Source organism: Xenopus laevis, chromosome 2S (genome assembly GCF_017654675.1).
Source record: "Xenopus laevis strain J_2021 chromosome 2S, Xenopus_laevis_v10.1, whole genome shotgun sequence".
In the NCBI taxonomy this organism is placed as follows: Eukaryota; Metazoa; Chordata; class Amphibia; order Anura; family Pipidae; genus Xenopus; species Xenopus laevis.
The window spans coordinates 74,073,719-74,145,807 of NC_054374.1; the positions used below are offsets into that span (position 1 = coordinate 74,073,719).

General features: G+C 38.8%; 1 protein-coding gene and 2 long non-coding RNA genes across 5 annotated transcripts; all 3 read right to left on the bottom strand.

The window, feature by feature from the left end:
* Positions 1 to 17,678: 17,678 nt before the first annotated feature.
* On the bottom strand, positions 17,679 to 22,505 carry LOC121400596. The gene is made up of 2 exons (XR_005965843.1): positions 20,815 to 22,505; positions 17,679 to 20,687 (listed from the first exon to the last, which is right to left on the bottom strand). It is a non-coding gene; the product is annotated as an uncharacterized LOC121400596 (long non-coding RNA).
* A 4,047-nt stretch (positions 22,506 to 26,552) lies between these two features.
* On the bottom strand, positions 26,553 to 30,123 carry LOC121400597. Its single transcript, XR_005965844.1, has 2 exons — positions 28,213 to 30,123; positions 26,553 to 28,125 (listed from the first exon to the last, which is right to left on the bottom strand). It is a non-coding gene; the product is annotated as an uncharacterized LOC121400597 (long non-coding RNA).
* Positions 30,124 to 35,756: 5,633 nt separating this feature from the next.
* hnrnpr.S (heterogeneous nuclear ribonucleoprotein R S homeolog) lies at positions 35,757 to 59,940 on the bottom strand. Of its 3 annotated transcripts, XM_018247953.2 has the most exons (10): positions 59,746 to 59,940; positions 54,174 to 54,179; positions 52,759 to 52,847; positions 51,943 to 52,056; positions 51,637 to 51,813; positions 50,597 to 50,732; positions 49,898 to 50,148; positions 48,867 to 49,016; positions 38,035 to 38,156; positions 35,757 to 37,465 (listed from the first exon to the last, which is right to left on the bottom strand). In XM_018247953.2, exons 3-10 carry the CDS (start codon positions 52,837 to 52,839, stop codon positions 36,853 to 36,855), a joined length of 1,644 nt encoding a protein of 547 aa, XP_018103442.1. In that variant the 5' UTR covers positions 52,840 to 52,847; positions 54,174 to 54,179; positions 59,746 to 59,940; the 3' UTR covers positions 35,757 to 36,852. The 3 variants fall into 3 exon arrangements, with proteins under 3 accessions (XP_018103442.1, XP_018103441.1, XP_018103443.1); XM_018247952.2 differs by lacking the exon at positions 54,174 to 54,179; XM_018247954.2 differs by lacking the exon at positions 54,174 to 54,179 and having other exon boundaries at positions 49,898 to 50,103; positions 59,746 to 59,937.
* Positions 59,941 to 72,089: the final 12,149 nt, after the last annotated feature.

Below are 72,089 nucleotides of genomic sequence, written 5' to 3' on the forward strand. Positions count from 1 at the left end.
AAACAACAGCAGTGCACACTGTGAACCTATGGTAAAAGGTTTTGTAGGAAATGTTTTTAATTCAACTATTATCTTAGCAGCCATTCAGAATCTTGTTTTTAAATACACATTACTGTGCTTACTCTATCTTCTTTTTTTACTTAAGCCCTTGATGCCATCTAGCACAATGCAATGTATTCTTTTTCCCAAAACAAAGCATGGATGATATAACTCGAACAGTTTTATGTAAATGTGGAACAGCTTAAGTTTAAAGTTTAACTTTATCTATTCCATGAACATCTTTTCCTCTTTATGGAGTTTCTTTTTTTGCTCACACACCAGAATTATACCTAATATTAATTCCCTTAATTAGAAACCATAAGTATCTGTGGGCTGCTTGTGTTGTTCTACTGAAACAATAATTTTTCTGTATTCACTATGGTTTGTGGCATTTTGTAAATGTCTCCAACAGACAGCTGCTTATAAAATGCAGCTCTTCATAACAGTTTGGCTTTTTAATATCCTTTTCTTAAAGATCTAACAAAATTGATTGATTTTTTCTTATAAAGTCCCAATAGTGAAATCCTCTGTATCTAGAGATACTGAAGGGCATTTAATAATGAGCTTAGATCAAAGCACTGACAACTCGGCTAGGAAATGAGAAAGTGATGCAGGATTTAGATTAGTACAAGGAACGGTACTGTTTAAGATACAGATTTTCAGTGCAGCGCTGTTCGGGCTCCATTCAGTTCTCCTGAAACACATTCACCCAGAAGATGGCCAAAAAAAAGGGAAATCATTCACAAAACAAAATGTTAGGATGGCAAATTTCCCTTATTTTTGTGTTTAAGGAATGAACATTATTAGCTATGCATGCATATTTAGGATTGAATGCAAAGCAATGAAAAAAAAAAAAAAAAGTACAGAATATATTTACAAGAATGTTTTTTTTTTAATCACTTGTGCCATATAGTTTGTTTTGCACCAGTGAAATAATGCATTACTCTCAAACTCCAATCAAATCATCAAGTACATGCGCCTTTAATCAATGAGCAGAGTTGGACTTGGATGCAAGGGGCCCACCAGAAAACCTTAGACCATGGGCCCATTGTACAAGCTAATTTTCTTCCACTTCTCACTCAACCTTTTTATTTTATTTTCTTTGGATGAAATACTCTATTTACCATCTATTGGGCCATTTGTTTCCATAAAAAATTAGGGAATGAACATGACAAAATCAAATCTAGTAGGTATTTCCACAAAAAGCAATATCTATAGAGAAGTATATGTTGTGCTATTTGATGCTATTTATTGGTACTTGGAGTTACCACCACCCTTATATGTAATCTGGTAATTCCAGGTTTCCCACAGCATGTTACATCAAACACTGCAGCAGACGTGTACCTAAAAGATCACAAGCAAACATAATTTCATTGGCGTGCCAGCAGAAAAAGTGAGCTGAAATGTTCTACCATACACAAACACAACAGCATTTGTTTAACAGACTGGCCACATTTGTAGCAGGTGCTATCCTTCCATTGACCCAATTACCCTAGAATTATTTGGAAAAACACAGTATTATTGGTAAAAACATAGTAGTACAACATTACAATCTGCCTTCATGTTCATGAATAACCCTTTATATTTTAGACATATGAGTGAATTTACTTTACAGAAATGATTAGCAATGATAAGCTTTGTCAATAGGTAGTTGCCTAGGAACGAGAAATCCCTTTGCTTAAAGTTAATTTTACAACCCAGGTTTCTAATGCAAAAAAACGCTCTGTTTGGTCTGGTTCCTATATATTTACAAGAAAATACAAATAATGCTCTCCTAGCACATCTAGAAAGCTCTTCTGAGCAAGCACAATGGTTGCAGCATGTTGCGTTCCACCAGCGTGCGGCACTTACATGCATTATCGTGAGAATGTTCCATTAAGGGAGAAGGAAAGTCTTCTTTCACTTGGAGTTGCCAAATGTTAGGCAACACTAAGTGATTGTATTTATTTACCTGAAACCCCGGGCCGGTGCTCCTATCAGCAGAAAACTGCACCGGCCCGGAGTTATTCCAGTGAGCACCATGGAACGATCCTCTTCCGGCTTCTTCTTTCTTCAAATTTCCCGGGGCAGATGCATGTGCAGTAGAACAAAATAGCCGACTTTTTAGTTAAAGTTTGGCTTTTCGCTCTACTGCGCAAGTGCAGCCGCGAGAAGAAAGAACATTTGGCACCCCCAAGTGGAAGAAGACTTTCCTTCTCCTTTAAAGAAAAATTGGATGCGTCTGAATCTGTGCTCCCCTCCAGTTGAATGCTTTTAACTGGAACACCACCCAAAAAGCAAATGTGTACAAGCCCTAAGAAATAAAAATAAAGAAAAACTTGCATCATACTTAATCCTAAAGGGTCACAAATGGTCATATGCGCCTGAGTTAAATCAATTCTGAAAGACCAATTGTAGTGAGCTGAGGCTAAAAAAGAACGCAGTACCCCGCACACATATCAAGCAGGGTTGCATTTGGCAAAAAAATCATTAAAACTTTACTATTAAATCTTACATAAAATCCGATAATATATAAATAGCTAAGAATAGCACCAACATGTACAATTAAGGTGCAAACTGATTAAGTGGCAAATTGAGGAAAAAGTGTGACTCTTGCCACTGTCTCAAAAGGTACAATCATCACTATATGTGATCAAACACTGTATCTATTAACATTAATACAGTAGGGCAGACCATAGCAGTAATCATGGGTTATCCTTGAGGCATTAAAATTACATGTACAGTATTTGCCATGTTTCAGTTAACCATATCTATGGAGATACAAGGCAGAATAGAATATAATCCCAGAATAGCAAGGTCAAAGGAATGAACAACTCTGTAAAATCATTATTTCTATTGAAGCACCAAATTAGTTTACAAGTTATTCTCTTTCAGTTTGCATTAAGGCAAAAATATTCCTATTGGTTAATAAATTATCTCTTGGGGAACATCTTTCCAAGTTAGTATAATAGTCATTCTAAATGAGCTATTTGTAAGCAACAGTCACCAGCTCGAGATCTATTGGCGAATCACAATTTACATTTTAGGCTTAATATGTCTACAAGTTACTGTATTTTCCATTGATGAAACATTTGTTATGGGTCTCTGAGTTAAAGGGAAACAAACATCGGAAAAAGAATGTAAACAATGCACTTTCTGCATAAGCTTGTGGTTTCAACCTGAATATGCTCCAAGATCCATACCTCAATGTTGTACCTCAATTCTCCATAGTAATTTAAGTTGAAAAAAGACACACATCCATTGAGTTTTTGTCTATATTGAACCTACCTGACTGCTAGTTGTTCCAGAGGAAGGCACAACACCACCAATTTCAGTAACTCCCTCATGGAGTGCTTTTCAAGTGCTTATTGATTTGCAAATAAGCATGCCGAGTAAACATACTGTATTTATAAGTGTAAAACACAGGGAACATGAGTTGTGATGCCCAGTGCTAGGGATAGAGCTAAACTAGAAAGGAAACTAATATATAAAGACAATTGGAAGGTACAGAAATTGACTGTCTTTAGGCTGTAATATCTTCAGGCTACTACAGTAAACACTATAAAAAAGTACTTGTGTCGTGTTCACTTTTAAATTAACTTTTAGAATTATGTAGAGAGTGATCTGAGACAATTTGCAATTGGTTTTCATTTATTATTTGTATTTTTTGAGTAATTTAACTCTTTATTGAGGAACTCTCTAATAAAATGTAGCAATAACAATAAATGTGTAGCTTTACAGAGCATTTGTTTTCAGATGGGCAAACAATTTTGAATAGTCTCTTAGAATTAGCCACGTTAATTTAAAGATGAAACATTCCTTTAATTAATGAACTCAAAGTTGATGTTGCTTGGGTCTGTGCCCAAAATTATTTTTAAAGTTTTTTTTTAAATTAAGAAACACAAAAGGGGTATGTAGTTTATTTAGATATTTAGACATGATTGTTTCATGTTATCACATGTCGAGGTGGAAATAACTTCAACAAATAACTCTGGCCAGGGATTATTTTGGAGATACAATGAATCTGGCTGAGATTAGGCATTTTTGTCCATGGCAGTGCAATATATATCTATATATCTATATATATTTCACGTTATTGTCCCCATGGTTTGGTGCCGGGACATGGGGATAAATATAAGCCTTGTCTAGTCAGTAATAATCACAAGGTCTGTAAATTCTCTCTCTACTTTACAGCAGAAGGGCAATGCGCAGCAACAACAGAGTTTTCTCAGCGTGATTTATAATTTAAGTATACCTGCAGTTTGTGGATCAATGTAAGGAACCAGTGTAGTCTATGTAATCAACAAATCAGATGGTTTTAAAACTTGTGTTTTTTTTCTGAAAATTGCCAATTGCACCATGAAGGTTACCCTGGCTTTACAAGGACAGGCATTGCTTCAGGTTGCTGCCAAACTGAGCAGTAACCAAGTAAAAATAATTATTTAGTTTACAAAGCCTTTCATTTGGCAATTACTTTCATTATAGTTGTATAAATATCTTTATCAGTAAATTTATTGGTCACTGCTGGACTCTGTAGACGACATTAATTAGCGAAGAAAAGTAGTTATTGCTGTGATGTAATTGGCTGTTAAAAAACCGCACCTGATACAAGGTGTAAAATCTTGAGATAGTGATGAGCGTAATTTTTCGCAGTTTCTCCACAAAAATGATACCCATAGACTTCAATTGGTTAAAAAAAATTGACGCTTCAAAAAGCACAGCTCCACGTGGCTGTGTTCAAAACCATAGTGCATAGGATACTCTAGGATACTCTCTGGACTACTGTAGAGGGTGCTGTCAGAATATGCTTTCATTTTGGATTTAGCACTGAGATCCATTTGCAGCAAATCTGTATCCAGTGTCTCAGTTTTGCGGTCGCTAATGTCTGGAATTTTAATCCTGAATTTGCGGCTGAACAGCAGCTCTGCAGGTACACAAGGGACAGGGGACTCTTAGGAGAAAACATGGGTGCTAGTGATGTGCGGGTTGAGAAAAACTCAACTGTTAGGAGGATCATAATAAAAAAAAATGCAACCAAAAGAAAACAAAAACAATAAATGTATGAAATATGCCACTGAATGAACCTTGGATATATTATGTTGTTACTTGTAACTGCATCAGCAAGTATCACTGAAATACCCCTAGGTTTGACACTCAAAGGGGTGGTTCACCTTCAGGTTAAATTTTAGTATGTTATAGAATGGCCAATTCTAACCAAGTTTTCAATTTGTCTTCATTATTTATTTTTTATAGTTTAATAATTATTTGCCTTCTTCTCCTGACTCTTTCTAGCTTTCAAAAGGTCACTAACCCCATCTAAAAACAAATCTCTGTAAAGCTATAAATTTATTGTTATTGCTACTTTTTATTACTCATGTTTCTGTTCCGACCCTCCCCTATTAATATTTAATTTAATAATTTGGACCCTAGCAACTAGATTGCTGACACTGCAAACTGGAGAGCTGCTGGATAAAAAACAAAATAACCTAAAAACCACAAATAATAAAAACCAATTGCAAATTGTCTCAGAATATCACTCCCTACATCATACTAAAACTTTACTCAAAGGTGAACAACCCCTTTAAAGGGTATGTAATGAAAAATCTCAACAATGTTTAAAATTGCGTTTCTGCAAATGTTTAGCACTGCTCACAATGTAAAATCTTACCACCAAGTTAACACCTGCTTTGGAGTTTTGTTAAATATTTTGTCGCAAACTATAACTTGCGATAGCAAAATGTTATTACATACTCTGCAAATTTTCATAAAAGCCATTTAGTCGCAAACTTTGCAAGACAGTTGTTGAGGTCTGTAATCGGTCAAAAAGGACACAAACATGGTAGCTACCATTCTTTGCGCTAACGAAACATATTCCATTCCCCCATTAGTACTCTATATACGGCTCATTTAGAATTCCATACAAAACAGTGGAGCAACACTGACATCTGCTGCCATAAATGGATATTGTTGGTGTAGTGAGCATTTGCTTTTCACCAAAAATTATAAGACTGAACAATGAGTAGATTTATACAATGCTGTAATACACTTATGCAATCTCCATAAATGCAAGGATTATCAACTTAGATTGCTCCAATGTCTTTGAGTACCCCTTGATGATCCAAGGTTAATTACTACTATGTGAGTATGATTGTAAATTCACATACAAATCTTCTCTGCCCAGTCTTTGGGCTTATAATGATTACGTAACATAGGGATATATATGCTTTGCAGCAGATTTATTATGTGGTGTAAAAAAACAGCAGAAATTCACTAGGTAAAAATTGCGTAATTTTTTTAATGTGCTTTTTCTTAGAGCAACCACTGGAACTTACAGCATAATAGAGGCAAATCTGGTGTTTGCATGGCATAAAATAAAAAACACCTTAATAAATTCATCATTTATTTTACACAGCTTTTTACACCATTTTTTGTGAATATCATTTTACACAGTATAATAAATAGGTCCCTTTTTGTTTCAAAGTCGGTTAGCAAAGGCACTCGCTTTTCTCTCAGATCTCAATTTACGCTACTCCTTAGAAAAATGTTTTCTCAGACAAAGTAATTAGCATTCTTTGTAGAACACTTTGGAAAGGGCAAAAAGCCAGGAAAAAAAGATCTCAAAATTGGAATTATGTAAATTTGGATACAGACAAGGAAATGGATTTAGTTGAACTGAAGTCTTAGAATGAAATTTGTGTGATATCATGCAATTTATGAAAATGGAATTTAATTTATTGCGATACGTATCCTGAAGATTTTGCTGTTCATTTGGATGGCTAATACCTCACTCATGGAAACAATATTTTTGTAGAAGTTATGGATGTTGGATTAACAGAAGTCTGTCTTACACCAATTAGGACAGCATGATACTATATTGAGAAATTAAATGAAAACTAACCCCTTTGAACAATGTAGGTCTCTAAAAAGATATTGCATACAACTGCTCATATGTAAAACGCTGCTTCATGTAAATAAACCATTTTCATAATAATATACTTTGTTTAGTAGTATGTGCCATTGGGTAATACTAAATAGAAAATTGCAATTTTACAGTTAAGAGTTGTAGTATTTCTAGTCTAGGCAGCACAGAGACCATCACAGAATGGTGGTTCAAGGCGAGAGATGTAAAAGGGCAAGATTTACTTATATATATTAAATATATTTACTAGTTTGGTAACGAATATGCCACTTAATTTGATATAAACTATCTGTTCCTGAGTATTCATTTTCGGGGTATAGTTTTCCTTTAAGAGCACCTTACAGCTCTTACACACGGGCGTTTGTTTGTGCGTTCCCCTGCATTGTGCTTTCCTCCATTAGCTGCAGGAATAGACGCACTCAATTATTCTAAATGGGGCTGTACTCACACAGACGCATGTATGCGCTGAACACAGGTAAAATGCAACATGCTGCGTCCCATCCTGCCTTACATGCGTCTGTGGGAGTACAGCCCCATTGACAATAATTCAGTGCATCTACTCCTGCAATCTCATGCGGCTGAACGGAGGAAAACACAACGCAGGGGAGCGCACAAACAAATGCCCATGTGTAAGTCCTTATAGAAATTAATTAAGGCTGATTCAGAGCTGTTGTTGCCTGTTAAGCTGGAAAGTACTTAGCAACAAAACACACTGAACTACGCTGTGTGTACCATTGCCCTAAATATGATCACTAAAGCATGTGTCACTGCTTATAAATAGGATTCTTTAAAACAGGGATATATCTGCACAAAGTCCAGTCTGCACTGTATAAGTGTTACCCGACAAAGGGGTCTAAAATACAATACGACACTGTATTGAGCCAAGAGGTGTCCAAGGTAATCAATAGACATTGGAGCTTATTGAGAGATCACAGAAAAGAAAGTATTGCCAATACCTGTATTTGATTTCAACGGGGTGCTCCCACTTTTATTCAAGGTGCTTCCAGACACTTAACAATGGATCAAACGTTTCGGGACCGCATGGCCCTTCCTCAGTGATACCCAACCATAGAGCGTGTACATATTTATAGACATTCAAACAGCGACCTCTTGTGGTGGTCGATACAAAATACTTTAAAACAATTAAATAACAGTGTAACAATGTTAAAAGCATCACAGTGTATCCATTTCACTTTCAAAACCTGTTTCTCAATGTGACTATCATTATAGATACATATAAATGGATTCAAATTACTAAAATACTCCTTTATCATGTGAATCGTGAATTATTATTCTCTATTTAACAATTGGTAACATTAACCCATTAATCCTCAACCTGAGTGATATACTCCATGCTTACAAAAAACACTATTTACACTTTACAACACATAGTTTGTTAACATACTGATATTTGTTACTCACTGACTATAGTACAATTAGCTGGATGATGCATACATCTCACTTCTTATTGAAGATGTTCCTTATTTTAATGCTGTAAGAAAATGTGTACAAATTAATAATGGCACGAACACATTAACATCTAAAACGCGTTGGTATAGATTTAAAGAAAACAATTTAATCCCCAACTCTCGTTCAGCCCCTTAGGGGCTAGGGTTCCCAGCTTCCATACACTGTGATGCTTTTAACATTGTTACACTGTTATTTAATTGTTTTAAAGTATTTTGTATCGACCACCACAAGAGGTCGCTGTTTGAATGTCTATAAATATGTACACGCTCTATGGTTGGGTATCACTGAGGAAGGGCCATGCGGTCCCGAAACGTTTGATCCATTGTTAAGTGTCTGGAAGCACCTTGAATAAAAGTGGGAGCACCCCGTTGAAATCAAATACAGGTATTGGCAATACTTTCTTTTCTGAGATTTATACTGGCGTGTGGCTAGGCCAGGGCCATATATACCTGCATCCCCTGCTACGATTATTTTCTACAATTGAGTAACATTGCCACATTGGGGAATCAAGTTACAAACGATGTCGTTTGAAGATTTAAATACTATCACAAAAAAGAGTGCGGACACTTTCAGCTTCTCCCAACAAGAGAGAGCAGAGATTTTGTCATCTGTAGGAGAATCCCTCTCAGATGTGCTTGATGTTTCTGTTACTCCTGATAAAGAAGTGAAAAGAAAGATCGAGACATTGGCCAAAAAGGAAATAAGCCTGAGTCTCCATTGCAGTACATTAGCTGAATATGCAAAAGTGGCCAGAATACCCAGAGGCTTGAGATGTACCTTGCTGCCGTTTTTTAATAAGGAAGATAAACAATTTATGGATTAGTGGTATGCTATCCTAAACAGGTGCTCGTTGGACCTGATGATTCACACGATACAAGGGCTGCAAAGTAATATTAAAAGCACTCAGCAGGAACTGGTGACTGCAACAACAGAATTAAAGTCAAGAATCACCTCTGAAAACTTTAACAAGTTCAACATTGAACTACAAGCCTCTCTTGCAGATTTCCGCGCTGATCTGGTGCAGAAGAAACTCCAGAAATATAGGAGAGACACCCTGGACTACGAATCCGATCGTGTATACACCTGGGCGGCAGAAAGGAAGCGCACTAGGACCCAGGAGCGATGGCGCCGAGGTTTGCGCACTCCGATGACGTCAGCCAGCACCAGAGACCAACGCCCGTCTTCCTCCACAGCGTCTTCAGGGAACTCAAGGAGCGGAAAAGCTTTTTTAGCCACAAGTACGCCGCAGAGCGATCAGGAGGACAACAGAAGGGGCAGAATAAACAACGAGGAAGTGCTACAGAGGGAAGAGAGAGAAGGCACGCGCAGTACAGGCAAGACCCAGAGAGCAGCATCAATGGACACCACTGCGCAAACCCCTGTGACTCGGAGGAAACACAAGCAGTAGGTGAGAACTTGATACACAATATCTCCTCAAGGGAACTGTCTCCTGTAGAACGTGTTCTTAACAGAGGACTTTCGTTTGTACCCACACACAGTGTTGGTTTTTTTGATTTTCAGGTTGATTTTTTCAAATTTATGCGCAATTTGCGGCTGAAACTTTGGTTTCAAGATAAGGGTAATGTTGTGCAGCAGTCTTCAAAAATGGTCACTCCTAAGAAATTGTATAAAAAAAGTACATTTGATCCACATATAGATAATAAGGCACTTAATATGTTTCAGAGTCTGGTAACAAATGAATGTCAAAAGCTTTGGGAAAACAGACCTTTGCCCAGTACCCACCGTAACCTTCCTAAGTCTGAACAATTGGCGCTAACAGCCTTGGGAAAGGTCCGAAATGTGGTCATAAAAAGGGCAGACAAAGGAGGTGCTACGGTGGTTATGGACAAAGAAATGTATGTGCAAGAAGCAATTAATCAGCTTAATAATGAGGAACACTACCTATTATTAACAGAAGATCCCACTAGTAAATTTAAGACAGAAATTGATAGTCTCCTATATGAGGCAGAACTAGAAGGGATAATAACACCTGAAATTAAAATAGCATTGACAGTAACACATCCAAGAGTTCCCATTTTTTATTTGCTGCCCAAAATCCACAAACATCCATCAAAGCCCCCAGGGAGACCAATAGTCTCAGGGAATGATTCACTGTTGCAACCGCTAGCAGTCTTTATAGACAGTTACTTGAACCCCATTGTGCAGAAATTACCCACGTGTCTTAGAGACACAACAGATTTTTTAAACAAAATTGCTCATATTAAGTTACGTGAAGATGAGCGGGTATTTTTATGCACAATGGATGTATCCAGTTTATATACCTGTATTCCACACACTGAAGGGGTAGAAGCGGTAAGAAAACAGTTACACAGAGAATATGTCCAGGACTCGCCTTTAGTACAATTGATATGCTCCCTGCTAGAGATTGTCCTTACAAGGAATTATTTTCGGTTTGGCACACAATATCACTTACAAAAACAAGGTACCAGTATGGGTGCTAATATGGCACCGAATTACGCCAACATATTTATGTATGATCTAGAGGAGCAAATCATCCTACAGAACATATTGTTTTCTGAATCCATTTTTTGGTACAGCCGCTTTGTGGACGACATTTTTTTTGTGTGGAAAGGTTCAAGAGATAAATTGTTACAATTTGGAGAATATATTAATCGGACGCACAATACTATTAAATTTGTACTACATTTTGATGAGACACAAATTGAGTTCCTGGACGTTCAGGTTAGGAGGGTGAAAGATAAACTGTCTACTAACTTATACAGAAAGTCAGTTGACAAAAATAGTATGTTAAGATTTGACAGCTTCCACCCTCCTAACACGATGTCAGGTCTCCCGAAGAGCCAATTGATGCGTTGTAAGCGTATTACCTCAACCACTGAAAATTATCAGGACAGTAAAGAAAAAATGCTAACTGTGTTCAGAAAGAAGGGATACCCCAAATCAATCTTACGGAAGGCAGAAATTGAGGTAGATAAGCTCACAAGAGAAACACTGCTAGACACAAAGAAAAAAGAGGAAAGGGCCCAAAGGATACCTTTTGTGTCCACTTATGACACACACTCAAAACGTGTTAAAAAAGTGGTCAGAAAATACTGGCCTATTCTGATGAATGACCCTACAACCTCAAGGTCTTTCAGTGAATTTCCCTTGTTTGCTTACAAAAGAGGAAAAAATGTGGGTGACTATGTGGTACACACTGATATGCAACCCCCAGTAACAGCTAAACAGAGATTTCTGGGTAAACCAGTAATTGGAACGTTTCCTTGTCTCTCATGCCAGAACTGTAATAGCATTATAAAGGGGGATACTGTTTCACATCCCACACAAGGAACATCAATTAAATTACGGGGGTACCACACCTGTTTATCCAAAAATGTAATCTACTACTTAAAATGCCCTTGTGGAATGGGATATGTAGGGAAGACAAATAGACCAGTGAGATTACGCCTAAATGAACACCGAAGCTCCATTCGAAATGCACATACCAAAGCCACCTCGGTTGGGCAACATTGGTCTGAACACAGACACAGTGTTGCGCAATTGAGATGGCAAGTGCTAGAAGAAATCAATCCCAGGCAAACTAATTCTGATAAAAAATTATTACAGCGGGAGTGTTTCTGGATACGGAAGCTGGGAACCCTAGCCCCTAAGGGGCTGAACGAGAGTTGGGGATTAAATTGTTTTCTTTAAGTCTATACCAACGCGTTTTAGATGTTAATGTGTTCGTGCCATTATTAATTTGTACACATTTTCTTACAGCATTAAAATAAGGAACATCTTCAATAAGAAGTGAGATGTATGCATCATCCAGCTAATTGTACTATAGTCAGTGAGTAACAAATATCAGTATGTTAACAAACTATGTGTTGTAAAGTGTAAATAGTGTTTTTTGTAAGCATGGAGTATATCACTCAGGTTGAGGATTAATGGGTTAATGTTACCAATTGTTAAATAGAGAATAATAATTCACGATTCACATGATAAAGGAGTATTTTAGTAATTTGAATCCATTTATATGTATCTATAATGATAGTCACATTGAGAAACAGGTTTTGAAAGTGAAATGGATACACTGTGATGCTTTTAACATTGTTACACTGTTATTTAATTGTTTTAAAGTATTTTGTATCGACCACCACAAGAGGTCGCTGTTTGAATGTCTATAAATATGTACACGCTCTATGGTTGGGTATCACTGAGCAAGGGCCATGCGGTCCCGAAACGTTTGATCCATTGTTAAGTGTCTGGAAGCACCTTGAATAAAAGTGGGAGCACCCCGTTGAAATCAAATACAGGCATTGGCAATACTTTCTTTTCTGAGATTTATACTGGCGTGTGGCTAGACCAGGGCCATATATACCTGCATCCCCTGCTACGATTATTTTCTGCTTATTGAGAGATGGCATACCAACTATTGAGGCTTTTCATGATTCACACCTCATGTCATATAAGAAAAATTGAACCATTGGATCCATATTGGTCAAGTCAGATATAGGGGGTAAACAGCTAAAACAAGGTGTACTACGTCCAAAAAATAATGGCACTTTCCCCTGTTTATCTTGCAACTGTTGCTCCAACTGTCAAAAGGGAGACACGTTATATCATCCCCGAAAAGGGAACCCGATCAAGATCAGGGGATATTATACATGTACATCTACTTTTGTGGTATATGTTATAAAATGCCCCTGGGGATATTTATATGTGGGACAAGCCACACGAATGAGAAGAGACAGAATCAGGGAGCACAAATCTGCCATTAGACTAAAAAAGGTGGAGCAGGCGGTTGAATGTCATTTTACCGAGAAAGGCAATGGGGTTCAACAACTTAAATTCCAGGTTATAGATAATGTTCCGATATTCTGTAGAGGAGGTGATAGAAATAAAGAATTACTTAAAAAAAGAAGCCTGGTGGATACGATACTTAGAAACAATGGAACCCCATCAGAGCCGGACTGGGAGTAAAAAGCAGCCCGGGCAAAAAAAAATCAAAGCAGCCCACATGTAAACACACAATGCTCTTGTACTCAGACACACTTATATATTGGATTAAAACGAATATATTGGTGTCCACTTTGTGAGTCTGTTTACCCTCATGTATGCAAAAAAAATGATCCTTAACATAATTGTGATATACTGGCATAGATGCTATAATTGATCAGTGCAGTTGCCTATATAAATCAATCAATGGCTTGAAAATTAAAGCAAAGGTCCAAATTGCTGTTATGGGGAACCACTCTTGTGCAATTTAGCATCTGTTAGTAAATCATTCCCAGTGTATTTGAAGTTTTTTTAAAGAACTACCCTCAAACCTTCCTGTTGTATGGTACAAGAGAATACCTATGCTGACATGGTTTTCTGGTATTTTCTGTACAGACTATGAGCAAACTTAGGGGCTGTTCCTGCTGAATTGTGCTTAGTACAGGGGAATACCTATACTGTCATAGTTTGTCTATACATTTCAATTTATGTATAAATACCCCATCAGGGGTGACATCTGTCAGGTGACAGAGTGGCAATTCAATGTATAAATACCAAAAAAATCATAACAGAAGAATGGCACAACTGCAATTTTTGCTAGCAAGGAAAGGGTTAAAATTCACAAGGCAGTGTAATAAACATGACTTGTAGCCTTAATTGGCCAGCATTCTTTCTGCACTAAGGGCTCTTACACACGGCCGTTCCGACCTGCGCTCCCCTGCGTTCCGTTTTTTGGCGTTCAGCCGCAGGGGAGCGCAGGAATAGACGCAAGTAATGATTTGAAATAGGGCTGTACTCACTCAGGCGCGTGTAGGCGCCGAACGCAGGTTCAGACGCAACATGCTGCATTTTTCCTGCGTTCGGCGCCTACACGCGCCTGAGTGAGTACAGCCCTATTTCAAATCATTACTTGCGTCTATTCCTGCGCTCCCCTGCGGCTGAACGCCAAAAAACGGAACGCAGGGGAGCGCAGGTCAGAACGGCCGTGTGTAAGAGCCCTTATAGTCTGGGGGGGGAGGATGAATCTGCAGCACCATGATACCCTGTAAGACCACCCTCATTCCTCTATTGTGTGATTTACCCTTTCGCCTCTCCTCTCATGAAACCACTATTACTATTATACTATGCAGGGGATTTCCAGACGTGCTGCAAAATCACTTTGTCAGGCTGCCAGCAGACAGAAACCGCGGGTACCAGCCCATAGAGTCCCGGCAATGCAACAACTGCCAGTCCCGGTCTAACAACATGCCTCTTGTCATTTTCTGCAGCGTGGGCCTGGCCGACACATGGGTTAAGCCCTGCTGTAACTCATCTGCTGCTGCACAGTCTCTATGTCGAAAATGACTAACCCAGGCTTCTCTCACAGCAATTCCAGTCAGAACGGATTGGAGCAGGGGAGTAAAGAAGCACCCGGTGACCCTGCAAAGTGGCGGCTCTTCAGGACTCCCCCCCCCCCGCATTCGCCAGGGCCATACTTACGCCACTGTAATGAACGATTCTTCTCCCAGTCCCACCTCTCCGCCGCTCACTCGCTCAACCCCCATCCTAATCTGCTGCTACAATCAGCCTAAGGCCAGCAGTGGTTAGCGCACGCAGGAGTGTGCGTGCATATTCTGCTGATGCTGTGCTAAAATGCTGTACGACTACAGTTTAACTCCACAAAGCGGCCCATTTCACCTGTAAGTGAAGCGGCCCTTCGGGCAATTGCCCGTACAGGCAGATTGCCAGTCCGGGCCTGAACCCCATGGCCTCAATCGGGAATATGATTTACACTCCATATTCCGATAAAATTGTTTTTAATTTGGTTTTATTTATGTTTTGATTTTACAGATATTGGGACACAAGAATCGTCTTGATAATTAGTGGACAGAATTGTTCCACCAACCAAAATGTGAATATTTGAAAATGTATCTGTACTATAATGCTTTTCCAGTATTTTGCCACAAGATGGCGCTATGATTTATAGTATAAAATGTTTCAACATGTGTGTAACATTAGCTTGATAAAGAGCCATTGTTTGGCTTTAAACGTTGTAAGGGCTCTTACTCATGAGCGTTTTTACCTGCGCTCCCCTGCGCTCCGTTTTTCGGCGTTCAGTCGCAGGGGAGCGCAGGAATAGACGCATTTCATTTTTTCAAATGGGGCTGTACTCACACAGGCGCATGTAGGCGCCAAACGCAGGTTGAGACGCAACATGCTGCATTTTTCCTGCATTCGGCGCCTACATGCGCCTGTGTGAGTACAGTCCCATTTGATAAAATGAAATGAGTCTATTCCTACGCTCCCCTGCGGCTGAACGCCGAAAAACGGAACGCAATGGAGCGCAGGTAAAAACGCTCATGAGTAAGAGCCCTAACTGTCCTGATCATTAAGCCTAAGAAAAGCAAAATAAAGGCTTTTTAAACAGATATTCCTGTTGGTGCTGTCTGCTAGTGTGTGTGGTGTTACCCGACAAATGGGTCTGCCCCCGAAAACATTATTTGGCTTGGCACAATTAAACAGCTTAATACTTTGTTACGCATATTTCCTGTGGCTGAAGTATTCTTTATATGAGGTCATGATAGAGGTACCATCCTCCTAAATTCTACAGCACCGGGATACATTTTTAAAGGAGAGGCCGGGTGCGCATAAGTGCAATTTTTTGAGGAATGTATGGTGTAAAACAGAAATAAAAGCAGTACAAGTGTGATTAAAACTCTGAGGCACTCTACCTCAGCAGCACCAAACATATGATTAGCTTCTTTGATTTCTGGGGGTAGGATTTTCCTCATTTGGATGAATGTTTATAGGACTGAATACCTTGGCAGAGTAAAGTTGTTGCTTGGAGCTTGCAGTGCATTTAGGATGAAAAGGTGTATGTAAGTTAATAAACATGCCATTACTTACCCAAGTATTGACAAAGAAGGAAATAGCAATAGATAAAGAATCCTAAGCATTAGCATCAAACCACCCTGCCATTATTGTTTTATTGAATTGCATTAAAATCCAACGTATAGGTGTTTACAATTAAGTTCTCAACTGTAAAGGGTTCACAGCTGAGAATCACTTGGAAATTAAGTTTGTCAATACATGATTTCCAATAGCAGCATGGGGAAACAATTGTAATTTTTTTGTTGCCTTTCTTATTAAAATGTGAAAATGAAGTCAAGTTCTTTAGTCTGCTACCAAGCTGGTTAAAAATAATGAGCCACAGACCCAGCCTATATTAGTGATTTTCATTATTTTGTGTGTCCTATATGCTGTAGGTCTTAGGGGCTGATTTAAGATGTGAAATTTAAGCTAACTAGAGAAAAACTCACCCACTTTCAATTCACGCCTATGGGATTTTTAGGAACATATTTATGAAATGGTGAATTGTAACGTTAGCCCATTGATAAATATGCTACTTGAAAAGTGGGCGAGTTTCTGTAGTGAGCTCTAATTTCACTTTGATAAATCTGATCCTTCATTATAATCTTCATTACGGTATTCATGACGTTTTAGCATTGTGGTGAAGAGGGTGGAGACAAACAGGTCTCCACATTAAAAAGGCTGTTTGTCACTGCTATAGTTTGCTGATCTGGCAAACTATATTTAGCGCATTTGGTATTGTTTTTCACATTTCATTTTATCCCATGTACAATCTTCATGATAAACACTTAAAACGAAGGCTACAACTGCTTGATGTGAAAGTCTGTTCAATACAGAACACTTTTTTCCCCTCAACATTCTACACACTCCAAAGAAAAGACAGACAATACTTTATAATAATGTTTATTAGAAAATTAACAGTTAAAACAGCTCCAATAAAAACTTCAACAGTGGTATTACTTCTTATCTGTGGTTCTTTAAAGGGGAAGTTCACCTTTAAATTTTAGTACGAGTTAAGGTGGCCATACATGGATAGATCCGCTCGTTTGGCGATGTCGCCAAACGAGCGGATCTCCCTCCGATATGCCCACCTTGAGGTGGGCAATATCGGGCAGATCCGATCGTGGGCCCTAGGGCCCAACGATCGGATCCTAGCATTCGGCATACGGGCGGTGGGATCGCGGGACCGCATCAACGAACAGATGCGACCGCGATCTGACGGGATTTTTAAACCCATCCGATCAAGATCTGGCCGACTTTCGGCCAGATCTCGATCGGGGAAGCCCGTCGGGGGCCCCCATACACGGGCCAATAAGCTGCCGACACAGTCTGTCGGCAGCTTTTATCGGCCCGTGTATGGCCACCTTAAGACTTTGTTAATCTGAGACAACTGGACTTTTTTGTAGGTTTTTTTTTTGCCTCTCTCCAGTCTGGTTAGCTTAATTGTGAGGCTACATTTTAATTCATTAGAGCCCTTAAAAAAAAGAATGACCTCTGAAATTGCACCCCCCATACAGTATTCATTGATTCCCACTAACCAAAAAATAAAACTTAACGTTCAATGGTATTCTACTTGACCCTGCACACCATTTGTTGTTTCTCATTTGGTGGAAGGTGCTTCCAAATTCACAAACTTGCAGATTTTAATTTATTAAAATACTGCATATCACTTTCTATCCAGAGTCTCTCCTGCTCTTCCTAAGTGTCATTCAAGCCACTTCTCAGTTGTTAGGATAAGTATGACCCTAGCAACCAGATAATGGTATAAATTCCACAATGTAACCTACAGGAGAAAAACCCTAAAGAATAAAACAAAACAAAATTATTACATACCACTAAATGTTAATTTAGTTGTATATAATGCAGCCTAGATCAAATTTTTTGATAAAATAATCAAGCATCTGGTAATAGAGCATTCTATAGCAAAATAATATTAATGCAAGAAAAGTAGTAACAGAGATATTGATAATTCACACCAATACAAAATATGCATCAAATATTCGTCACATTATTGTCAATGACTTGTGTTTTAAAATACACAATCTACATTGTGCACAAATGTAAATCATCGTGCTTTAACTTTCTTACAGAATTCCTATATCAAATCATGGGCATAGTTTTGACAATCAAAATGTATTTCCTGATCAGTGAATGGGCAACAAAATAATCTGGTGTCCCCATTTTTCCTATAAGAAATATTATAAAAAATATAATATATAAAAAAAAAAAGTTGTACTCCGCAGAAAAATTACAATAGGCAGGGTGCAATATTTTGTTTAAAGTGGGGGGTATGTTTTAGTAGATTAATGCACAAAATATGTCATAATGACTTTAATATATTGATATATTCAATAATGAATGAGTGCAGATGATCTCTTGACTTTGCCTGTATAACTGTTGTGGTTAAACTTATTGCAGCATCACCCAGCTCCTCTCTGTACCTGCTCTGCCACGCCATTTTCTGAAGTGCACTATCTTATTGACAGGAGAGGTTGGAGAGGCACATATTTATTTCTTTTCCTCCCACCCTCTGATCCAATTTTTTTTTTCTTGGGAGAGAAGTGGTCAGCTCCATATTGTAGCTCCCATCAGTTCCAGCTACAGTCCGAGTGGTGGCCAATAAAAAGGGTGAACATTTGGAAGCTTTAAACTTAAAAATCAAGTTACATGTAGTCCCTGTAAACTAAGTATGCAGAATGAAGCAGTAGAATTCTTAATGAATCATATGAAATTGAGTGTAGGATTAGCCAGACCCGTTATAACTTAGTTGGTTAGCTTCAAAATACTGCAATATTTTGAAAACAATCCATTTTGTTTAAAAAGGAGGGCATTTTTAAGTAGCTCAATGTACAAAAGGGTTTATGTAATAAAAGGCACGAAGATTGCCGTCTGCAGTAACATATAGCAAACAACAAGCAGAATTTCCTGGTCACCGATTTATATTCAAACATCTTCTTGATTGCTATGGGTTACTGCTCCTGGTCAGACTTTGTGCTTTATATTATTACATATGGGGGATAATGTTTAATGTCCTTAATATATTTAAACTGGGTGAGTGCAGTGGATCTCATCTTAGTAAAGCATTGATGGGCGAATTTTGCCCGTTTCGCTTCAGCGAAAAAACTAGTGAAACACGAATTTTGACGCCGGAGACAATTCTGACACATATTAAGGTCAATGGGTGCCAATTAATTATATTTTTTACCCCAGGGAGGGAATTTGCCCGAGAATTTTCGCTGCATTTGCAGGTGGCGAAATTCATCACAAATTTGCATATGGCGCATAAATTCATTATGTACATTATTATGGATGGAAAAAGGGACCACTAGTCTGACCTGCAAGTTAAATAGTTCATGTAATACCCATAAAATTAAATTGGGGGATTCTGAGTGTTCTGCCACCTAATGCACAGAGCTGGAAAATGCTCATACAACAAAACACTTACCCCCATATGTAATAAAAGTCACTAAGTTTGCCCAGTAGCAGTAACCCAGAGCAACCAATAAGAGGTTTGCTTTTAAGCAGGTGACCAGTAAATCCTACCTGCTGATTGGTCGCTATGGATTACTGCTCCTGGGCAGATTTAGCGCCTTTTATTAAATGACCCCTTAGAGCTGGCTACTTTGCCACTGCCCACAGAAGGGGAATTTCCTCATAAAAGCTGCCATGATTTTATTCTACTTCATACAATGGGGGGTTTTAAAATTGTTCCATAATTTGGGGACCTCAATATAGTCCAAAGCAATGTTCACAAGGTATCTCCTTACCTGCAGAATTACCCATAAGATTGTTTTTATTCTAAAACCATAAAACTATGAAGTAGACTGATGTTGTTTGGTTAGGGGAATCTCATAAGGCCAGTATACAAGGAAAGTCTGTATGTGAACATTACATTCTCTGGCTCATTTACTAATGCAAGGTTGATTGCAAATGTCAAAAGCAAATGGTATTCTCACAGGTACTTGTATCAATTCATGTTCCGGTATACTTGTGTTTTGCAATAAATTTGTTTGTATCAACTTTGCTGAACAAAGTATAAAATGCACAGATTCAAGGTGGTCTTAAATTGACACCTGCCTTGAGGAAGTCTTAGTCCAGGGTTCCCTTTGTGTGTTGTCTACAAAAATACAACTGACTTGCACCAAACTAATCACAAGCCAATTCCGTTTAGGGCACAGCAAACACCACACCAGAAATTACAATTTCCCCCCTCATTGATGCAAGCATAAATTGCAAATGCTTTACCAATGCACACTCAGAGTATATTCTGGCATTCTGCTAAATAAAGCTGCATTGGATAGCATTTGAATTATGCACCTTGCTCTTGCTTCATAAAGGAGTACATTTTAAGTGGTGTTTAAAATAATCTTAATATGATGTATGGAAACTTTATTTCATCTTCCTCAACTCAGGCAGATGCACTTACCTTTAGCACTTTAAGATCCCTCAGAGAAATAAGAAGTTACATGACCTGTAATGTAAAAAGCATGGAATAGGTAATTCTTCATTTTTGTACTGAATCACTCATGAGAAGTAAACACATTAAAAGACAGAAAGCACTGAATATCTTTGTTCTCCCAGATACAAATCATATTTACCAGCTGGCTTCCATGTGATTCTTTAGACTTCACTGAGTAAAACTATTCTTTCCTAGAACATTAAGAAGAATGCCATGTGGTGAATAGGTGAACTTTTAATTTTTAACCTATACATGGAAATTTATATTTCAACATACTCACCTCTCTTTTTCATAGGTATCTAAAATATATTATAAACAAGGAAAGAAATGGTCAGTTCATTCCTTCTCAGTGCCTACAGATCAGTTATACCATTCTCCCAAAATGAGTCCCAGATATAAAACAGAAAAATGGTTAGGGATTTCCAGAAGGCAAGTCTGCATGAGGTACAGGCAGCTCATTGGTTTCTATTAGGGATGCATCGAATCTAGGATTCAGCTAAGATTCTGCCTTTTCAGAAGGATTCCAATTCAGCCAAATCCAAGTGTCTGGCTGAACCCTATCCAAAAACCATGTGACTGTGTCACACATACAAGTAAAAAGCTTGTGTTAGTTTCCCTAATTTACATATGCAGATTATGGTTCAGTATACAGCAGCTTATTTCATAAAGGATTTGTTTGAATCCTAAAATAGTGGATTTGGTGCATCCCCAGTTTCTATGCTTTCATGAGAATACTAAACCACAAAAGCCTAGTTTGACCTTGATTGGCAATCAGTTTGCACAACATTGAGGGGACTATTTATTATGCTGTGTAAAAAAATAAAAATAAAGGTATATATAAGGTAATATATCAAGGTGTGTTTATTTTACACCATGTGAATGCCAGATTTGCTGCTGTTATTTTACACTTCTTCAGACCACTGTAAGCAAGTTCCCGCAGATGTTGCTCAAAGAGAAAGTGTTAAAAAAAAGAAAACAATTACGCCACTGTTTACACAGCGATGCCTAGCAATGTGTGGCAAATTATTCCGCCATTTGTTTACACCACATAATAAATCTTCCCCCTAATAATAAAAAGGTTTCATTTCTTTCAGTCCCCATCTAATTCATGCCAAATCTTTTTTTAACACTTTTAACTCTACCCTAATAGTTATCCAATTATTCAATCTTTCTGAACAACTTACTTGGATTCCCAGCTGGCCTACACTTTCAAGGAAACATGTCTCCGATGCTGCCTGAACAAGTCTGCTGGCCACTGCCTCCATGCAGCTCTATGCCTTAGCAGTTCTTCATACTATTTCCCCCAAATTATTAACTCAGCTTTACCATTATTCTATTTTCCTAGGTTACATTTGGTGTATGAGAGCCTAAGGTTTCTGGCAGAAAAGTGGTTAATGTTGACTCCTAGCTGGTTAATTTAATGGTACATGTCTAAATCATAGTAGGTGTTGAAGCTAATGCTGGTTTTTGCATGGAAATAGTAGAGTAGATGCCTGGAGAGAACATGGTCAGTGAAGAGGTGGAATATAGCCAAGTTATCTGATTGGGAAAGAAGTTGATGTTGGATGATGAATTATGGTTAACAAGTTGATATTTTGTATAAGGTCCTGGGGTGAATGTCAGATGTAAGACAAATATATTTTGTGTTACCTTGTGAAGAAAAAGTACCCAGTCCAAATTTTCTTGTGTGAAACAAAATAGAGGGAAAGCCCCATTTAATGCCATTTTTGTGATCCTGGCAACTTGCCTACCATTATGGAAGCATATATATATATATATATATATATATATATATATATATATATATATATATATATATATATATATATATATATATATATATATATAGTCTTAGGGGCAAATTCACTAAAGCGCGAAGTGGCTAACGCTAGCGCAAATTCGCCAGCGTCACGTCATTTTGTTACTTCGCCGATTTACTAACGGGCGCTGGTGTAAATTCGCTAGCGAAGTGGACCTACTCTAGCGCTAGTTCGCACCATTACGCCAGGAGAAGTTGCGCTATGGCGAAGGGACGTAACTACGCTAATTCCCTAACTGGCGGATTTTCATGAACGTTAACTCTTGTGCCAGACTTGCCTTCGCCAACTGAGACCAGGCGAAGTGCAATAGAGTAGATAGGGCTTGCTTCAAAAAAAGTTGAAATTTTTTCTAAGTCCCAAAAAACTCTGACATCTTTTCCTTTTTTAAGGGGGATAGGCTGAAAAAGAGCGTACATTTTTTTGGGGGTACCCTCCTTCCCCCCTACATTTCATATGGCACCTAAACTATACAGTGGGCACATGTGTAGGGCAATATAACAACTCTATTTTATTTTATGAAGCTTTCCCAGGCTTGTGTAGTGTAATGTATTTTGTGCTACACATACGTCCATTGTACTTTAACTTGGCGCTGTATGCAAATTAGGCATCTCTAGCGTAACTTCGCTTTGCTTGACAAATTAACGCTAGCGCAACTTCGCTACCATTCGCCTCCCTGAGCGCAAATTCGCATTTTAGTGAATTTGCGTAGCGCTGGCGAAACTACGCCTGGCGAAGTGCTGCGGAGTGTGGCGAAGCTGTCACCGGCGCAACTTCGGATCTTAGTGAATTTGCCCCATAATGTTTCACACCAAATTGTTGTTTTCAAGAAATATGTACATATTTATATACACAAATATGATAAAACAGCAAAGGCTAGTATTAGTCCTGGAGGGTAGAATAGAGCAAAGGGCCTGCATAGGAACCATATGCCCAGTAAGAAGCAGTTATAAGCTGAATATTTGTCAACTTGAAATATTATAATAGGCATTTTGACAATATTTTTCCTAACACTCATATTATCTCAAGTTAAAAGCAGAGACAGCTTCTCAAGTTACTTTCATAGTCATATTTCTTAATAATTTTATACCCCCTATCCTATAGCCCTTCTGTATTAATATATTTATTGTACCATGACCCCTGCCCCTATCACAGAATAAATCATAGCTAGATTTTGACGGAAGTTGCAGAATGAAACCGAGAACGTAGTAAAAGCAACTTCAATTTGGATTCATGTTTCTGAAACAAACTTGTGATTTTTTTTTTTTTAAATCTATCAATTCTTTTCCAGTCTTAATAAGTTTATAACAGGCTTGGCTGTGTTAATAAACAAAATAATTTGATTTCATTTGTAAAGGACTTTTATGATATGGCTTTTTAGGTCTAGGTAACCGATCCTCTTTAAGGTAGTCAACTAAACCTATCCTATAACGATTATACACTCAGAATTCTACTGTATGTTAACTAACTAGAGTGAGAAATATGAGGCAGGCAGAAAACTTAAGTTGGGGATCTAAACAATCTGGGTGAGTTATGAACTTTTGCCATTTTATCCCTGAATTGGTTACACCGGGTAGTTTAAAGAGGATGTAAAGTCAAAAAAGTAAATTTATTTTAACAGTTTCATTGCCTAAATATAAGTCTATATTCAATTTGCTTTAATAATAAAAAAAAAAATCTGTAAACTGTTCATATAAACTGTGATCTTCTGTGCTCCAACGCTCCTTCTCTCCATGAGCACGGACTTCAACCTGTATGATTTCCTCAACCTGGCTGGCAGCAGCATTACTTCAAAATGATGATACTTTGGGTTAATTTATCTGTCCGTTCCTGACTAAAGCATACCTCTGTGACAACTACACGTGCTGCTTCTCTGACACTTACAGAACTTAGAGGAGGGGAGATTGTTCTGAACTAAAGCAGGCACTGGCTGGCCGGGTCAATGAATTCATGCAGGCTGAAGTATACATAAGATAAACTACCTAGCATTCTATAAACATTGGTATTGGTTATAAACTTTTATTTAACCCAAAATTTTAGTTTTTTTGAGCACACTTATTCTGGGAGTCAATTTCATATCCAAGAGTAATCTTAAAAACATTTGCTTAAAAGACACTACAGATTACTTACTATAATTAGTCAATTTCTGAGGTTTCCAGGTACATATCCTTTAAATTACTACAAACTTTTTTTTTAATCGAATCCCAAAATGCTCTGCATGTACTCCTTTAAAAAATACATAATTTTTTTTGCTTTGTGTCTTATGCTGAATTTGCAACTTAATATGCATTTGCTGAGTAAAGGATTAAGGAACACTTGTGCAATGAAATTTATTTATAGCTATAGAGATTTAGGTGCCCTATAGGCGTCATAAACCTATTCATAACTATAATTCAGACTATTGGCAGCATGGGTGAGTGGGTAAGTTGTGTTGTTTCTTTTAATGGGATACCGACACAAACATTACTCGCCAAAATATTACATACATAAAAGTAAATAAAGTTACCCATAGGTCATGTTGATAATTATTTGCCAATAGGTCTGCTTTTGTGTTACTTGAAGTTCCTAATTCAACCTGTCAGTTATCGGTCTAATGCTAACTGACTACTGCTGCACAAATATGGCTGCACCCTCAGGAACATGGGGGATCATACGGGAAATGTAAAACCATTGTGCAAATTCTTTTATGCCAAAATTAAAAATAGCATGAAAAGATAATGTTATGATATATATATAAAAAAAAGGTTAAGTTTCTGGTGTCAGTATGTCTTAAACTAAACCGTTAAAAGTTAATTTCAAGGCAGAAATTCTATTTCTCACACACAAAGGGGGTATAGAGACAGTAAAAATTCCACTCAGTAGCTAGGACATTCTCACAGGATACGTTTGGTCGCATGCGATACGAGTTTTCGTCCGAGTTTAAGATATTCGATTTTCATGATAATCAAATATTCGATTTCGAGTAAAATCAAATTCAATTAACAAATTTAACAAAACAAAGTTAACAAAAAATTCACATGAATTCTAATATTGATAAATGTCCCTCAGTGTTTCTAGTTCTGCATGTTAATGCTAGATGACCCTTTTTAATATAATCATATCACAGCAGTAGTCTGCGAAGATTTTCTACAATTTCTGCAGTCTAGAAGCCAAGCAAGAATGTTAGCATTCTTTCTCCATTGTGCAACACAGTTATAAAGCAAGTGATGGCCAAACATCTCCTAAAATTACCATATTAGTAGACAACGTACAGCAAGGGGAATTTCTCATAATATGAATCAGCTACTCTGGTGTTTAAGGTCTAATCAAAATACAGTCATATGAAAAAGTTTGGGAACCCCTCTCAGCCTGTATAATAATTGACTCCACTTTCAATAAAAAATAGATAACAGTAGTATGTCTCATTTCCCAAGAACATCAGAGTACTGGGGTGTTTTCTGAACAAAGATTTTTAGTGACGCAGTATTCAATATGATTGAATCAAATGTGAAAAAAATGGAGTGTGCAAAAATTTGGGTAGCATTGTAATTTTGCTAATTTGAATGCATGTAACTGCTCAATACGGATTACTGGCAACACCAAATTGTTTGGATTAGCTAGTTAAGCCTTAAACTTCATAGGCCGGTGTGTCCAATCATGAGAAAATGTATTTAAGGTGGCTTATTGCAAGTTGTGCTTCTGTTTGACTCCTCTGAAGAGTGACAGCACGGGATCCTCAAATCAACTCTCAAAAGATCTGAAAACAAAGATTGTTCAGTATCATGGTAAAAAAATAAAGGAGCGGCATATGCGTAGGATTGTGAGAATGGTTACAGACAACCCAAAGATCACCTCCAAGACCTACAAGAACATCTTGCTGCAGATGGTGTATCTGTACATCATTCTACAATTCAGCGCAATTTGCACAAAGAACATCTGTATGGCAGGGTGATGAGAAAAAAAAAAGCCCTTTCTGCACTCGCGCCACAAACAGTCGCTTGTTGTATGTAAAAGCTCATTTAGACAAGCCACAGTCATTTTGGAACAAAGTGCTTTCGACTGATGAGACGAAAAAATTTAGTTATTTGGTCATAACAAAAAGTGTTTCGCATGGCGGAAGAACACCGCATTCCAAGAAGAATGCCTACCTACTGTCAAATTTGGTGGAAGTTTCATCATGCTGCAAAAATCATCATTTGCAAAAGGAGGCTCAACTAAGTATTGATGTAATAGCTCTGTTGGGGTGTCTATATTTATGCACCTGTCTAATTTTGTTATGTTGCATATTGCCTGTTAATCCAATAAACGGTCACTGCTGAAATACTAGTTTTCAAAAGGCATGTTATGTATTAAAAGGAAGTTGCTACTTTAAAAGCTCAGCCAATGCTTAACAAAACTCCAAAGAATTAAGAGGGGTTCCCAAACTTTTTCATATGACTGTAGCACCAGAGCATTTGGCCAGTGTAAGTGGTGCCCACAGCAGTATGCTAAACAAATTCAAGTAACACCTCTCACTTTTCTGAAAAACCACTGAGCTGCTGATCATTGCTGGTCACAGAGAAGTGCTGCCGATTTATCGGCGAAGACTGCACTGGTATAGCTGTGGGTGCAGACTGTTGCACTAAAGGACCAATACATCAAAAATGAAAGGGGTGTGCATGCTTTTAAATATAATGTATTGTTGCTCTGCATGGGTATATTTACGTAAGAGAAGTTGTGCAAAATAAGTTACAATTATTGTAAAAATTACCTTTGTATTGAACTAAAAATGCCTTATTGCAGCTAGACAAATTGTGACAGTATACACCCCCTTTTCAACTTAAGCTCAATGAACAGGGCTTCAGCTGAACATAGCTCTTAATTCAAACAATAGGTAAAAACTGTGGTCTTATTTCTGGCAATAATCAAGAATATGAAGTGATGTGAGGTTCGGGTTTTTCCCGACCCTAGCCTGACTTCCTTTTATAGAGGCGCGCACACCACCGTCACAAAAGGGGCGGAGCGAGCAGGCGCAGCGTCTATAAAAGAACCCAGAAGTCAGCACTGCAAAATGGCGGGCAGAGCTGGAGGAAAGCTCAATCTGCACCCGCAAAGAGGAGTGCGTGGTCAGCCCCAACCTGCGGGTATCGGGACAGTCCGCACATCACTAATATGAAGCCAGTTTCACTTCCTCATCCAACAGAACATCAGAGGAGCTAATCAAGCCAATTGGCAGTCAAGTAAGAAGCACCTGAGAATGAGCTGCTCAAAGGCTGCTTTTAGATATTGGGGTGTGAAAGATAGATATGGGGCTCTGACCATATTGCCCTGGTTGGAGTCCTTTTGATTGCGTTAATTTCAGCAAATATGTTTTGAGGCATATACTGTCCCTTTTACTATGCTTTTTCTGCACAATTACAGGTTTCAACTGACTAGGATAAATAGATTTTGATTAATTTATCATGTACATTATACTGTGTATACTATACTATGTATAATGTATGTGTATAGTGTATTAGGAGAAAAGTTTCTCAAGCAGCGTTTGTAGTGGTCATCTCGGCTGATCGATTCCGCCTGGCCAGCCACTTCTAGTGGGACACTGTACACAGCTCTGATGTCTGCAGGCTACCAAACCTTAAGGTGTCTCCATGAAATGTGGCCTCTCACACCTTGAACTGTGGAGCAAAGTAAAATGAATTACTAGTTAAAAAGGTGGAGATGAGAAAATATATTACAAATTAAAAAAAAAAACCAAATCTTACCAAAATTGGGTGTTGTTTATCATCAATGAAAATGTAGCAGATCCCCATTCGAAACATGTCAGGACAGAGCAGCTGCTCCTGATAGTCAGGTAAAAGGAAGCAGTTATTAGACATATTTAATTTCCCACTTTGTGGATATTTGCATAGGAAACAATATATTGTCCATATTTGCAGTACTTGAATATGCTGGAGCATCCAAGTCTTGGTAAGAAATCAGGACAAAACAGACAAAATCATTCCTGACATTCTTGAAAGTTGAATCTCTTGTCCAGCAGGTTACACATTTTAAAGAGATGCTCCAAGCAACCATTAATATTGCTATATAAATCATAAATACAGATGTGATCTATTATGCATGGGACCAGGGGTTTTTCCAGATAAGGGATTGTTCCATAATTTTAATCTTCATACCTAGTCTACAAAAAAATCCTTGGAAACCTAAAATAAACTCAATGGGATTGTTTGGAAACAACATGGATTCCAGGAGCTTGGTAATAATCAAGCAAACATATTTTGAAGCACTGCCTCTTTCTTAGCAATGCAGAGCCATAATCATGGTATGAAAAGAAAGCAGACTGGTTTTTGAGTAACTGGAAATATAGAAAAATTGACTACACAACTCCCAGAATTAAAGTAAATATTAATCCCTAAAGCTACACATTTACAGAATTAAATATACACTGTTTTTAGGCAAAATACTTTTGACAGTCTACCTTTAATCCCACTGTTTGCCTGCAACTGCATAAACAAAATATTAAAACCATGAAAGTTTCAAAAGTAATGTGGGCGCCCTGATGGGCTTTATTCCGTTCACCAAAGCATTCCATTTATTGATATTTTCTTAGGAATGGAGGCAGTCTGCACAGATATTTTACATGTATGCTGTACTCAAGTGATCCAACCAATGGAGAAAAAAAAAAATCTTATTCCAGTTTTGTGCTTTTTAATAAGACACCTGATATTGTACTTCAATTGGATTGTCTTGAATGTAAATGCAATTGAAAGCACTGTCCAGCTGTTTATAGCCTCCGCAAAGGTCAGCTGATTGGAACATGAAACACAAAGGGATACAGAAATTTACCTTTCAACTGCAATTACATTTCATTATGGAAAAAGTTTTGGCTGAAGATCCGCTTGAAAGTAATTAATGATTACTTCCTCTTTCCATATAAAGTGGAGAAAGATTATGCACTGCTTGAAAGGAATATAATGAATTAAATACAGGTTTAGAAAGTAAGTTATAAAATGTAACAAAACACGAATATTGCTAATTACAATCTAAAGGCAATGGGACAGAGTGATTTTGAGAATTTGCGTGTGCGCCCAAGTAGGAGGTGATTTCAAGCACTTTGTGCCTCACACAACGAGCAAATAACATTCGCAGGGACAAAATTGCCCTAAGGCAGCAACTCCCAAACATTGCAGCCAAGATTAAAAATAAATCAAGTTAATATTTGAGGTGAATGCTACATGGATGTTCCAGAACATATTTTATGCACCTATAACTTTGTTCAAATCTAAATATGAGACCAAATATTGGAATACAAAGTTTACCATAAGCCATAAAGTAATAAAAAGCTCTGCCAATGCCTACACAAATAGACATGGGGATCAGGGCAAAGGAACATTAAAGTATTAGGAGAGCTTGAATACACATTTCAAAGAACTGGTGCTCAACCAAAAGTGTCTGATATCTCAGTGCTGTCCAACTTCTGTGGTACCAAGGGCCAATAATGGAAGCCAGTGTTTTAACACTCCCCATTTTAAACGACACACCCCTGTTATTTCAAGAGAATGGCACACCCAGGGGGCATAGGGCAGGCAGAGTATGGTGTACAGAGAGCATAGGGCAGGCAGATTATGGCACACAGAGCATACAGCAGGCAGAGTATGGCGTGCACACACAGTGAGCATAGGGCAGGCAGAGTATGGCGTGCAGACACACAGTGAGCATAGGGCAGGCAGAGTATGGCGTGCAGACACACAGTGAGCATACACACAGGGAGCAAAGGGCAGGCACACAGAGAACATAGGGCAGGCAGAGTATGGTGCACAGAGAACATAGGGTAGGCAGAGTAAGGCGCGCGCGCACTAACACACAGTGAGCATTGGGCAGGCAAAGTATGGCAAACACAGGGAGAATAGGGCAGCCAGAGTGTGAGAATAGCACAGGCAGAATAGAGCAGGAGACAGGGAAACCTGTCTGGACCACTCTAAGATGAACAGTTCCTACTGTGCTACATACAGGACACAATGCAATTGCCCCTCCAACAGTTTGCCTGAGGTGTGAACAGATGATCAATGTGAGCACTTTCAGTCCGAGTCTGAGGTGTGAACTATAGAGGTGTTACAGGTGTGAATAATGCAGGGGGGATTACTAAATTTGAAGTATAAACAATGCTGGGGCCAGGGAATCTTAGTTCGGAAACCTTTTAAAGTTTACACAAGGTAAGAAATCACATCAGGCAGACTTTCATGTGGAGGGCCACGGGCCGCCAGTTGAACAGTCCTATGTTAGTTCAATACAATGCTTGCTTCAGAAAACATGCACATGGCAGCTGCCTTCCATTCTTACAAGCAAATGTACAAAAAGACATGACAATTAAGTCAATCTGTGTATCAAAACAGCAGCAGCCTAATGACTCAAACTGCCTCAGTATAGTTTGAAATATTCTGCATCAACATAGGTTCAGTTAATTTAACAGGAGATGTAGATAATTACAAATTTATTTAAGGCACATTCATAAGGTGTGGTTGCATATTGTAATGTATGTAACCTACTATGTTGTAAGTAGAGTTACAACTTAACACCATTCTTAGATATCGACCAACCTGAACAAAATAGGAGCATAAAAAAACAGATATTACTTGAAATTCTAGTAGGAGCAACACCACCTCTAAACAAAACCAAGGTCATATCACCTTAACTCATTTACACAACATCATAAGCTCACACAAAACCTAAACTGTTTGACACTACAGAACTGAGAAAAACAACTTAATTTAGGACTTTCTAGAATTGCACCTGCAGACTCATCAAGACAAAGATGGAGATTACATAGGGATTTGATAAAAAAAAAAAAAATAGATCATTCTACAGGCTGTACAACATACAATTTAGGGGTGGCATTTATGTGCCAATGCTGTCGTTTCTACATCACTGTGTTATACAATGCCTTGCAGTTAAACTCATCTCCACTTTAAAATAAAAAAAACACGTTCTGTAGAAGCCACAATCAGGACTGCAGTTAAAAACGAAAATCCCAGAATATGAACAACCCAGGCAGAACAAAACACAAACATGACAATATTTTGCCAATGATCCAAGCAAAAATCCCAGTGCTCTTATCTGCAAGAGAGTAATAATAGTTGTAGTTTACTCTACATTGACAAGGATTGATTTGCAAGTATAAAGAAGTGTTTTATACTTTGTGGCGCTCCTCCTTTTCTATATTTTTAGTGGTGTTTTTTTTTTCCCCATGTAAAAAATCAGTGGAGTACTTTCGGCAGAAAGATATTCTGGTAGGTGAATACCCAAGTGGGGTGTGCAAGGACCCATCTAAATAAGCTTAAAGGGATCTTGTCATCGGAAAAAATGTTTTTTTCAAAACACAGTTAATAGTGCTACTCCAGCTGAATTATTCACTGAAATCCATTTCTCAAAAGAGCAAACAGAGCTTTTTATATTCAATTTTGAAATCTGACATGGGGCTAGACATTTTGTCAATTTCCCAGCTGCCCCTGGTCATGTGACTTGTGTCTGCACACAGAAATACTTTCTGGCAGGCTGCCGTTTTTCCTTCTCAATGTAACTGAATGTGTCTCAGTGAGACATGGGTTTTTACTAGAGTGCTCCAAAAAGGCTTTTTACACTGATTAGCGTTAATTCAAACAGTTCTTGTGGTGATTCCTTGGGTGCTCCACCTCTGGCATCCCTTATATATTCGATTTATAGTAGCAGTTGGAAACACTCACAAAAGCAGAGTAACTGCAATTAGGCTTTTTATTCCATTACCACACAACATGTTTCGGGCACCTGGTTTTTACTAGAGTGTTGTTCTTATATCTACCAGGCAGCTGTTATCTTGTGAGAAATGGATTTCAGTGCAAAATTCTGCTGGAGCAGCACTATTAACTGATTCATTTTGAAAAAAAATGTTTTCCCCATGACAGTATCCCTTTAATAGATTTGGGCTGTGGTATTTAAATAAAGGGGTAACAATCCCAATAAAATATATTTTTATTCAAAGTTAAGCTGAACATGAATATTTTGATTGAAACAATGGGCAAGTGTTTTCTTTATTTTCTTGAGCTAAACAGGGAAACTGATGCTACCCTAAATAAATATTTACGAATGCAGACTTAAAAGGAGAAGTAAAGGTTAAAACGGAGTAAGATTTATCAGAAAGGTCTATGTAAATACACCAGTAATCCCTCAAAGTAATTCTGCTCTGAGTCCTCTGTCAAAATAAACACAACATTTTCTTTCCTTCTATTGTGTACACATGGGCATCTGTATCAGACTTCCTTCTTTCTGCTTAAACCTCCAGGGCATGGGCTTGAGCATGCTCAGTTGCTCTTTTCTCGCTCTTCCTTCTCCCCTCCCTGCTGCAATCTAAGCCCAAAGCTATAAGTGAGCAGGGAGAGACTCCGGCAGAAAGTAATTTCGCACCAAGCCAATATAGCAGCTGCTATCCTGAACAGATAACTTAGAGCAGGGATCCCCAACCTTTTGAACCCATGAGCAACATTCAGAAGTAAAAGGAGTTGGGGAGCAACACTAGCACGAAAAATGTTCTTGGGGTGCCAAATAAGGGCTGTGATTGGCCATTTGGTAGCCCCTATGTGGATTGTCAACCTACATTGAGGCTCTGTTTGGCAGTGCACCTGGTATTTATGCAGCCAAAACTTCTCCTCCAGGTCACCAAGCCTGGAATTCGAAAAAAAAGCACCTGCTTTAAGGCCACTGGGAGCAACATCAAAGGGGTTGGAGAGTTGAGCAACATGTTGCTCACGAGCTACTGGTTGGGGACCACTGACTTAGAGGCATATATTCAGGTATGGTAAAGTATTTTACAGAATACTTTATGGTTAAGTATTCTACAGAATAAATTGTGTTCTAGCTTGCACTATTGTGGCTACTCTATTGGTGATAAACTGCTTTGGTAACTTCCCTTCTCCTTTAAATATTCACATATTTTGTTTATGCTCTAACAAGGCTGATATAAAGTTAATATTTCTTAATTCAAAGAGAAAACATTTCTTAAATTAACTTGATTCCAAGCAAAACTTAAAACTGCATTTTCAAATTTTCTTGTGCTTTGACCTCAATCACACAATTCATTTACTTAACCGCCTCAGTACAAAATGACACTTTTAAACAAGAATCTCTCAAACTGAATGCCCCTAAAATATGCAATACATTTTAACAGGAATACAACCTGTCTGCTAAAATCATTGCAAAGTTTTGAGAGAACCAAGTGTTGAAGGAAGAGACCAGCAAAATAAATAAATTAAAAAAAAAAAAAAAAATGCTAGTCTAAGCAGAATTTTTTTTTGCCCACTTACTAAAAATACTGCATGTGAAAATTGCTTCAGAAGATGGACATAATTAATTTCCACAAGGATCATGGAGTCCACTTTGTTTAAGACACAGAAGTAGATTAGATCAGTCACAATTTAAATTTCACTTTAATGCTGTGTAAACAATTTCATCATTAATGAGTTCACGTTTTGAAACACATTTTGGTAAACAAAAATACTTTTCTTTACAAAATGAATTGTACGGCTGAAATTTGGAGGAACATTCTTGAAGTAGATGCTGACACCAATGGTAATAGAAATCCACGGTCAGTAAAGTTATTGAGATCTTTGAACTGACTTGTATCCTCTGCTCAGACCTGTTTGGAATATGAATTGATTTTCCATACATATAATACAGTCAAAAATATTTTCTAAACACTGCTGTAAATGAGTGATCAAATAGATTTAAATAGATTCATGAAGTTGTGAGAATAGGTTCTCGCTACCATGCCCCACAAAAGCCTTGTTTCAAGAAAAGGTCAGGCAAATCCATTCAGGAACACAATTTGCTGATTACTATTATGTAGAAATGTGTAAATGCAGGCTTTAAAATTAATTTTTGTATTGTCACCATAACATTTTATTAGATGGCAAACTTCACAAAATCAAACTGGCAAACAAGTTCAGTTTCACACAAGGCTCATTTTTCCAGAAGCAATTAATTTGTATGCAATGGTTAGATACATTTAAATTATTAGCTTTAGTTTTTTGTTGCTCCCACCCCCATCGCACAGAAGAAATTAGTCATGGAAATTTCAAAATGACAAATACGATTTGCCAAGCTTGAAAGTTTATGATTTGTGGTTTCCTATATTTAAAGCTACGATAGCAGAATTTCAGAATCTAGTTGTGACATTAGGGCAGCGACAGATGTATTGGCTTGTCAATCATGGAAGATTGTAGCCGGGGCTACAAAGTGTCCGCCAATACCTTGTACTGCAGAAGAATGGTGATCACTGTATGCAAAACCCCTTTGCATGTGGTAATCCAGTTTAGTCGTGAGAAAATGCAATTAATATGGAATAAAGCATGCAAAGTGTTTTACATTCAGCATTCCCGATTCTTCTGCATTAGCAGGCATTTTCAGACATCAATTAGGGCAGAGATCTCCTGTGGGCAAAAAAACACTATATTTGTTATTGCCCTCGAAATGAAATCCTAGAAGCTAAATTAAGTTTTTTAAAACAAAAGGAAAGAAAAGGTTCATCTGCCAAAATCTGTTTATTTGATCATAATCTGGAGTATGTGATCATAATCTAACAAACAAACCATTGTTCATAAGGAGATGGGTTAAAAAAAAAAAAAAAAAAAATGTGGACAGATTAAATTATTTTGGAAACCCAAAATACTGTTAAAATCCTAAGAAAAATACTTTAGAACCAGAATGGGGGGGAAGTGATCTTTCCATAAAATGCTGGAAAGTACATTTAGGATTTCTGTACCAAGAGACAAAGTAGTGGAGCACTGTATTTGGGGAAAAAAGTGAAGTCTAATGTGGTATAGATGCTTACATCCAGTATCGTGAAAGCTATACCTTAATAACCATAACCTCAATAAACTGCTCTGCCAGCCTCGCTGATGCAGATCGACAGCAAAAGTTAGAAACCATATTTAAGATAGTTTAGCAGATATGATTAGACAAACCTTTATGGAGTTTTATGAGCCAGTTTGTTTTTAACAGAAATTATACCAAGTTAGCAAGAAATTGAATTCTTGCTTAATGTTAATTGTTTAGATATTCCCAGTCTGGTCTTCAAGACCATTTAAACCATTATTTGATTTGTAGGTGTGCATAGGGGAAATTAAAAATAGACAAATTATCAGAGCATTGAGAAATTTAAATCAATGGAAAACCCATTCTCAGTAAATTTGTAGATTGAGGTCATATGCATAAATATATATAAATTCTATACAATTTTATTTCAAATTTCAAACCATCTAAAAAATGCACATCAAGAACATTTGGAAACCAAGCGTGTTTAATGGATTTTTACAGTTTAGTTTAAAACCCACTTTCATAGCTTTATATCATGGTTTAAGTGTAGTTTTTTTCAGATTTGATCACTCACATATGCAGTTCAGACTTTTGTAAGTTTTGTTGCAAGAATCACAACTCCGTTTTTGCTTTTTTTTTTTTTTTTTTAATGATTCTTTTTCCTTCATGTATATATATTTTTTTGCAATAGGATTTTCTGGAGTTTTATTGAAATTGTACATGAACAGTAAATTTGTAAATACAATCACAGAACAAACGGTCAAGGATTTTGTTACCCAAGCCAAACGTGTTAGGCATATTTTTGCCTTCATGAAAAAAAAAAAAAAATACACAACTTCACCTAGTTCTAGGAATCCAAAATGCACAGTCATTTAATACATGAATCTTTAAAATATTTTTAGATTTTTTTTTTATTTTTTACTTAAGACAGCACTAGTGTTTAAATTTATATACAGCTTAATCCTGCAGAAGATACTCCAAATCCAAGGGGAAATTGTCAATACTGCATTCTGTCAAAATCATGATTGACATTGTCCAACAGCATTAAAACCCCTCTCAAAAAAAAAAAAATAAAAGTCTAAAACCACTAAAAACACTGAACTGGGAAGGGGTTGTAAGAAATGATTTTAAACAAATTGACTTAACAGCACAAAAACTTTGCAGTCCATGTTCAGAAGACAATGCCACAAAATTACTTCTCTAAATATAAGCAGACAAAACTTTCACAGGGGTGGAATGGGAAAGAAAAGAGCCCAACTACAGGATATGTGCTCCGTTTGCCGACTTATGCTCATAATACTCTCTCCAAATACCCATTCCCCATATCCAGAACACAAGGTTCAGAAATACTTTAAATACCGTAACTCTACCAGTGCGTTCCATTTGAATACCAACTGTAACAGAGCAATAAAGCTAAAACTAAGGTATATACAGCAGAATGAAGAAACACTGCCTATAAAAAAAAAAACCATAAAGGCAGAGTTCTAGAAACAGAAATATATATATGAATATATATTTAAGAGTGTGTGTATGTGTGTTCTGTCTGAAGAATATGCCCTTGCCTACTTCCACTGCTGCCCATAAGTATCCTGATAAAACTCCTGGTTGTCATTACTGTAACCATAGTTACCAGTATAATCACCACCTTGCTGCAATGGCTGCTGGGCGATAGGCTGTGTCCCCCAGTTCTGTTGATTGTTGGTCTGGCGGCGCTTTGAGTCTGGCTGGGTATAACCATCTGCCTTTCTTTTACCACCAACGTTTCCACCTCTGCTGCCACGGATGCCTCTTGGGTTCCGTCCTCGTGGCTGTTGCTGAGCAGGCCCTCCACGTCCACCACGGGACCCTCGAGGAGGACCCATGGGAGACCCTCTAGGAACATAGCTTGTTCGCCCTCCACGCTGAGGAGGAACAGATCTACCTCTGGGGGGTGGTGGTCCACCCCTCCCACCTCTACCTCCTCTTCCTCGCACAGGGTAGCCATCGTCATAGCCATAGTAGGGATCGTCATAACCCCCACGGTAGTCATGATAGTCATATGAATAGTAATCATCATAGTAATCTTCATATCCATAGTAATCTTGAGGAAAGGAATAGCCCCCTCTGCCTCCACGGCCTCGGCCTCTACCAGGAAGTGGCATACGAGGTGGGGGGTAATAGTAATAATCGTCATACCTAATGAATTAAAACAATAATTAGCATGCATAAATAGGCTAGCAATTAAACTACATAAAAATACACTCCTGTCAACACTTTTGAAACACTGCAAATTATTAAACTTAATTTGCTTCTTACAAGGAGTCTGCTTTTAAATAAAGACATATGCTGATTGCAGAACTGTCCCATCAAACCACCTGCGCAATTAAATATGGGGCAGGAGGGCTTATAAAACATTGGCCCCTTGGCCACTGATCCAAAACAATATTCTTCAGAAAGACCAACAAGTTGCTGATTTACCCCAATATCTTCCCATGTATAGGCACAATAAAAATAAAAATAAGTTAAAAGGAGAGACACAGAGGAAAGGAGCTTTAGGATACAGACTGATTTTTTTTTTTAATATTGCTACTTAAAGCCTTGTTCATTATTGGATTTTTTAATAAGATACATTGTAGTGAATGGTGAACTAGAAGTTCCTGGATTAGTTGATCAGGTGTAGGTATTGATCATAGCTTGATCATTCAAAATCTTTAACTTTGCTTCAGTTTAAAATGTTTCGCTAAAAAGAATCTCAATATACTCACGAACTTCCCCGAGAAGCCTGACGTGCTGCCTGACGTTCTTTCCTTTTTTTATCAGGTGGCTTAGCAAGAACTATTTCAATCTCTTCCCCCTCCAGTTCTGCTCCATTCATCTCATCCATGGCCTTTAAGCAAAAAAAAAAAAAAAAATTAATAGGCAGGATCATCACACAGACGCTATGCAATCAAACACTTCTATTTATTATATCTAAAACATTGCAATAAGGACTATACTCTCACAAGGCTTTCACCATACTAAATCGATCACAAATACTTTTTAAAAGTGAATATAAACTTTAAGAGATTGGTCAACTGAATACTCAATGCTACTATATTGCAAAAACAACGCAGCTAATAAGGTGGCCAAACGTTAGATATGGATTTACTACTTTACCTTGCTGGTGATTAGTACATCACAGGAGCACAAATTAAGTGTTACTTATTTACTTATTTATAAGGGGTTATTCACCTTCCAACATTTTTCAGTTCAGTTGTTTTCATATAGTTATACAGATATAAAAGACTTTTAAATTACAATATTTTCTATTTGTGACCGTTTTCCAATATTGAAGTTCCATATTTCATCTTTTAGGTCTCTCTAAATCAGCTCGTGGGGGGGCATTTTTCTCCCTGCTGATCAGAAGCATGGAGTTTAATGGCAGCTGATATAATAGTAATATTCCACAGATGCTGATGAGCAATGCATCAAGTAATGTATCAGTTCAGCTTCTGCACCAGACTACTGAGCTGCTAGAGTGAAAAACCAGAGATCAAAACCATTACAGCCTTTTGTCAATTACAAGTCTTGGTATTCCTATAATAATAATAAATAATATTTTCCTCAGATGTATAACCCTGTTCAGAAATTAAAGTTTACACTAAATTTGCGATAGAAAAATCAAGATTTTTTTTTAAAAAAAAAAAAAAAAAAATCTGCCTACATGTAACTAGATTTGTTTGTATGCACAGAAATATGTTTAAAATAGTGTGCATTAATGCAACACAGGGGTTGTCACACACACACACGTTTTTTGGAATGCAGCATTTTTTTCTATGGTCATGCAGCAGTTCTTTACAGGAGAACTGAACCCTAAAAATAAATATGGCTAAAAAAGCCATATATTATATACTGAACTTATTGCACCAGTCTAAAGTTTCAGCTTCTCAATAGCAGCAATGATTCAGGACTTCAAAGTTGTCACGGGGGGGTCACCATCTTGGAAAGTGTGTGACACATGCTCAGTGGGCTCTGAGCAGCTGTTGAGAAGCTAAGCTTAGGGGTAGTCGCAAATTTATCAAGCAGAAAATTAGGCTGGCCAGTAATTAAAAAAAAAAAAAAAAAAAAAGACTGCTACAGGGCTGATTATAGATTCTAATGCTAATTGTACTGGTTTCTGCGCTGCTATGTAGTATTTATCTGTATTAATTACTAATCAGCCTTATATTGTGACATTTATATTCTATTTCTACTGTATATTGTGAGTGGGTCCCTAAGCTCAGTAAATGATAGCAGTACAGAACATGTGCAGTGAATTAGCAGAAAAGAACATGGGGAGCTACATCTTTGGAGACACAGATCTTCCCTGCTAAAGGGCTATGGTTGCCTGGGCAGGTACAGAAGCTCAAAATTTAATGTACAAGTATGAGACCAGTTATCCAGAATGCTCAGTACCTGGGGTCTTCCAGATAAAGGATCTTTCTGTAATTTGGACCTTCTTGCCCAAAGTCTACTAGAAAATCATGTAAACAGTAAATAAACCCAATAGGCTGTTTTGCTTATAATAAGAATTAAATATAACTTCGTTTGGATCAAGTACAAGGTTTGTAAAAATTTGAATTATTTGGATAAAATGGAGTCTACGATTGCCTTTCCGTAATTTCTGGATAATGGATTTTCTGGATAACTGATCCCATAACTGACACCTATGATTAAGTGCCGGAGGCACCAGTGCAATGAACCAACACTAATAGTACTGGATCTAATAATACTCTCAACTACAATTACACCCACAAAACCGTGTTGTTAAAGGAACAGTAACACCAAAAAAATTAAAGTGTTCTAAAGTAATGAAAACATAATGTACTGTTGCCCTACACAGGTAAAACTGAACTGACTGCTTCAGAAACACTACTATAGTTCATATAAACAAGCTGCAGTGTAGCAATGGTGTAAATTGAAAAAAAAAAAAAAAAAGAAAAAAAAAGGGTATATGGCACAGGTTAAATAGTGGATAACAAATAACACCATTATGTTCTACAGAGCTCATCTGCTATCTGCTGTGTAATACGAGCCTTTTCTCCTTTGAAAGGCTGCTCCATTACTACACAGCAGCTTATTTATATAAATAATAGTAGTGTTTCTGAAGCAAACAGCAGTTTTACCAGTGCAGGGCAAAACTGCATTAGATTTGTATTACTTTCATTTTTTGATGTTACGGTTCCTTTAGAACTAGCATATTCTTAAGATATTTTTTGAAGTTACGGTTTTGGCTAATGAAGGTACAGTATAAGGAAGTTATTTGTGTCAGACCACATACTACAAGGGTGGCACAGTGAAAAGATTTTAAAAATTAAATGGTCTACAGTATTTACTAAATAAGGTGAATAAATAGGAAAAGTTTTCCCTCTTCTGACCACTATCTTCTGAAGAAAAAAAGAAAGAAGAAATTTTGTTTGCTTCTTTATATGGAAACTTAAATGAATGTAGAATGACAGAATTCCACCTTGCCAACAAGTCATTGGGGCACATTCTTGCACCAGCCAACTGTAAGAGAATGGACTTGGACCTAGAAACCAACTACAGTTCACTTATGAAGGTGTAGGTCAAAGAATAGGACTTCAGCATGTTGAAGTAGTACATGTCCTCAGTTGGAACAGTCGCTGCTGAGTTACAAGTATGTCTCTAGAAGCTACCACTAAAACTACCCATCATAAAACAAGTAAAATGGGATTTCCATGGGCATGGAGATGCATACTGAACAAGCAAATATACCCAGTGAAGTAATGAACAGCACTGCTAGTCTCATGGATTAGTCTTTGTTTGGTGGATTCTAGTAAAACCCAACTAGCAGTCAGGCTGGTTTCATTTAGACATAAAAAAATTTGGACATGTGACTTTTTTTTAAACCTAAGCTACTATGTTATTGCATGGATAAAGGTCCAAGAATATTTTAGACAGGGTTGGGCTACAATCCTTGGTTCTATTAAAAGCAAGCCAATAACAGGACAAGGAATGTCTAATTCACTGGGCAGGTGCCAATATGTTAGGCAACAACCACCCCGCACCCAGGGAAATAAAATGCTCACTTTTTCTCCAGGTCAGTGATCCTCTTAAAATGCACTGGCCTGGCGGTCCTTCTAATAAAGCATTATAGCCATTCACTAGGTGTATGCATAAGTCTGGCTAAAAAACAAGCTTTCTTGGAGAAATAATGGTAAGATGGCATATCACTGGCGTATCACTTAGAAAGATTCCCAGACTGGCACCTTCTACTACCTTGGGGGAGAAACGTAAATAAAAGTTAGTTCAATTTACTGGCAAATGCCAAATTCAGTGGGAGGTGCCAATATGTTAAATGTTTGAAAGCATATGTTTTGTTGATTTCCAAAAAAAGGGGGGAGGGGGGAGGGGAACAAAAGAAAAGGGAAGGGGAAGGGACGATCAAAAAATTACAACACAGTAAACATATACATTACAGTCCGTTGCACAAATCAGCATCATGTATCATACCGTAGATACACTGCAGGTAACCAACAAAAGCATTGAAGGGTGCACCCTGACACAGCTGCCTCTCCTTTTTAGGGATCCTGTTCTGGGTGAGAGTCTAACCAGGGGGACCATATTTTATCAAATTTAGAAGGACAACCTCTCGCTTCATATGTCAATTTGATGTTAACCAGTGACTCTCCCACCAGCGAGAGCCATTGCTGCACTGTGGGAGATTGGGGGGCCATCCATTTCAGTACTAGGGCCTTTTTAGCATAAAATAGTGCAGTTTTGATAAGCATTCTGGACCTGATTAGGGGGAGAAGGTCTTCAACAACCCCTAGTAGGCAAATTTCAGGCGTACAGGTACCGGGAAAGTCTAATTACCCATTCAGGTGGTTCGTTACATCAGCCCAATACTTAAAAATGTGTGGGCATTCCCATATGAGGTGGGCAAAGGTGGCGTTGGGGGATTTATATTTGGGGCAGCGTGCTTCACTGTTCCTCCCAAACTTCTGAAGTTTAACAGGGGTGAGATAAAGCTGGTGTATGGATTTAAATTGAATGAGTCGATCTTTGACAGATATTAAAAAGCCATAAAGGTCGTCCGTGACCTCATCCCACTTGTCGGAGTCCAGAGAAGGAATCATATTTTGCCATTTCTGCTGAGCTTTGAGGAAAGGGGCCGGTAGGCAAGCGAGTAGGGATTGATAGAGCCGAGACATCAGTTTCCCAGCTTGGGGGTCCCATAATACCTCTTCAAATTTCGGGCCATCGTATACGATTTGGAGTGTAAGGAATTGAGCTCTGAAGGCCTCTCTAAATTGCAAGTATCTAAACCAGTGTAACGCTGGCTGAGCAGTCAATAGTTTAAGTTGGTCCATAGTGGGGAATGTGAGGTCCATCAGTAGATCGCCCAGGGACCGAATGTGGTTTTGGGGCCAGAAAGAGAAGTCCTGTAAACCTCGCAGGTGTGGCAAATTTGAATTTCTCCACAGTGGTAAGTGAGGAGATCGTAGGGGGGTCTGTATTTTAAAAAGTTTGCACGCCATCGCCCATACTTTGCAGGGGGTAGAGATGGTAGTAGGGAGCGAGTCGTAGTCACCTACCCTCCTATAGGGGGCACTGCGAAGTGCCTCCAGCGAGCCAACTAGGGTACCCAGCAGTGAGCTGCTTGGGTTGTCTTCAGAGGGGTGGAACCATGCGTGGACATGATATAGCTGCCCTGCTAAGTAGTACAGTTGTAAGTGGGGGAGACCAAGGCCACCCCTAGTAGTGGGGGCTGTTAGAGCTTCCCATGAGATTCTGGGTGTCTTGTTAGCCCATAAGAACGGAAGCAATGCCGACATAACACTTTTGAAGAATGAAAGTGGGACATACACCGGAGAGTTCAATAGGGCATATAAGAATTTTGGTAGGTATATCATTTTGTACACATTTATCCGCCCCACATGGTTACAGGAAGTTTGGCCCATGTGGTGAGAGACTGCTTGAACCGGTTAAGTATGGGGTCAAGGTTATTCTCAGCAAAGTCAGCAACTTTCCCAGTAATATGAATACCCAGGTACTTAAAGCGGGTCACACACCTCAATCCCTTTATGGTGCCGGAATAAACTGGTAGAGGGTCAAGAGGAAGTAGCACGGATTTCTCCCTATTTATAGCCAAACCTGAATATCCCCGAAATTCTTCCAAAATACGGAGTGTTGTCTCTAACGACTCGTCACTATCTCCTAGAAACAACAACAGGTCATCTGCATAGAGAGCCAGCTTCTCCTCTCGGAGACCCAAGCGAAAGCCCCGGATGTTGGGAGATTGACGAATTCTCAACGCTAGGGGTTCTATAGCTAGAGCAAAGAGGAGAGGCGACAGAGGACACCCTTGCCGGGTGCCTCTAGATAAGGGAAAGGGTCTCGAGTTAAGGTTGTTGACTCTAACCTGGGCCGAGGGGGTTTTATACAACATTTGAACCCACTTGATGAAGTTAGGGCCAAAGCCAAATTTAGACATCGTTGCCCACAAATATTGCCACTCCACAGAGTCAAATGCTTTGGCTGAATCGATTGACACCACCACCCTCGACCCTTTGTTGTCATGGTCAATTTGAAGGTGTGTATGTAGCCGCCTAAGGTTTATCGCAGTGGATTTTTGGGGCATAAAGCCGGATTGGTCTGGGTGTATTATCGAAGTGATCACCTTAGCCAATCTCTTAGCCAGGATCTTTGCTATTACCTTCATGTCCGTATTTATGAGGGAGATAGGACGATAGGAGTCCCATTTTTCGGGGTCTTTCCCGTCCTTAAGTATAAGTGTTATAAGGGCTGAGTAAAAGGATTGAGGTAGTGCGCCCGTCTCCATTGCATCTGCAAGTGTACTACAGAAATTATTGAGCAGAGTGTCACCTTGTGCCTTGTACCAAGCAGGGGGGAGTCCATCCGGACCTGGGGTCTTCCCTGAGGGGAGACCCGTTATAGCTTCCTGCACCTCCTGTCGAGTGACTGGACCATCTAAGTAAGCAGCCTCTAGGGGTGATAAGAGTGGGGAACTCTAGGGACGCTAGGTAGTGATGTAGTTGCTGGGGGGTGGCATTGTTGCGGGAGGTATAGAGGTCAGAGTAAAACTCACCCATGGCATTGGCAATATCAGAGTGATCAGTTATGGAGTCGCCCCTGGGACCCTGTATTCTAGGGATTGTCGTAGGTGAACGGTGAGGATGGGAGAGATATGCCAGGAGCTTGCCGCTCTATCGGCTTGTTCATATACTCTCTGGTTAGAATACAGGAGTTTCTTTTGAGTTAACTTAGTTTGGACTAATTCCAGGGATTGCTGGCTCTGCGTGAGCCCAACATAATTGACATCAGTCGGGTCGGATGCATATGCTGCCTCCGCTTGGGAAAATTTGGTAGTTGCCTCTGCCACCTTTTCCTAGCCGATGATATGGCATTAATCAGGGTACCTCGAGCCACCGCTTTAGAGGCATCCCAGAGAACATTTGTGGAGGCCGAACCAGTGTTACTATCCCAGTAATTGGCATATTCTGCCTGACTTTGTTCCAACACTTCTGGGTTTGAGAGCCAGAGTGGACTAAGGCGCCAACATCTATGTGTTTTCCCCATGCCCTCACGTAGGGTGAGCGCAAGGGGGGGAGTGGTCCGAAAAAGCTCTCTGTAAGTACTCCACCTGTTGGACAAATTGAGTAAAATCTTGGGTGCACACTGCCATATCTATTCTGGAAAGTGTTTTGTGGGTGGCACGAGTACTGTAATGTGGTGGGGTGTTTCCATCTCCATAACTCTAGGAGCCCCATGTTGTTCACCCAGTCATTCAGTAAGGGAGAGTGGGCAGAGGAGAGTCCCAATCTGTCTTTATGGACATCCAGAGTAGCATTGAAATCACCTAGTAGGCATATAGGGACAGAGGGAAAACTGGCCAATACAGTGAATATATGTTCCAACAGAGTTAGAGAGAATGGGGGTGGTACATACAAGTTTACCAATATCATTTCTTGATAGAAAAAATTACAGTGCAAAATAATGTATCTACCATAATGGTCCGTCCGAATGGACAGTAGCTCAAATGGCATGTTTTTCCGTACCAATACAGACACACCACTAGAGTAACATGAGTACGTGGCATGGTAAGCGTGGGCCACCCAACGTTTTTTGAGAGCTAGGATTTTCTGTCCCATTAAGTGCGTCTCCTGGAGAAGTAGAACTGAGGGGTTAAAGCGCTTGATATAGTCAAAAAGTGCTGCACGCTTAAATTTAGAGTTCAAGCCCCTAGTGTTCCAAGAAATGATTGTGGGGGAACTCATGATGGAGGTGTGCCTATATGAGTATCAGGAACAGGAGCAGTGAATTCGGGCCAAAGTAGAGGCTGCATACAGAAATTAAGCATCATAAATGTGGTTGCAGTGCATGGCATAGTTAGGTTAAACAACAGACATGTAACTTGAACAGTATAACAAGCAGTCACCAGCTGAGGAGCCAGTTTCTGCACACCCTGTCTACCCCCCAAACTTGGGTAGACCTGTACCCTAAACATAGAAAGCAAACCGTTAAACTTTTAGCAGGAGGAGTAAGAAGTTCAGCGAACTGGTGTAGTTCCTGAGCCGCCCAAAAGAGAGGGCTCCCTGCTGCTGTGTGAAGGCAACCATATCCCAAACATACGGGAGGGTAGGTCAGCCATGTTCCCAAAAGCTTCCTTAGTAAAACCAACAAGCCATTGGAACCTCAGGAGAAAATAATGAAGTCTCGGGAAAGAAAAGCAGTCACAGGATAATTAGTTCCTCCGAACAGCAAAACAATTGTAATTCCAAGTGTGGCAACATACGTAGAACTGCAGCGATTGAGCAGTGAGGCCCGTCCTCCTGAGAGTGGAATAACTGCAGTGCGTCTACAGACAAATCGCTGAGCATGGGGGGGTCCCGGCCAACGCCAGGTTATGGTCTACGGAGCATTCCCCTCATCAGGGTCGTTGGGGGGGGGGCGTCCCGCCTGCCCCTGCCATCCAGCCACTTATCCGCATCAGCAGAGATGGTAAAGAAATGCGTGGAGTTGCCCGCCACTATGCGCAGCTTCGCAGGGAACAGCATGGAGTATACCAGCCCCGCCGATCGGAGACGTCTCTTTACCCCCAGGAATGACGCCCGTTGCTTTTGTACCGCGATGGAATAGTCAGGATAAAGCGATATGGCGGCACCATCGTGTGTAATTTGCCCCTTTTTCCGGGCAGCAAGCAGTGGTGCGTCACGATCTTTGTAATTAAGGAAGCGCATTATTAGCGGTCTGGGTGGGGCACCTGGGGGTAGCGGTCGAGTGGGTACTCGGTGGGCTCTTTCAATAGTTAGTAGCGGGGAGAAGGGGTCCAGGCCAAAGGTGGATTTAAGCCAGCCTTCCATGAAGGCTTCTGGGGATCTCCCTTCCACCCCTTCTGGCAGCCCGACTAACCTCACATTGTTGCGCCGCAAACGATTCTCTAAGTCGTCAGTCTTGGTCGCCATTTCGGCGAGCTGAGAGTGGATGCGGGCTATGTCTGAAGGCAGGGGTGCAGTGGTGTCTTCCAGCCGGGAAACACGCTGCTCAACTTCGGTAGTGCGTTCGCGTAGCTTTTGAAGATCCTGGCGAATAAGGGAGACATCAATGGTAATAGCATCCAGTTGTGTCGTGGTATTCGCATGTGCCAACCTTATCGCTTCCAAGATCTCCTTGTTGGATGGTTCCGCATCCGCATCGTGGTCTGTGGCGGGATCTTGGGACGGGGCGGTTGCGGCCTGCTCAGGCTCCGTTCCAGAGCTTTTGGCTTGCTGCGATGGTTGCAAGTAACGATCGAGCTTTGAGCTCGGCTGCCTGTTAACCGGATTTGCCCATAATCGAGTCCCCCACTTGTCAACTTGAAAATGCAGGTAGAAAAACCTGGTTGCCTGAGTCACAACGTGCAGGATAGGTAAAGGATGGGACTCGTAGCAGGGAGCTCCTCAGAACGCGTGCTTTCAGGTCGCCATCTTGGCTCCGCCTCGCCAATATGTTAAATGTACCTCGTCCTTTAACATTATAGTGTGTACAGAAATTCTTTACAATTGCATAATGGGAAAATCAGTCCTGTTTCAACCCAGTAAAGCCCAATGCACAAAACAAGAGTTATACAGAACTGGATTGCCGAGATGAGAGTTGATGATAAGTGGCCTCCAAAGAGCCCTGACCTTGACACAACTTCACACCAGTAATTAGGCAAACTTTTTCACTCATAACTATTGAACAATTGTTAAATAAAATGACTGCCAGCGAAGACTTGTCACATGGACATCAGTGACCAAAAACATTAGTGCCTGGCAGAACAGAAAAAAATCCAGTGGACAGCCTTATTAATAACCTTGGTTTTTTAAATGAGATATTGCACAGGAAGATGTATTAGAGCTCACTATTAAAATCACCAGACAGCATGTCTCTCTACATGCAAGATTTGTGCAAAAGGCAGTTATTTGTTAGATTTTGTTTGTACTAGAATCAGTTATTTGAGTGAGCTCTAATTCACCTGCTAGGAAAGGAAGCCCCCCTATAACATATATTGGATCAGTCATCTGACAGCCAACTGCGCAATGAAGAGAGAATGAAGAGAAACAGATGCCGAGAGAGGAATAGTGAAGATAAACTTGATTTCAGAAAATGCAGAATTTTTTATTGATTGTATTTAGAAAGTTTCTTACTTCAGTATGAGGAAGCTAATGTTACATTTTAATTTTCGCCATAGTTCCCCTTTAAATACCTACCACTCTGGTTAAGGTTAACAGTAAGGCTGCGGTATCCCCTTAACCACTTAGAGCGGGTTAGAGCAGTAAAAATGATTTCTGCCACCTCCCTCAGGAATTTTGGATGTTGGCTCATTAGCATGCTCAGTTCTTCTCAGGTCAGATTACTAAACACGCCCTCCAATCTAACCGCCAATGAAGGGATAGCATTGCTGGCTCCAATGTAAACTAGCTGTCTGATCCTATTTTTCTCTTCTAACCACCTCTCCTGAGCTCAGATTAACCATTTCAGGGCTCAAACCCAGAAACACTTTTTATCAAAGTATGTTGTGCCTGTGTAAACCTCTGCATTCCATGAACTTTACAGCATACATGTCCTGTTTGCAGATGTCAGTGTTAACGATGAAGTGTCATAAGACAAATGGCTGCCGGGTGAAAGCTGCTATTTTTTTGGGGAAAATTTGATGGTACTGGGAAATGGAGGGGGTATATGCAGTACAAATGATGTGGCTTAGGTAGGGAAAATATGCCCAACTTACATAAATGGTAGGAAAATGTAGGCTTTAAATGTCCTTTATCTCTGTACAAAAAAAATCTAATATACCTTTCATAGTGGTACAACAGATATGTACAACATTATACTTTACACGGTCTGCAAAGCAGCTCATTTTACACCTGTCTCACTGCTCACAATATCTCAAGTCAAGCCCCAAATGTATCCCCATTGCCCTAAAACCCCATCAATCTACTGGGAACAAGTAAAAGGCAGAGACATGGTTGCCATGGTAACCAAATATATAACTAATTAAGCAATAGCAAAAGATAATGTAAAAAAAAAAAATCCTCATTAAAATCACCTGCTTAAAACAGATATTTAGGCTTACCCTCACTGCAGCATCTCTTTCATCAAAGTGCACAAAGGCATAATCTTTCAGTTTTTTCACACGCTCCAGCTTTCCAAAGACAGAGAAAGCTTTTTCCAGAATCTCTTCAGTCACAGTGGAGGAAAGATTTCTTACAAAGAGAACTTTAACCTGGCAAAGACAACAGTGATTGAGATTGGTAATCAATCTACACTACATGCAGATTCTTTTTAGGAAGCATGCAATGTAAACATTGTAATTTAGAAATAAAATGTACACCATAAAATCATGACAGAATCCCTTTAAAGTAAGTACATTTTACATAGTTTTCCTGGATTTCACATAAAATTGTCCTGACGTTCTCAAAAATTTCTGTTTGTGCTCTATAAATGTTATTAGTGGAATTAAGAGGGTTAAAATACTAACCAGATGCATATTTTGCCATGGCTCAGTCTCTAAATTGGCAATTTCAGTTTGTTTGCATTTCGTAACAGTCATGCATAAATCAACTGCTTTAGTTTGGGCTTCTGAGTGTGGTTCTTGCACATGCAACCCACACAGTGTAATATTTATGTTGCACTGATTAACCCTGGTTATTAACACAGTAAATATTGAACTTTAAAGTAAAGTCTTTTTGTGCTTGTATGCTTTCAGTACTTTAAGAATGAACTGTTAAACACATTTGCCTATATTCTGCTGAATAAAAAGCTAAATAACTCAACCCCCCCAAATAAAAAATTTAAACCAAATGCAAATGGTCTCAGAATATAACTCTCTACATCATACTAAAAATTTAAAAAGATAACTAGCCCCTTTAAAATGTGTCCCACTGACTGCAAATACGGTTATTTAAATGGATTTCACTTTTCTTTACTCTAACTGTACTTTTTCATGTAAAAGGGCATGTGGACATTATTAAAGTGGGGGTGGAAAAAACTGATACAGAATGTTTCCCTAAAACTGAGGTTATATCAAGCAATAGCAAAGAAATCCAGTAATAACACATTTGACCATAAAAAGATATACAAACTATCACAAAGCAGAACTCTTACCTTTGCCATTATTTCTGGATCAGGTTCCTCAACAGGATCTGCCCACTCCACTGTCACAACATTGCCCCACACCTTCACCTTGCCACTCATCAGCCGGCGTCGGGCCTGAGCTGCAGTTTTATGATCTTCATATTCCAGAAAGCAGAAGCCACGGTTTTTCTTTTTATCGTCTGGTTGGTGGTAGAGGATCACATCCAGCAAGCCCTCTGGAATGTCAACACAAAAATCCTGTTCAACAGAAATGCTGCCAACTAGCGATAAACAGAATTATTTTAATATAGAAGCCAATGGGTGGAAAAAAAAAAAATTGATGTGTCAAAAAAAAAAAAAAAATGTTGCAAATAGATGGGTTAGATTCGCCCATCGCTAATGCCTACATATTGCTATGTTTAGCTTCTATGTTATCAGTGAACAGTATTCCGATTCCTAGATAACACTCCCTGTACCCAATAGAGCTTTATAATTCACCCCCCCCAAAACCCTACATAATGAATTCTAATTTTCCCCTATGCATCTGTGTAATAATACATGTCTTTTCATTCATATAGTACTAATACAGCTTGTAGAGTATATTTTTTCTTTATAAGCAATAAAACACTCGAATCTCTAAAAAATAAACTTTGTTGTGTGGTAACAGAAAACTTCCCAGCAGTGCAAACAAAATCAAGAAGCATTGTTTAAGAACTGTTTTAACATTACCTGTAACTTTGCTAAACTCTTCCAGAATATTCTCTTTAGTTTTGTTTTTTGGAATGGACCCAACAAACAGTCTGTTGTTAGCCACAGAAATGCAAACGCCGATGTGTTTGCCTGTCCGAATTTCATAGTTGTCGCACTTAATGCAAACCAAGAAAAGATGTGAGCATTAAGCATATTTTGAAAAATACATAGAAGAAACCAAAATCATATAGAATAAAATAAATAAATTGACCACAGCGGCCAACATGCACAGTCTAGAGCAGTGATCCCCAACCAGTAGCTCGTGAGCAACATGTTGCTCTCCAACCCCTTGGATGTTGCTCTCAGGTTCCTCAAAGCAGGTACTTGTTTTTAAAATCCAAGCTTCAAAGCAAGTTTTAATTGCATAAAACTTAGTATAGTGCCTGAGTACAGCCTCTTGTAGGCTGCCAGTCCACATAGGGGCTACCAAATAGCCAATCATAGCCCTTAATTTGGCACCCCCAAGGGCCTTTTTATGCTTATGTTGCTCCCCAACTCTTTTTACATTTGAATGTGGCTCACGGGTTAAAAGGGTTGGGGACCCCTGGTCTAGAGCATCAAGTGGCATTTAGGAAATTGCTAATGACTTGCAGACTGCACATGAGCATTTAAAGAAGTGGTTCACCTTTAAGTTAACCTTTAGTATGTTATAGAATAGTCAATTCTAAGCAACCTTTCAATTGGTCTTCATTATTTTTTATAGTTTAATTATTTGCATCCTTCTAAATCTTTCCAGATGGGGGTCACTGACCCCATATAAAAAGCAAACTTGCTACCTTTTATTAATCATCTTTCTATTCATATTCCAGTCTTTAATTTAGTTTGCTAGGGTAATGTGAACATTAACATTGCCATTTCTTTAAAAGCTACATATGAGCACGCTTATAAATAAAAAAAGAAAAATAATGAAAGAAGTGAAAGACAGTATATTACGGGCAGAAACATTTTTAAGAAATTTTATTCAAAGCACAAAAACAGAACACTGGAAAAACCAAACACAGAAAATTCAAAATACTAACCAATTTAACAGCTTCCTGTGCAGCTTCTTTATTACAGAAAGTTATGAAGGCGTAGCCTCGATTCTGCCCAGAAAGAGGATCCATCATAAGTCGAAGATCCCAGATGGGACCTGCTTTCTCAAAAAGGGGCACAAGCTCATCTTCAAACAAGTCTCTTGGTATTTTACCCACAAAAACCTTTACAAATCAGAAAGAGACCAGTAAGGTTACAATTGAAGTAAATAGTACACACAAGAAATGCAGAACATCTGTCAAAATGCTATAAAACATGTAAATGCAGTTTCCGATAATGACCTAGACACAGACCTCTGTACCAATCCCAGGCTGAGCGCCTGAAGACACCGATTCTGGAGGAGGACCACCATACTTTCTCTGTCCTGTTGTAACATCTAGAGTGTATCCTGTTCTTTCCAATAAAGCCTGCAGTATAGAAAAGAATGCATACAAAAGTTAACAAAGACCAAAAGATTTTTGGATACAGATGTTAGTAAAGCTCATCTGAAAGCTGGAAATAAGATAAGGAAGAATTATAACTAACCATAAGAAATTAAATCCAACTGAAATTAAATAAATATTATATATATTATATATATATATATATATATATTATATATTATATATATATATATATATATATATATATATATATATATATATATATATATATATATATATATATATATATATATATATATATATATATATATATATATTAAATATCTATATATATATATATATATTAAATATACAATAGCACATATTCACGAAAGAGGTACCAATTATTTCTTGGATAAACATGCAACACAAAGAGGCATATACGGTATAGTCAAAAGAAAATGACAATTCTTTACAAAATCCTTTGATTCTTCTGTGTAAACAGTGGCATTTTGCAAACTAGTGTTTTTATAATGTTTCCTAAAAATATTAGCAAGTAAGCTTTCTAAAAGCACACTGTCACAAACTCTTTTTAGTAAGTTGTTTGGCACCCTCTTTCATCTCTTCACATTACTGTTCTGGAACATAGACATGCAGCAGGGAAAGTAGGGTGGTCAATGGCATGATCTTATACAATAACGGGTTTAAGGAGGCTAAAACCACTGGTCGGAAATTGCAATACATTACCTTGATCTGTGCTTCATCTGGTGCCTTGGCGCTTTCCGGTGTTTTATTCCCCTGCTTCTCCCTTGGCCTGGAGTTTTTCATGACTAGTTCTGGAAAAAAAAATATAGAATTACAAAGAATAAAAAATATAGATTCTTGTTAAAAGTAGAAGAGCAAGTCTGCTTAAAATGTTAAAATCAAGTGAATTAAGGACCAGCTTACTATTCTAAACACCGGAAGTCTTTTTTCTCAAATGTGTAATTTACATATTCTTAGATTGTTACAGAATAGCCTATTCTTGCAATTGATCATATTGATTTTTTTCTCTCTCAAATTATTTGCCTCTTCATATGAGGGTCGCTGCCCTCTGCAGCCAAAAAACTACTGGTATGCATGGCTAGTATATGCATTTTCTACACCAGTCTCTTATTGAAATGACTTCCTGCTTGATAGTGTAAATTAACCCTTGAAACAGATTGCCGATGAAATTACAAACTGGAGAACTCAACAGAAGCTAAATAAAAATTCTCAAACCTGGCCAAATGAACTGACCAATATCCATGAAACAAAGATAGTCAGGATCCTAATACAAAGCTTTTTGTGTGGTTATATTAGGACCAGTATGTCTGAACACAAAGATATTTTAGATGGAACACAATCAGAGACTGTGGGCAGAATAAGTTAAAAATTACCAACTTCAATCAAAACTGGCTGACTTTATCTAGAGGTGTATGGCCAGGTTATAGCATTGCATTAGTGACTGTGAAAACAGTTAGGGGCATCAGTATAAACATGTTTCATTGCACTAACTACACGGTTTCCCTTACAAGTTTACTTATAAAAGCACAAAGAGACAGAACAGAGTTCCTATTTGCATGGGGCCGAAATTCAGTCTGACAGTAACCTTGAAGAAGCTAAATTTGAGGTAGAATTAACTGCACCACCAATATTTTTTTAACTTTTTTTATAATAAATTTTCTATAAAAATTACAAAGATTTAACATATCTGAAAAAATAAAATGAAAAATAAGAGTATGTTATGTTCATACAAGAATGAGATATGGTTTATATTAAATTGTTGATCAGCAAAAAGTCCTAAATTAAATAAATAATACAGGTAGGGGACCTGTTATCAAGAATGCTTGTGACCTGGTGTTTTGCAAATAAGGGAGCTTTCTGTAATTTGGATCTCAATACCTTAAGTCTACAAAATAAAACAGTTAAACATTAATTTAACCCAATAGGATTGTTTTGCCTCCAATAAAGGTTTATTATATCTAATTTGGGATCAAGTTCAAGGTGCCATTTTACAGAGAAAAGGAAATCATTTTTAAAAAAAATGTAATTATTTGATAACAATTGAGTCTGTGGCTAATGGTCTTCCTGTAATTTGCATCTTTCTGGATAACTGGTTTTTCAGACAACAGATCCCATACCAGAATCTGAAAAATAAAATAACGCTTTAAGTTAAAAATAATTTCAACACACCCTTGTTCAAACATACACAAACAACAATCTAACAAAAGCCTTTCTCTGGCTGAACATTGCAAGCATATTACAGACCACAATCAATATATCAGTATCCAGCCTTCTCTACCTGGTACACAGACAATACGTAGAACATGTAGTTGATTCAAATTCCTGTGGCATAATGTGAGCCCACAACTATGTATGTTAGAACAACAATGTTGATTTATGGACACATCAGTAATGCCAACGTCATACATTCATTCTTTTATCATAACGGAATCTTAAATGCTTCAGTTAGCCCTCAGTTTCCAAATAATACCCATACAGAGTCAGATCGGCCAACCAGCATACTGGGAAAAAAATCCCAGTGGGCTTAGCCACCCACTGCTTGAAACAGTTTCTCTTCTTTAGAAGTAGACGAAATATTGCATGTGCTCCCCAGTGGAATGCAAACAGAGGGATGCACTGCAAGACAAACAGCATTGGTGTACTGGGGAAAAAAAAAAATTAAACCTTTGTGGTATTCCACTTTCTAGTAAGGTAATGCTTTTAAGCTAGCCATTGTCTACAGTGATCTTACTGGCATGTGTGTGGTTAATGTGCTCCTAATCCTAACATTTTTGGGCTGCTCCGCGTACCCATCCTTAGGCAGAAGCTGTGCCTGTCAGTGCAGCTATAAGGAGCTACATATGAGACTGGATGCTTCTCTCAGCCTGCCTAAAAATTGCAAGCGGACAACACTGGAGCAAACACTGTGTGACCAGGCCCGGAGTCTACATTTACACAAACACAACACCAAGGATATTTAGACATATCCAAAGCCTCTAGTTTTATAAGCAGAGATTATTTGCACTACATTTTGCAAAAGTGGGTGTTTCACTATAGACTATCTAGCTATTCATGCTCTATATGGCAAACCATTTATGTGTTAGGGCCTTATCTCTCCAATTGACTCCCAATTCAAAGAGGCATTTGACAAGGATAAGTCAGTATAATGAATGCACTATACCCAATAAGTGTCTATATTGGTTGTAATCATAAACAAGATTTCTGCTGGTTATCTACCATACTGCCTTGCCAAATTTGGGGGATGTACGGCACTGTTCTCACACTGTCAGATGATCAGTGATGACATATATATGATTACAAAATGACAGCTCTGTGCAATATAATATATTATAAAATGTAATATATTCTAATATGTATAGGTCAATTTAGAAATAGTATTTAATAGGTCATTTGTGATATAAACTCTGTTCTGAACCCAATAGTTTTCCTTTCAATCGCTTTAATAAAAAGAACAGCTAGTAAGGAAGCAGCTATTCTCTAAGCCCTTTGTAGTCTATTCTGTACTACACTTCAAATCTGGCAATCATTTTATATTTGGAAACATTGCCAGCCTTAAATGGACATTCTTTGCTATTCTTAAATTCTAATTTAACTTGTAAATAGTAACATCAGACGGAGTTTTGACCACTATTTACCACCAAAAAATGAAAAAACAGCAAAGTACTCTTCACCTTTGCCAATATTAATCTATTAGATATTGTAAGCATGAAACATACATAGAGGTGACAGCTAGACCTCTGTTCAAAATGCTCTTAATGGAGGTCTGTGTTAACAAAAGTGGCAGAGCATTTCACATTAATATAGGATAATACAGTGGTAACACACGAAGAGGGACTTTTTGGCTGTTTTTGGTCCGATTACAGTGGTGGTCAATATACCCAATGTGATAGTAGCTCAACAAGCCAATCAGCAAGGCATTGTAAATGTACAATGTGGCATTGTGCATTTGGGTTTTGTGGAGCACTGCTTTAAACTCATACCTCACCTATTATTTATGCCTCCAAGATTCGTTTAAATTGGGCATGTTGTTGCAATCTTGCAGAAATCGAATTCTTACTGCATAAGTTCACAGCTGATTGTTGCATCAATCCAGTACTTAACCCAATGCTGTGAACTGATGCAACAGCTGCTGGCTCATATCTTATAGTGCAGATGCCAATAATAAGATTTCTGCACAATTGCAACAACATGCCCAACTTAAACAAATCTTGGAGTCATAAATAAGAAGTGAGCTATGAGTTTAAAGCAGTGCTCCACAAAACCCAAATGCACAATGCCACATTTAGTCAATCGAGAGTAGAGCTGGGCAATAAAAAGTGGCATAAAACACAAAGAAGAGGTATAATTAATAAGTAGAGGATAGCATTAGGTGGATTAGGAAAATTCTCGTATGCCCCACTGAAATAGAACCTCAGAACCTTAACAGAGCACTGATTGTTAAAGAGCAAGTTGCCTAGAGACAAGAGTATCCCCTTGCTCGAGAGTCTGGTTACCATGCCAACATCAATCTGCACAAAAATGCATTTAGTCAACAAGCACATTTGTCTGAGGTTTTACTGATTTTTCTGATTTTAGACAGCACTCAAATATAAAATTATATTTCCACATTTTGCTGCGCAGTGAAATTGTTTATTTTTTCTTGTTTATTTCGTGATGGTCTGTGTGCTGCCTCAGATCACCTGACCAGAAATACTGCAGCTCTAAAGCTGGCCATAGACGCAACGATCCGATCGTACGAATCGTGGATTCGTACGATTTTCGGACTGTGTGTGGAGAATCCTGACATTTTTCGTCCGGCGGAGATCGGTCGATCAGACAGGTTAGAAAATTTCTGTCGCCTGCCGATAATATCGCAAAAAGACATTTTGCCACCCCTAAAGTTCCAGTGCTTCTGCACATGCCCAGTGACAGGCATTCAATCATTCATTTGGATATCATTAATTCTACTGAAAATGAATATGGATGGCAAGTGCATCCACAGTAACACTAATTGCCATTCACTACAGTTCGACTTCCTCTCCCATTGCTGCCAATCTTTTCATAAGCATTTTACCCAGTGATTGGAAAAGCACTACATAGTAATTTAAACAGCAGGGAAATAAATGCTACATTCTAAAATGTTCTTAATGGCTATGGCATACATGGGGTTTTAACTACCATGATTCTTCCTGAGAGTACAGTGCTTGTCAAAGCCCCATGCACACTTTTTCCCCAGAATGTCAACGCTTCCCATTAAAAAAAGACTTTGCCTATGACAATGCTAACAAACACTCATATCGGCATCCCAAAGTGGATCCCCACCAATAGCCATCAACATCTGCCATAAACAGTGATAGCTTTCAATGGGCAATGAAATCAAAATCATGAATACTAGACATTCAATCCGAATGATAACATAATCAGAAGTCCATAACACCAAACATCGTCGTGAGGGTAGACTGATTAGTCTGAGAACAGATCAATTTTAAACTAGAAATACGGGTATGCCATTTCAGAGTGCTACTGAAATATTCAATTATTTATGACTATTTTCTATGCAATATGTCCATACACTGAAGTTGAATCTTATTGGATTTTTTTATGTTTAAAGGTGAACTAACGCTTACTAAAGAAGTAGGGTAGAAATAATGTGCATTATGTCTTGGGGTTCTTTAGAAAGCTAAAAAAAAAATAGTTGCTTAACAGACACCCCCTTTTTACTTGGGGGTTACCAAAATTAGGCATCCCCAAGTGATCACATGTACTTACCCGACAACCTGGGCCGGTGCACCTATTACCAGAAAATTACACCAGCCCGGGATTCTTCTAGCGAGCACCACAGAGCAATCGTATTCTGGCTTTTTTCTCGCGGCTGTGATGCACAGTATCGCGAAAAAGCCAAACTTTAACGAAAATTTTGGCTATTTTTTTCTACTGCAAATGTGTCTGCCCAGGGAAATGTGAAGATAGAAGAAGCCGGAAGATAATAGCCCCGTGATGTTCAAAGGAAGACTCTCAGGCCGGTACAGTTTACTCCTAATAGGTGCACCAGCCTGGGGTTTTAGGTAAGTGCATGCAATCACTTGGGGGGTGTCTAACTTTTGGCATTCCAAGTAAACATACCTTTTCCTTCAACGTTACAAAAAGACACATTCAGAAAATCACTTTCCACGGAGGCGGAGAGAAACATAAGCATGCAAAAGTGCCAATTATGGGCTGTGATTGACTATTGGTAGACCCTATGTGGACTGGCAGACTACAGAATGCTCTGTTTGGCAATACACCCTTTTTTTATGCAACGAAAACTTGCCTCTAAGCCTGGAATTCAAAAACAAGCAACAGCTCTGAGGCCACTGGGAGCAACTGGTTGGGGACCACTGGCATAAGTTTAATCACAATACAAAAAAGTTACTGAAGCAAAAAAAAATAAAAAACATTCATTCTATCACATCATTTAAATTGCTACTAAATACTCAATTACTGTACAATTGGAAATTGACACATTTGTGAGTGCCAAGTGAGATGAGAAACTAAACAGAGTTGCCAGGTTGGCGGTTTTCCAGCCAGATTGGGCTATTAATTTAAAGCCCAGGCAGGTTTTGGAAGTACAAACTAGCCAAGGTATGGATTTGGGCTACTTTTTGGGCCTTTGGCTGGTTTGTACTTTGGAAACCAGCCAAGATAATGTGCCAAGCCTGTCTCCTCTCCCTATGCATGTTGTGTAATGTAGTTTTTGCTTAACAATTTGGCAAGCTTAATTTAAGACTACAATACCCAGCATGCAATGGGAAGTCAGGAGTTACAAGATTTTGGGCTCTATACCCCACATTCCTGTCCCATTTAACATTTCCTTTCCTCAATTTTGGGGCAAAAATCTGTTGGCCACCAAAATGTCCAGAGGTTGACCTGTTTCACCAATATTTATTGAAATTGTATATGAATTAGGGCCTTATGGGGCCCTTATACCGCCTGGGCTCCCTCTGTAGTTACACCCATTACTTTTTTTTCCACTGCATATATTGTGCTATTTTTGGGCTGCTTTTGAAGTGCAGCTTGGCTAGTTTTGGGCTGGTTTTGTAGCCGTTTTGAAAATTAGACACTTTGCAACCCTGAAACTGTGGCTCTTTGGCTGCTGCAAACCCCCATAACAAAGCTCCTGCCAACAAGAAAAGAAAAACAACTATTTTCAATGATTCTGGTTGGCCTTACATAAGATGACACAATATGAAATCTAGGTAGGAGTATATGCACTAAATAGTAAGCAATGAGTTTACTACGAGATGGTGCTATGACTGCAATTCAGCACCATGTCATGGACCTCTCTCCATAGCGATTGTAGAACACAAGAGCTGCTGCACGCCTCAAATGCCGGACAAATTCCATCAAACCAGTCACAATTAACATCAATTCATTCCCTGGTTTCCCAATATGCAATTTCTCAGGGAACAAAACCGACATTTATAGAAGCCAAAAAGAACTACAAGTAGTCGCATTGTGCCTTGTTTTTCAGTGATTTTATTAAGGCCTGACAAACAGCGTTCCAGTCGAATATATACCCAACTGTTCACACACCCCAATAAAGGGACGAGAACAATGGCGGCGCAGGTAGCCGCACTTGGCTGCTATACAGGTCGGAACATTACAGCTTTGCGGAAAATCAAACCGGATACTCAGGCGCCTACACATGAAGAGCATGAAAAGCCTACTCACCTGCAGAGCTAAAGCCCTCGCGCCCCACGTCCACTGTTCCACTAAGCGAGTAAAATGGCGCGCCTCACAGACTGCGAACCACCGCCTTCTCTATCCCTGCTAAGCCAATCAACAATAAAACCGCGGGGTCCACAGCACCAGCTACCAAGGACTAGCCTATTGCGGGTAGGAGGGGACGAATGAACGGGGGGGATGGTGTTAAAGCTCAGCCAATCAGGAAGCGGAGTATATAAGAGGTCACGGCAGACTTTTAAAAGGAGCGGTCCTGATTGGTGATTGTGACAGAGATTGTAGCTAATGAAATTGCTGCCCATGGGTTGGCGAAGGATGGAAGGGAATGGGACGTGCAGTACCTCAGGATGAAAGACAATGCAGCTAGGCTTGCGTTCGACAAGCTATTGTTCGGGTCGACTTTTATATAGGTGATATATATAAATATATATATACCACACATATAAAACAAGCATTCTATCTATATATGTACGAATACAAATATTAAGTTTATACATCAAAGATGAAAGACACATTTCTATACAAATGGGTGTAAAAGCTGCAAATCTAGTCCCACAGCTTTGCTGCTTTGCACCCATTTATTTAGAAATGTACCTAAGGGTTGCCCTCTTTTCTGGAAAAAAATACCAGCCTTCCTGTGTATTTATCTTTTTTCCCTATTAATAAAATTGGGATCAACCATCATTTTTACCGGCCAGTCGGCAACTCTAATGGGACTGTATGTTTGATTTGAGAAAGAGATGTGTGGCTTTACAGGACTGACATTTACCACAGAGTGCGATAGCATTTTATGTAATCTGGATCTCCATATCTTTAGGCTACTAAAAAAAATCATTTTAATATGAAATGAACCCAATAGGATTGGTTTACCTCCAATAAGGATTAACTATGTCCTAGTTGGGATCAAAGTACGAGGTACTGTTTTATTATTACAGAGAAAACTGTAATACATTTTTTAGAAATGTGAATTATTTAATTAAAATGTAGTCTGTTGCAGATGGCCTTCCCATAATTCAGAGCTTTCTGGAGAATGGTTTCTAGATAACAGATCCCATGCCTGTCATAAAATATAAAGGAATACAAAATATAGTTATATTAAAGGGATACTGTCATGTGGGAAAAAAATTCAAAATGAATCAGTTAATAGTGCTGCTCCAGTTGTATTAAAGGAACAGTTCAGTGTAGAAATAAAAACTGGGTAAATAGATAGGTTTTGCAAGATGTCTAACAGAACAGAACACCACTTTTTTTTCAGCGCTCTAACTCTGAGTTAGTCAGTGATTTGTAGGGGCACATGGGACATAAATGTTCAGTGAGTTTACAATTGATCCTTAGCATGCAGCTCAGATTCAAAACCATTATGACCCATGTCCCTCCCCCCTCAAGTCATTGATTGGTTACTGCCTGGTAACCAATCAGTGGAAATCAAAAGAGCTGAAAAGCAGGAAGTAGTGTTCTAGCTATTATGTTAGACATCCAGTCACTCCAGCCTTTATAAATTACATTTTTGGCTAAAAACATTTTTATTTTCCACAGCCTATCTATTTACTCAATTTTTATTTTTACACTGAACGATTCACTTAAAAGGGCATAGATTTGCAGAAGGAGGGGGTCATTCTTCCACTGTACAGAGCACAGGTAAGGCCCCATCTGATATGCTGTACAGTTTTGGTCTCCAGCGCTTAAACAGGACATATTGAATTAGAGAACAGCAACTAAGCTTGTAAAATGTATGGAAAATCTTAGCTATGAGGAAAGACTGACCAAGTTGGGGTTGTTCACTCTGGAGAATAGGTGCTTAAAGGGTTGATATGATAACTATGCATAAATATATAAGGGGATCATATAATAATCTCTCTAATACTTTATTTACCAGTAGGTCTTTCCAGCTGACACTAGGTTACCCATTCTGATTGGAAGAGAGGAGGTTCCATCTAAATATTCGGAAGGGGTTTTTTACAGTGAGAGCTGTGAAGATATGAAATTCTCTCCCTGAATCAGTGGTACAGGTTGATACATTAGATAGCTTTAAGAAGGGGTCGGATGGCTTTTTAGAAAGTGAGGGAATACAGGGTTATGGAAAATAGCTCATAGTACAAGTTGATCCAGGGACTAGTCCAATCTTGGAGTCAGGAAGGCATTTTTCACCCTCTGAGGCAAAGTGTTTTTTTTTGCCATCCTCTGAATCAACTAGCAGGCAGGTTATATATAGACTTAAAAGGTTGAACTTGATGAATGTGTGTCTTTTTTCAACCTAACTTACTATGTAACTATGTAAGTAGGAACTGCCATATTGCAATACATGCAACCACAGTTGATCAGAGGGGGTTCCATAGCCCTATGTTTGAAGTACAGGGTTTTTAACGAGCATATTTGTTAAAATGTGAACTCTTTTTTTATCCTTTCTAATATCTGACACAAGTGAACATACTGTATAGTATGACTGTGTAGTGCCCCTCTGGCTGTGGCAGACTGTTTTGTACTAAATATGACCCAAAAGGGCACAATTCGGGTCTGGGGAGTTGGTATTGGGGGATCCCCCCCTTCTGGTCCAACTGAGGAAGGAGGACCCAGTTAAAATGGTTTCCCGGCTCTATGCCTGTCTGCAATCCTCCAATCCCCCCCGTTCCGCTCCCTTTTCAGTCAGTGGCGGGCTGATATCCCAAGTTTGACCGAAGAACACTGGGAGGAAGTAACGGATAGGCTTTACCAGTTCCTTATAAGCACCAGGGACAGACTTATTCAGTACAAATTCTTAATGAGGATTTATTTGACCCCTAATAGACTTTATCAAATGGGGAAAATACCCCTTCCATTGAGCAAAAGGTGTGGAGATAATGATGGCTCTTTCTGGCATATGATATGGACGTGCCCTATAATAGCTAGATACTGGGCTAAGGTAGTAGGCTATATAGTTGATACACTGCAGTTACCCCCTCTGGGGAAACCAGAAATATGCCTCCTGGGTCTGTTAGATGATATGATACCAGCCAATAACACCAGGGTCCTGGTGAGGACATTACTATTTTATGCTAAAAAGGTAATTATACTGCATTGGATGGCCCCTGCTCCTCCCAAGAAAGCGATCTGGTTTGCCTATGTTAATAAGATGCTGCCTCTAATAAAGTTGACCTACGAGGCTAGAGGGCAACCTGAAAAATTTGATAGGATATGGGGTGTCTGGATGGAGACACATATGTTAACCTTGCCATAACTGTGTGGTACATATATTGCTGCTCTTTGACTGTGTTCAGAGTGTATATATGGGTTGTTTAATACAGTAAGGGGCAGATTTACTAAGCTCGAGTGAATAATTCGAATGGAAAAATATTCGAATTTTGAAGTATTTTTTTGGGTACTTCGACCATCGAATTGGTCAAATTCGATCGAATTGAATGATTCAAACAGTTCGAAGTAAAAATCGTTCGACTATTCGATAATCGAAGTACAGTCTCTTTAAAAAATACTTCGACTTCATACTCCCCAAATTTAAACCTACCGAGCTGCAATGTTAGCCTATGGGGACCTTCCCCAGTACTTTTCTAGGTTTTTTTTGGTCGATTAAAAATCCTTCAATCGATCGCTTAAAATCGTTATAATCGTTCGATTCGAAGGATTTTATCGTTCGATTGAACGATTTTTACTCGATCGTTCGATCAAAGTATTTGCACTAAAATACTTTGAATTCGGAATTCGATATTCGAAGGAGTTTACTTCGAGGGTTGAATTCGAGGGTTTTTTAACTTTAATGATAGCCCAGAATAATAAAGCTGATCATTCTTTAACAAAAAATAAAAATATTGTCCAGCACTGGTGAACGTTTATGAGTTTCTGAAATATATATATATATTTATATACACACTAAACAGCTAAATTAAATCCATTTGGATAACATTTCCTAAGAAATAGTTTTATTGTGTCAAGTTAATCCTTGAAAGGAGAGCAACAGGGATATGAATGCAATTTAAATGGGTTTTGTAACAGAAAGTCCTGAACAGATGGCCAGCAACAATTGCATCCATTTGACAGTTTATTGTACCTAGATGGAAAGGAAGGTTTTATTAAAAAAAGCGCTTTGAAAATTAAAAACAAGACAGAAATCATCTGTGTGTGTATACCGTGGGCACTCCAAGTAAGGAAAAATATATTCATATATTTCTTGAATAAGTTATTTCAGTGAGGATCTAGGATGGACTTTGATATTTTGATACAAACATTTTTCAAGGCTGACTACTGTGACAGTAATTATGAATGGCCATCATTGTTTGACTTTGGCACAACAGCATTAAGGCTAATAGCACACAAGGCATACTGTATATACCAGGGGTGTCCAAACTTTTTACAACGAGGGCCAGATTTGGTGAGGTGCCAACCATTCAACCTGAAATGCTGGATCCCAGGAAAAATGAAATGTAAAGCCACTATAGACACTGGGACTGAACCAGCAGCAGCTGTAACACAACGACAAGTACCAGTCTAAAGCAGTGCAACTACAATTCCCAGCATTCCCAAATGGCTAGACACGCAGCAGCTGTGACAGCATACTGATATATAAACAGGCAAAGGGAGAATGGTTTAGTCATGCATGCACTGACACATGGGATAAAAGCAAACTTTCCCCTGACACACGTGTATAGCCGGTGGCTGGCAGTACAGAGGCATGCTGGGAGTTAGCTGACAGATTGACAAGAGAGCGCCATTACTTCCGGGACAGGGCAGGAAGTTGCAGTGCAGCGCATGTAATAGGGACTTTACTCACAGGTGGTGCGGCTTCCTCTGATCCTCTGCGGACTGCGCCACGCCCACCTCCAGTCAGCATAGCGGGGCACTCCTGCAAGTGGCATTGAAATTTGCTGCGGACTGTAGTTTGGACACCCCTGGTATATACTGTACATCAGCAGAGAAAAGCCAATCCACTGTGTTTTTGACTAGTTACTGACCAAGTCAGTCCCCTGCTACATTGATTACTAATTTTGATATTGGCCCATTTACCATATTTTTCATTTTAATGGTTTTGAAGGTTTTTGAAACCACGAAAAAACTAATTTTATATAAAACCACAAATGCCATGTAATAGATTAAAAGAATATAAAAAGCACAAACAAAATAAAAAATGCAAAACAATACGAATAAAGCCACGAAAACCTCTAATTCCTTGGAAAAAAACTCAAAAAGCCCAAACGGTACAGTTGTATAAGGACAGATACCATTGATTTCTGTATGACCACATCCGCTTTTAATTGGCTTACTTTTCTATTAGAGTTTTGCATGGTTTAGGAGGAAAAAATTTAGCAACAAAAATATGATTCAGTAAAACCAAAAATAGTTGCTAAATAATCTTTGTGTTTCAATTTTAATGGCATTTTACAATGAGAAGACGGCAGCTATATTTGGCGCAGTGCTCTGTCATTTGGTAATATATATATATATTTTTAATATATGTAAGATAAAACATACATATGATAATAGTAAAGCAGATGAACTGCATTAAAAGGTGATGTGAACTATATGAAATGAATGCAAACATTCTAGGAGTGTTCTGCTTACAAAAAAAAACTGGTTGCTCCTCTGGTACAATAAAAGGCTGGCCTTATTGTCTTTGTTCCTTTACAGAAGCCATAACAAAGCAGCTGCTGAATTCTAGCTGTGACAGCTTAGCTCTGCATTTAGCCTCAGCACCATCTGACAGGGAACCTTATTTAGAGTGAACATATAATACCATGTGCAGTTTTATGAACAAGCAACATTTCATTTAATGCCTTTATATTCTTAGTACTGCTCTTTACTGTCCAGACTGGACAAAGACTGGACAGTAACACAGCAGAACAGCACAATTATTAGAGACAAATATTTTATACAGTCATATGTGAATTAAAACATTCCAGTCTCTAGAACAAAGGGCTCATTTAAGGATTGATGGATTTAGAATTTGGGTCAGAATCTGGCCAGATTGACTGCAAGTCATTTAATTTAAAGCTCAGAAGAAATGAAAGTGAAAAATTACTAACAGATTCTGTGCATTTTTTCCAATTTTGTATCGGTTATGTAACGATACAAAATAAAAAATGATGCTTAAATAACATGCTAATCATAACAGTTTTTAACAAAGAAGGTTCTTATCTAAGATTATAGTTCAAAAAAACCTACAGCAATTCACACAGAGGTTTTATAATTAGCAGACACCAACCAGCTCCCCTTCAGTTGTTTATTTCATAAACACTGGACAGAGAAGAGATATCAAAGGTTAGAAAGAAATCCATGGGGCTCCAGGACTCAGCAGTCTCAATGAATCTTAGTTGAACAGCACATTTTTCAACCTTTACAAGGTTTGTGACTTGCCTCTGTATACACAATGGCTACCCCGTCCTTTTTAAAATTTAGACACTATAATCCTTAACAACGAACAATATGAACAGGAGGTGGCCAGGAAAAATAATGGAGAAGATGAGCAAGACTGAAAATAAAAAATATATGTATTAAATACAGGTAAGGGATCCGTTATCCAGAAACCCATTATCCAGAATGCCCAGAAAGGCCTTCTTCCATAGTCCTCATTTTATCCAAATAATCCAATCATTTTTTAAATTGATTCATTTTCTCTATAATAATAAAACAGTACCTTGTACATTATCCAAACAGATATAATTAAACCTTATTGGGAGCAGAACCAGCCTATTAAAAGCATATTAGTATGTTAAATGTTTACATGATTTTCTAGTACCTTAAAGTCATGAGCCTCAAGCAAAACTGCCTCACAAAGGTTTTCGGGAACAAAGAGTTTGCATGAATGAACATTAGAAGGCAAATTAACCTGGGCTTCAAACAAGGAGGCATACAGATCTGGACTGGTGCTGCTTCAATCACTTCCTTAGGAACAATAGAAATAGGTTCAGAATCTTCCCTAGGACTGGAGACAAAACTTCCGGACAAAGAGTCTGCTTTATCATTCTTTTTCCCAGGCCTTTAAGTTATAATAAACATAAAGCAGGGTAAAAATAAAGCCTATTTGGTCTGTCGGAGATTTAAAGGAAAACTATACACCCCAAACAATGTAGGTCTCTATAAAAAGATATTGCATAAAACAGCTCATATGTAAAATCCTGCTTCATGTAAATAAACCATTTTCATAATAATATGTACTTTTTGTAGTATGTGCCATTGGGTAATCATAAATAGAAAATTGCCATTTTAAAAAATAAGGGCCGCCCCCTGGGATCGTAGGATTCACTGCACTCACAAACATACCAACAAACTATACATGTTAGGTCACATGAGCCAATTAACAGACAGAGTTGTGTCTTTTGCTTCCACACTTCTTCCTGTTACAGTTAGAGTTGAAGTATTTCTGGTCAGGTGATCTCATAGGCAGCACAGAGACCATCACGAAATGGTAGCTCAAGGCAAGAGATGTAAAAGGGCAAGATTTACTTAAATATATATTCCAGTTTGGTAAGATTCTTTAATATGCCACTTAATATGATATGAACTATCTGTTGCTTAAGTGTTCATTTTGGGGGTATAGTTTTCCTTTAAGTGCTTGGCAGATTCCATATACATCAAATTCTTATGATCAGTGAACCAGGGCCGCCATCAGGGGAATCAGGGGGGACAAGTGTCCCGGGCCTGAAGGGGGCCCGACAGTGCTGCACTTTAGAAAGAGCCGGGCCCCCCTTGACAGCGCCACAGCAGCGCAGCACTTCCGCATTTCCCGAACAGCCAAAATGCGGAAGTGCCGAACAGGGTGTGGGATTTCCTGTTCTAGCAGGTCATCTGTTCCCTTCATGTCTGTCTCTCCCCCCTCTCTTTTCTCCTTCATGGATCATGCGGTCAGTGCCCCTTTCTTCCCCCCCCCCGTGCCTCTCTCTTGGGATCTGACTAGTAATGTGTAACCTACAGAATGCCCAGCAGTACAGGAAAAAGGTTTAAACCTACCAAATACATCCCACGTTGTTTTCACGTAAGTACAGATTGCTTATTGGTGGGGGCGGGGTGTCGGAAAGGGGGAGTCCAGTTTTAGGCTTTTGTGTGAGGGATGGGCTTCCCCTGACTGAATGAACTACAACTCCCAGCATCCTCACAAAGCCTGAAGGCAGTCGGGTGGGGTGATGGCATTGCGCCTAAAAGGCAGGGGTTTGTTCTTCGTGAATGGCGCACTCTTAGGGGAGGCTAGGTGTTCCCATAGTGCTCAGTGCCTGTCAGCTCCCACAGTAGCTCCTTCAGCATTTAGATTAGGTTCTCAATCCACTGTAACTTGTCAGAGCGCAAAATTGGCATCATTACTCCTGGCTGAGTGTGTCAGAGAGGGCATGTATACAATCTATATGCATCAAATATGTCCAGCCTTCACCTGGTCCACCCACAGAGGTAATTGTAGGTATTCTGGCTACGGTTTTTCTGCAACGTTGTGTTTTATACACCCTTCTTCTTTTAGATTGTAAGCTCTTAGGGGCAGGGTCCTCTATATTCCCCCTTCTACTGTACAGCACTGTAGAATATGTTGCATATATGCAGGGCCGCCATCAGGGGGGCACATGGGGTACTCCTGTACCTGCCCAGGCCTGTAGGGGGGCACCATTTTTTTTTTACTTGTAAGGAGGCCCAATTTTTTTTTTAAAAAAAAAACTGTAAAAGTGGGCCCTGGCACCAATTTTTTTTTTAACTTATAGGGGGACCCTGGTAACCAATTGTTTGTTTTAACTTGACCACCAATTTAAAAAAACTTTTATGGGGGCCCTGGTGCCACAGTTTTTTTTAACTTATAAGGGGGCCCTGAGCATCAATAGCTTTTTACAACTTGTGTTACCTTTTTTATCGCTGATATCTGTGTGGTGTCACTTTAGAAACTGAGAAGTCTGTGGGCCTTTGTAAAGATTGGGAAATAAAATATTACATTGATTGATAGAGACACTTGAATATAAAAAGATGTATACGAGTTTGCAGGGACAGGCAGCCACCATCCTCCCCTGTGTGTGTTCGCAAGCACCGTGATGTCATATGGGGGGGCCGCGATGACAGAGGGGAGAGCAGCAGAGAGGAGAATGACAGTGGGAAGCGGAAAAAGGCAGAGGGGAAAGCAGAAGAGTGAAGCAAACTAGGGGTAGCCTGAAGACCCTTTAAGCGGTACCTGCCCATCGCCCCCCATCCTTGGGCCCCAGGCAGGTGACACAAGTTAAAACAGGAATAAAAAAAGAATAATATAAAAAGTACAAAAATAAAAAATAAAGGAACATCTTGAAACTTCATGGTATACTTAAGAGTGTAAATTGTATGTCATAGGTTTTAAATTTGCGCAGTATAAATTTGCAGATATTGAACTAAGCCTTTAAATATGCCTTTTATAGATCCCTTTAATATTTTTGTTTGGGAATGGCTTTACCTATAAAGATGTGATTTTTGCACACTGTAATTATACTCTGAGGAAGTTCCAACACATCAGTAGTTAGCACTGTGCTGTTACTGACAGATTTTTAATATATGTGAAATAAAGAATATTGAAATATTATCAAATCTTGGACAAGTGTAGGGTAAACCTTGAGTGCAGAAATGCTATACCTGTTCAACTGGCCACGCCCAGTTGATGGGATAGTGAGGTTGTTACCAACCTCCCATTAAAGGAGACTAAAGTTGACTAAAGAAGTAGCTAGAAATGTTGTAAATTATGTTTTGGGCTTCTGTACCAGGTCAAGGCAACCACAGCTCTTTAGCAGTAAAGATCTGTGTCCCCAAAGATGCCCCAGTAGCTCCACATCTTCTTTTCTGCTGATTCACTGCACATGCTCTGTGCTGCTGTCACTTACTGAGCTTAGGAACCCACTCACAATATACAGTACACATAGAATATTAATGTCACAATATATATATATATATATATATATATATAGGCTGATTAGTAATTAATACAGATAATTATTAAACGGCAGTTCAGAAACCAGTGCAATTAGCATCAGAATTTAATAATCAGCCCTGTAGCATCAGCTTATATAACAGGCCAACCTAATTTTCTGCTTGATAATTTGTGATAACCTGTAAGCTTAGCTACTCAACAGCTGTTCAGAGCCCACTGAGCATGTGCGTGTCGCAGACAAATTTGAAGTCCTGGATCATTGCTGCTATTGAGAAGCTGAAACTTTAGGCTGGTGCAATAAATTTAAAAATATGGCCTTTTTAGCCATATTTATTTTTAGGGTTTAGTTCTCCTTTAAGAAAATGACTTCTTAGGTAAGAGTCAAACTAAAGGCTGTGACAGCTATAGATACAGGGCCACCATTAGTAATTACGGGGGCCCCGTACTACTTACTAGTTAGCTGGGCCTTCCCTTTAGGGGCCCCATGTATAAATCCACTGGTTACCTAGGGCCTGCATCCTTTAATTCACAGATTCTTTGAGAAAGCAAAGCAAAATCCACACACACACATTTATTTAAACTATTATCACTTAGGTGAACCCATAAGCCCAATAAGCGACAAACTTGGCTAGAGATCGAGGGAGTAAAGTTAACATTTATTCTATATTTCTAGAATAGCATATGATGATACAGAGTTTGCCTATATTCTTACAGTATATTCTTACAGTGCATATAGCAGTGGTAGATGTAGAGGCACTTGCCCACTGAATTATGTAATTTTCTTTATTGATTCTCCATTTAAAAGCTTTTCTTTCTGGGAAGTCATACAGAGGCAGAGGCACACACAGGAACGGCAGCTTTATTAATGACATCTGTCACAGTAGTTATCTAAATAATATGTGCAGGATACCTGCCAAATTCAAGGTAATACCAAGATCTAGATTTTAGCTCTAATGATAATACAAGTCTTGCTTTGGACTTAAAAATGAAAAGCCTATTTGAGCTGCTAATAAAAACCTGAGAATCAAACTTCTATAATTCCAGGGGGTTCCCTGAAAGAATTGTACCAACATTTGTCATTTTTCAACTAGTAATATTTTGATATAGCTTTCCCATGTTTCAAATACTCTTGTAACAAGTTTTACTTTATGTAGAGATGCTTTGATCAAATCCAAAAAGGACGTGAAACATGTCTGCATCATTCAGGTTGCACTTTGGGCAATTACTGTGCTGCAACATTTTTAATTGATTTAGTTTCATAGGGGAATAGTACAAATAATGAAAAAAAAATTAAGAACATTTCTCTGTATGATGGCGTGGGTAGTTCCTTTATACACTGGATCTAGAGATCAGGTGGTCAATTTATCCAGTTTTTCGCTCTACCCTGTAGTAGTAAAAATAGCCCACTCTTTTTCCAAGAATGTGTCTAGGTGTACTACTGGTCATTGTTGCTATAATTCTGCAAAGGCCAGAGATTTTTTTTAAACGTTTATTGACTGTATGTTTTATTGCCAAAACCATCTTACAAAGGTATTAGAGGACTGGCAGTTTTGAAATTCTTCATTATTTAAAAAGGTGCAATGTTAAGAATGATGGATTAACAGGCCCAGACTGGCAATCTGTTAGGGCAAATGCCAGAGAGGCTGCTGTAAGTTGCCACAGAAAGTCACTATTTATTGGGCTGGTGGGAGGCTGTTTGGGTCTTTGTGTACTGGGAATACCAGGGCCTATTTTGACTCCCAGTCCAGACTTGGATGGGTACACATATTTAATATGTTTTTGTTGTTGCATTAAAACAGAGCTGAGTGAAATTTTCACAAACACAATATGCCAAAAAAAGTTATTGCACTTATTGCACAAGGCAATACAATTTTGACATAAAAGTTATGGTATTTTTCTGTACAGCATTCAATATATTTAGGGGCTGTGTGTTGTCTCAGTTCATTATGCATGATGTGCTTTCAGCCATCACAGCACAATACAATTCCTTTGATGGCAGCCAGGGCCGCCATCAGGAGGGCACAGGGGGTACAGTTGTACAAGGCCCAGGCCTAAAGGTGGGTCCATCTGTGCTGAACTTTCCGAATTAGCCTCCCTTAACAGTGTGCGAGCTGAATCCGAAGCACTGAAGTCCCAAAATGCTGAAATCCTGAAGCGAAGACCCAAGGTGCCAAAGACGCTAGGTGCCAAAGCCCCGAACGGAACCGAAGCTACTAAAAGACTTGAAGCCACAAAGGGAACCAAAGCTGGAGCTCCAAAAAGTCCCGAAGCCACGAAAAGACCCAAAGCCACGAAAGGAGCTGAAGAAAACCAAAGAAGCTGCCATTGTTGCATTGCCGAGGGCTGGCCACCAATGTTTTTTTTTAAAATTATTTTGTAGGGGGAATCATGGACACCAATGTGTTTTTTTATTTTTATGGGGTCACTGACCACCAATTTTTTTAACTTGTAGGGGCGACCCTGTTTTTTTTTAACCTGTAGGGGGGTT

Bases quoted from the DNA above. Each gene is read 5' to 3' on its own strand.
- hnrnpr.S (XM_018247952.2), bottom strand. From the start codon at position 52,839: ATGAAAAACTCCAGGCCAAGGGAGAAGCAGGGGAATAAAACACCGGAA. The intron at 52,057-52,758 runs GTAATGTATTGC...TCTATACTGCAG, and splicing joins CAGATGAAGCACAGATCAAG to GCTTTATTGGAAAGAACAGG. The intron at 51,814-51,942 runs GTCTGTGTCTAG...TGATTTGTAAAG, and splicing joins AGCCTGGGATTGGTACAGAG to GTTTTTGTGGGTAAAATACC.